Source organism: Ceratotherium simum, chromosome 39 (genome assembly GCF_057802395.1).
Source record: "Ceratotherium simum simum isolate JZ-2026a chromosome 39, ASM5780239v1, whole genome shotgun sequence".
NCBI lineage: Eukaryota > Metazoa > Chordata > Mammalia > Perissodactyla > Rhinocerotidae > Ceratotherium > Ceratotherium simum.
The window spans coordinates 8637187-8708999 of NC_141938.1; the positions used below are offsets into that span (position 1 = coordinate 8637187).

Below are 71813 nucleotides of genomic sequence, written 5' to 3' on the forward strand. Positions count from 1 at the left end.
CCACTTATGAAGCTATGCTGTGGTGACATCCCACATATAAAATAGAGGAAGATGGGCACAGATGTCAGCCCAGGGCCACGGCCAATCTTCCTCAACAAAAAGAGGAAGATTGACAATGGATGTTAGCTCATGGCCAATCTCTCTCACCAAAAAAAAAAATTCAGGTTCTAGCTGTTCTAGTTAATCCAGCGTAAATTATGCCATCACAAAATTTGATCAGCCTTGTCAAGTCTCAGCTGGCATATTAACTCCTCAAAGAGTGCCCGTGTTTAGCTACCATCAATTGTTCATCATCCCATTTCTGTTTACTCTTCTTCCAGCATTTGCCATCTGCTCAAGCTTTCTTATTTGATTTCTCTGTATATAGTGTGTTGTTTCTTTTATATTTGTGGTATTTAGAATAGTGTCTGGGGGGGCCGGCCCGTGGCTTAGCGGTTAAGTGTGCGCACTCTGCCACTGGCGGCCGGGGTTCCGATCCTGGGCGCGCACCGCCGCACCACTTGTCCGGCCATGCTGAGGCTGCATCCCACATACAGCAACTAGAAGGATGTGCATCTATGACATACAGCTATCTACTGGGGCTTTGGGGGAAAAAAGAAAAAAGGAGGAGGATTGGCAATAGATGTTAGCTCAGAGCCGGTCTTCCTCAGCAAAAAGAGGAGAATTGGCATGGATGTTAGCTCAGGGCTGATCTTCCTCACACACACAAAAAATAATAAAATAGAATAGTATCTGGTATACAGTAGTATACCAGTATCAATAAATACTTATTCAATGAATGAATGAATGATAATTGCCCTGCAAAAAGATGAAACAATTTAGACTTTCCTAGGCAGTGGAACCACTCTACTGAAATTTCTGAATACTTGTATCTTTCTGGATATGTAGGAAATATCAAGAAAGTAGACTTAGGGCAAATACGGTATATTCTGTGGTATACCAATAATCCTACACAAAGTTCACTGTGTAAATCTAATCAAGGAGAACAGGGTGTGTCTTTTAATCCTTTAGTCCTTTCAATTGTATCAATAGATAAAAGTCAATGACTTTGAGGATTTCTCCAGACAGAAAGCATGCTGTTGCTCACAAGTGTGTGAATATCAGCCTGGCCCAGACCCTTACCTTGCTGACCTGTGGATTTCTGTGTGCCTTGGTGAGTAATGAACAGAACTTGTTCCCTGCTGCGTTTCACTTTGTAAGACATTTTTTTTTTTGGGGGGTGAGGAAGATTCGCCCTCAGCTAACATCTGTTGCCAATCTTCCTCTTTTTGCTTGAGGAAGATTGTCCCTGAGCTAACATCTGTGCCAATTTTCCTCTATTTTTTGTACGTGGGATGCTGCCACAGCGTGGCTTGATGAGTGGTGTGTAGGTCTGAACTGGGATCTGAACCCGAGAACCCTGGGCCAATGAAGCAGAGTGTGCGAACTTAACCACTACGCCGCCTGGCAGGCCCCGTGTGAGAGAATTTTTAACATGCAAAATGTTTGCTCTTGACTGTGGGCATTGGAGTGTGCTTTGAGTTTGGAAACAAAATTTTTCAAGTATTTGTGTTGGGTGGCTTTTGTTCACAAAGTATCAGGATGCACAGTTTATTATCTTTGAATGACGAATTCTGTCAAGGTCAGCTTTGTTGTTTTCAAGAGAGCTTGGCTGACATTACAACCCCCAACGCTTGAAAGTCAAAAGATTCTAAAAAAGAATGATGCAAACTTTATTAAGGTATGACCTGAAATTAGAGCTGAATTGACTCTATATAGAAGGAGTTTTGACCTCATGTTGTATAATGAAGTAAATATTTGCTCCCCCCCCAAACAGGATAAAACATAATGGAGGCAAATTCAGTATCGCCTTTGGTTTTAAATGGAACAGATTTGGTTACAAAAAAGTATCCTCTTACAGAAGTTGATGGCTTGTTTACTTAAATAGAATTCATCTTATTTTAAAAACTCACTAATAAACCTCATTGCTTTTATCTTTTATTATATGTTTTAGTATATACGTGTTTTATAGTTTAGTGTGTTCACACTAATAAATTGTTGGGGTGAGTTTTTGTTGCCTGTCAGTGGTCCACAAATATTTATGATATGCCTACACTGACCTTGTTACTGTTTGCTCAGTCCCTGGGTACAACGGCAAACAAAATTTATAAAGCTCAGGTTCCCTGGAGTTTACAATTCAGCCATTAAGCCCAGCTGTAAACGATAGCTGATTGTGAGTTATTTTAAATGAGAGCATGTCAGAGGAGGACTCAATCTAAGGGTTCATAAAGCCTCTTGGAAAGAAAAGATACTAAAGCGACAACCTTAGAAATGACTAGGATAAAGCCAGGCAGGGAGAATGGCCCCTCATTCCTGTGGGGCCAGGAATGAGGAGTGGGTGGAGTGCACTTTAGCGGGAGGGGTCTGCAAATGCAAAATCCCTGAAGCAACTGAGAGCCTGGAGTGTTGCAGGAACTGAAGAAGACAGGACATGGCTGAAAACAAGCAAGAGAGGATGAAGGTAAAGTAAATTGCAAGAGCCCCGGCCACATCTCTCGGAACCTTAAAAGCAAGGTAAGGACTTAATTCTAAGGCTGGTGGGAAGCCATTGTGCACAGAGGTATAAGATGATTAGATTTGTATTTAGCAGAGCTAGCTGCACGGTGAGGATGGAGTGCAGGAAGGACAAGCTGGGCTGAATGGAGAAAGGATTAAGGATTAGTAGTAGGGGTCAGGAATGAGTGATGGGAATCTAGAATCTGGAGGGTTGCAAAGTAGAACAAAGTGATGATTTGGGGGACGGATGGAATTGGGGGAAAGTGGAATTAATACTCTGGTGACTTGTTAATTTCTTCGCCCAGAATATTGGACACTTACCACGTGGCTAGCAAGGTGCTAGTGACTGGGTCTAGGGTTTTAATAAGAGAAGACCACTCTCTTGTGTTTTTGGACGTTGCAATCTAGAGGAAGAGAAAGAACATGATTAAATAAGCAAAGAACTACATATATAATCACAAATAGTGACGAAGTCTACATAGGAACAATAGAGAGAGTTCTTAGACAATAAAATAAGAGGAGACTGGCTTTATATTGGATATAGGGCTCACAATAAAGGTGATTCTGAGGAAATGACATTTAAATGGGCAGAAAAATAACAAAGAGGAAGATTTATCCATGTGTGGCAGGGGGTGGGGGAGAGTTCAGTAGTTGGGGAAATTTTTTTCTGGAGAAAGCACCATTGAATAGTTGATTGGATTTGGATGTTGAGAGAGAATGGCATGGTTTCGATTAGTCTGAGTTTCAATAGATTTGTGCTGTGTGGTAGGATGGAGGAGCCTATCAAGGAATAGTTTTAGGTTTCAAGTGATTGTTGCTGCCTTTTGGGGATGGGGGAGAGAATGTGCCTATATTAAAATTTCAATTGCTGTTGTGGGCTGCTGGAGAGAAGTCAAAGATTCTTTTACATTTTAATTGATTCCAGCCCACAGGAGGGGAGAAGGGCTTGTCAAGTGATTCATCTTCACTTTCCAGTAATTAACAGCTGTGGGGTGGGGTGAAGGGAGGGGTTTGATACCATTGATCCCTTTTGCCTGCTTTGAATACCCACAACACTAATACTTACTGAGTGCAAACATTTGAAGTAAAACAATGTTTTTGGAAGAGATGGTAAGTTTAGTCTTTGATAAGTTTCATCAGAGGTGGTTATGAAAATTAAAGTTAAAAACAGGATATGTGGGTCTTAAGCTTAAATTTGAGACCCCAAACTGGAGATTTGGGTGTTATGAGCACAGAGATGGGAATTAAGTTCAAGGGAATGAATAGGTATAGAATGCACAGAATAAGGTGAGAAATAGAGGCCAGGACTGAGCCTTGGGAACAGTCAACAGTGGGAGAGGAGCTTGCCAAGGAGCCTGAAAGAGAGTGGCCAGAGAAATAATATGACCACCAGGAGATTATGGTCCCAAAAGACCAGGGAAGAGAATAATTTATAGAAGAGAGTAGAGATAGAATTCTCCTGAGGGGACCAACTAAGTCAAAGGCAGAAATGCATTCCCTGGATTAATTCTCCTTAATTCTCTTAAATGCTTGGCAATCTTGGCAGAGTGGTATCAGTGAAGTGGTGGTGGGATGGAGCGTATTAAGGGAGGTGAGGAAATGAGGAGAGTGTGGGGATAGACTACTGTTTTAAGAAGTTTGATGGGGAACAGGAAGAGAGATTGAGCAGTAACTGGAGGGCTAAGTAGGACCCAAGGCATGAATTTGTTTCAAGATGGGAGATATTTGATTATGTTTCCATGATAAAGGGATGAGTAGGTGGAATAGAAGCTGATGGTGATGGAAAGGAAGAACCCAGGAATAATCAATAAAGCAAGCTTTCTGAGAAGATAGGAAGGGAGTATATCAGCGGTTCTTAATGTGGCAATTTTGCCCCCTAGGGGACATTTGACAATACCTGGAAACATTTTTTATTTTACAACTAGAGTAGATACTACTGACATCTAGTGGGTAGAGTCCAAGGATGCTGCTAAGCATCCTACAATGCACAAGATGTTGCCCCCATAACAAAGAAGTACCCAGCTCTAAATGTGAGTAGTGCCAAAGATAGGAAACCCAGGCAGAGCAAAGTAGGAGATGCTGGCTTTAGATAAGAAGACAGACCTCTCCTTGTTTGCAAAGTGAAAGAGAAAAGAAACCATGATGTTGTGGGACTGCTTTTGAATTAGCAGCAAGAAGATGAGAAATCCTTCTTATTGTTAACCATTTCTCTTTGAAGTAAGATGGAAGATCACTTGTTATTAAAGAGGGAAAGTTGAGACCACATGAGATTTAAAATCCTGGAGAAATTATGAAAAGATCTTTGGATAATGAGAAGATTAAATTGCCTGTTGGGATTTTCCTCTAGTGTTGAGGGTCCATTTAGAGTAGGTGGTCTCAAATTTTTAGTGGTTCCCATATAACTGGTTGTGTAGGAATTGCCCAGGCAGGATAAGCAGGTGGTTGGAATTATATAGGGCAGACGTTATAATAGGACAGAGAAAGAGGAATTTGAGGTTTTTGAAAAATATATTATTGAAATGATAGGCCATGGCATTTCATACGTAGTGCCAAGCTAATGTGAGTATAAATAGCAATATAATGGGAGGATGGACATCTTGGAGGTCTCTGGGGTAGGAGAGCAGATTCAGTACAGGTTAAAAAGTGAACAAGGTGGAAGTATACCAACTGCATTCAGAGACTGGGATGTTGGTCTTTTTGCCTAGGAGAGGGGAAGAGTCTCAGGTGATGATAAGTTCAAGGTGTGTGGCTGAAATGAGGAAGTCATGGATGTTTGCTAGTTTATGCCCAAGAACATAGAATCACCTTGAATCAAGGCAGGACTGGGAGTCAAAATGAAGCATGACAGTCAGGTGCCAATGACTTTAATTGGTGCCAATTCAGATGAGAAGTGAGTCAACTGCTCAGTGGAGATGGGATTTTTGATAAGTGGTGGGTGATGTGGTTTGATAATGTGGTGGATATACCTTAGGGATGGGGAAGGTCAAGAACACCCACCGTATTGCTTCGAGGTTATACATGGCATGCAAAGCAAAGACCCAGGATCAAAGACAGCTTGAATCTGAAAGGGACACATCCTGGATGCACTAGGATGGAATTGTCCTCAGTGCAAAGGAAAAATGGAAAGCTTGTGAATTCTCTTGTTAATGTTTATTTCAGAGCCCTGCTTGTTTTGGACCATAGTAGCAAGAACAGGAGCATCCTGGGTCTCCTGGTTGCTGTCTGGGCGTATTACTCACAGACTTGCAAAATGGCAGCCACACATCTGTCCACTATATTTGGTAAGTTCCTGGGGTAGATGCACTTCACCAGGATTAAGTGATCTCACCACCTTAAAGTGGGCACAAAGGAAGAGACCTGAGTAGCCACAGAGGAGAATGGGAAGGAGGGGCTGAAATGAGAGGAGGTGGGTGTGTAGCTCCGTGAGCCCTTGGAGCCCCAGAATTTGCTCATGTCTGATTCAAAGCCCTTTGCGATTTTGGAGGAAGCACATATGTGCATGGTGGGGAGGGGAAAAAAAATTGATGAGTGGCACTTCGTTATCCCATCCACTTGTTTTATAAAGTTGGGAAAGATAACAAGTACACTTTTCTGAATTTCAATTTCATTGCTAAGAAAATTGAGACTGTGTATCCATTCCTCATGAGTAGCAAGGTACCCTATGTTCTGGCTGAATGGGGCAGGTTGCTCTGGCTAATATGCATTGTGTGCGTGTATGTGTGACTCAATTGATGTTGGGCAATTTCTCTAGGCTTGTGAATGTTAAAATATTGGATCTGCCTAGACTCTCATGTCACCCTTTCCTCTTAGCTCTGCCTGCTCAGGACACTGCCTGTGCCCATGAGAGGATTACAGAGGTGGAAAACTTTCACTCTGGGTTACAAGTGAGTCAAAAATTTTTTTCTTTCTCCTAAAATACATTCCTGGGGTGAATCTGTCTCCTTCTAGTACTCTGAAGTCTCACCACCCAACCTGTGCCTTGAGACCTCTGATGGTGGTTCAGGAACTTCTAACAAAATTCTTCCACTAGCCTACTATTTACAAATTTTTTTAGCCATCCTTCCTGCTTAGTGCTGTTAGGGAAAGTAAAAGAAAGATATAAGACTGTCTGAGCCTCAAAAAATGGGTGATCACTTTGAGGAAATAATTTACTCACTCAGCAAGTATTTCTCTCTGCTTACAATGTGTTCAGGTCTGTGTTGGATCTTGGAGATAGAAGAGAGTAAGACTGTAAAAGACCTCAGGCTACAAGTAGAGAGATACATTTCATCACGTGTTAAGAGATGCTTTAAATTCTTGAGACTGGATGAGATCATTTAACGAGTGAGCAGGAATAGAGAAGGGAAGATTCTGAGAACTGAATCCTGAGTTAAATGAATAGAGTCCTCAGAATCTTGAAATTACTATGAAACAGATCTTTCATCCTCAGTTCTGTCAACCATGACCCTCTTGCCAGGACCATTGACGGCGTTGATTCCTGGTTGAGACAGAATGTGTTGATATTTTAGAACCCAATAACATTTGAGGATGTGGCCATGGACTTCACCCAAGAGGAATGGGCATTGCTGAATTCTTCTCAGAGAAAACTGTACAGAGATGTGATGCTGGAGAACTATAGAAACTTGGCTTCACTGGGTAAGGCTGATAGAATCCTTTCATTTATTTATTGAGTTTGTGCATGGATTTCTGGGACAAGTAACCCCCAATCACCTTGGGGTACAGCCTAGGGTTTTTGTAGATTTTTACTTTAAAATAAAAATATAACTGTATTGAGATATAATTCCCATGTCATAATTTACCCATTTAAAGTGTACAAAACAATTTTTTCTTTAGTATATTCACAGAGTTGTGCAAGCAACACCACTATCTAATTACATAACATTCTCATTGCCCTGCCTACATTTTCATTCCTCCCTGCCTACAGCCGCTGGCAACAACTCATCTACTTTCCATGTCTATAGATTTGCCTGCTCTGAACAGTTCATATTAATGGAATCATATAACAAGTGGTCTTTTGTGATTGGCTTATTTCACTTAGCATAATGCTTTCAAGGTTCATCCATGTTGTAGCACATATCAGTACTTAATTACTATTTATTGCTGAATAATATTCTCTTGTGCTGATAAAACCACATTTTGTTTATCCATTCATCAGTTGATGGATAGTTGGATTTTTGACACTTTTGCTATTATGAATAATGCTGCTGCAAACATTCATGTACAAGTTTTTGTGTGGACATATGTTTTCATTGTCTTAGGTATGTGCTTAAGAGTGGAATTGCTGGGCCATTTGGTAACTCTATACTTAATATTTTGAGGAACTGCTAAACTGTTTTCCAAACTGCTAAACTGTTTTCCAAACTGACTGTATCATTTTACATTCCCACCAGCAATATATGAAGGTTCCAAATTCTCCACATTCTTATCAACACTTATTATTGCCTGTCTTTTTTTTTTTTTTTGTGAGGAGGACCAGCCCTGAGCTAACATCCAATGCCAATCCTCATGTTTTTTGCTGAGGAAGACTGGCCCTGGGCTAACATCTGTGCCCATCTTCCTCTACTTTATATGCGACACTGCCACAGCATGGCTTAACAAGCGGTGTGTCATATATGGGACGCTGCCACAAAATGGCTTAAAAAGAGGTGCGTCGGTGAGCACCCGGGATCTGAATTCGCGAACCCCGGGCCGCCACGACAGAGTGCTCACACTTAACCGCTTGCTCCACCCGGCCAGCTGCTGCCTGTCTTTTTAATTACAGCCATTCTAGTGGCTGTGAAGAGGTATCTCATTGTGGTTTTATTTGCATTTCACTAATGATTAATGATGTTGAGCATCTTTTCATGTGTTTGTTGGCCAGTTGTATATCTTCTTTTCTATTTAAATCCTTTGCCCTGGGCTGGCCCTGTGGCTTAGCGGTTAAGTGTGTGCTCCACTACCGGCGGCCCGGGTTCGGATCCAGGGTGCGCACCAACGCACCGCTTCTCCGACCATGCTGAGGCCACGTCCCACATACAGCAACTAGAAGGATGCGCAGCTATGACATACAACTATCTACTGGGGCTTTGGGGAAAAAAGGAGGAGGATTGGCAATAGATGTTAGCTCATGGCTGGTCTTCCTCACAAAAAAAAATAAATAAAAAAAAAAAATAAACCCTTTACCTATTTAAAAATTGGGTTGTAGGGGCCGGCCTGGTGGCTTGGCGGTTAGGTGCACACACTCCGCTACTGGTGGCCCGGATTCGGATCCCGGGCGTGCACCGACCCACCGCTTCTCCGGCCATGCTGAGGCCGCATCCCACATACAGCAACTAGAAGGATGTGCAGCTATGACATACAACTATCTACTGGGGGGCTTTGGGGAAGACAGAAAAAGGAGGAGGATTGGCAATGGATGTTAGCTCAGAGCTGGTCTGCCTCAGCAAAAAGAGGAGGATTAGCACGGATGTTAGCTCAGGGCTGATCTCCCTTACAAAAAAAAAAAAAAAAAAATTGGCTTGTAGGCCAGCCCCGTATCTTGGCAGTTAAGTGCGAGCTCTCCACTGCTGGCGGCCCGGGGTTCGGATCCCAGGCGCACACCGACGCACCGCTTCTCTGGCCATGCTGAGGCCGCATCCCACACGGCAACTAGAAGGATGTGCAACTATGACATATGGCTATCTACTGGGGCTTTGGGGAAAAAAAAGGAGGAGGATTGGTAAGAGATGTTAGCTCAGAGCCGGTCTTCCTCAGCAAAAAGAGGAGGATTAGCATGGATGTTAGCTCAGGGCTGATCTTCCTCACAAAAAAAATAAATAAATAAAAAAAAAAAAAATTGGGTTGTCTTTCTTTTTTCTACTGAGTTATAAAATGTTCTTTATGTATTTGGGATACAAATTCTTTGTCAGATATATGATTTGCAAATATTTTCTCTTATTCTGTGTTCCCTTTTCACTTTTTTTTTTTTTTGTAAGGAACATCAGCCCTAAGCTAACATCTGATGCCAATCCTCTTCTTTTTTTTATTTTTTTTGATGAGGAAGATTGGCCCTGGGCTAACATCTGTGCCCATCTTCCTCTACTGTATATGAGACACCACCACAGCATGGCTTGATAAATGGTGCGTTGGTGTGCACCTGGGATCCGAATCAGCGAACTCCAGACTGCCGAAGCAGAGTGTGCACTTCACCTCTGTGCCACCTGGCCAGCCCCATCTTTTCACTTTCTTGATGGTGTCATTTGTAGCATAAAAGTTTTTAATTTTTATAAAGTCAATTTGTGTATTTTTTCCTGGATGCTCAATTCTATTCCAATGGTATATATGTCTATCCTTAGGCCAGTACCATGCTATTGATTGCTATAGCTTTGTGTGGTAAGTTTTGAAATTGGGAAGTGTGAGGTCTCCAGCTTTGTTTTTCTTTTTCAATCGGTTTTGACTACTCTGGATTCCCTGCATTTTCGTATGAATTTTGGGGTCAACTTGTCAGTTTCTGCAAAGAATCCAGGTGGGACTTTGGTAAAGGTCACATTGAATGTATAGATGAATCTGGAAAATATTGCCATCTTAACAATATTAAGTTTTCCAATCTATGAACAAGGGATGTCTTTCCATTTATTGAGGTCTTTAAATTCTGTCGACAATGTTTTGTAGTTTTCAATATCTAAGTCTTACAGTTCTTTTGTTAAATTTATTGTTTTTTTTAATGCTATTGTCAAATGAATTGTTTTCTTAACTTCATTTTCAGTATGTTCATTGCTTTGTATAGAAATACCATTAATATTTTGTGCATAATATTGTACTTTGCAACTTTGTTGAACTTCGTTGGTAGTTCTAATAGCTTTTTGTGTATGCCTTCAGATTTTCTGTTTATAAGCTCATGACATCTGTGAATAGAGATAGTTTATCTTCTTTCCAAACTGTATGACTTTTATTTCTTTTTCCTTGCCTAGTTGCAGTGGCTAGAATCTCCAGTATAATGTTGAATGGAGATGTCCAGAGTGGACATTCTCTTCTTGTTTCTAATCTTTGGGGAAAGTTTTCAGTCTTTGTCCATTATATTAGATGATTTTATTTTACTGTTTTTCTTCAGGAAGATTGTTCCTGAGCTAACATCTATGCCAATCTTCCTTTATTTTGTATGTGGAATGCCGCCACAACATGGCTTTTTTTTTTGGTGAGGAAGATCAGCCCTGAGCTAAAATCCATGCCAATCCTCCTCTTTTTGCTGAGGAAGACTGGCCCTGGGCTAACCTCTGTGCCCATCTTCCTCCTCTTTATATGGGACGCCGCCATAGCATGGCCTGACAAGTGGTGCGTCGGTGCGCGCCTGGGATCTGAACATAGGCCGCCAGCAGCGGAACATGCACACTTAACCGCTACGCCATGGGGCTGGCCCCATACAACATGGCTTGATGAGTGGTGTGTATGTCTGAGCCCAGGATCTGAACCTGTGAACCCCGGGCTGCCAAAGCAGAGCACACAAACTTAACCACTATGCCACCAGGCCAGCTCCTAATAGATGATTTTAAATCTTTATCTACTAAATCCAAAATCTGGACCCCTTGAGGAATATTTTCTGTTGGCTGCCTTTCTTCCCCTTGTATATGTGGTATACTTTCCTGTGTTTTTTACATGTCTCCTATTTTTTTGTTGAAAACTGGACATTTTATTTTATTTATTTATTTTTTTTATGAGGAGGACTAGCCCTGAACTAACATCCAATGCCAATCCTCCACTTTTTTCTTGAGGAAGACTGGCCCTGGGCTAGCATCCGTGCCCATCTTCCTCCACTTTATATGGGACGCCGCCACGGCATGGCTTAAAAAGCCGTGCGCCAGTGTGCACCCAGGATCCAAACCTGCGAACCCCCAGGCCACCACAGCGGAGCGTGTGCACTTAACCGCTGCGCCACCGGGCTGGCCCCCAAAACTGGACATTTTAGATAATGTATTTTAACAACTCCGGTATTGGATCCCTCTGCCATCAAGGTTTACTGTTGCCAATTTTTGTTTTCTTGTTGGTGCTTATTTGTTTAGTGACTTCTCTAAATGAATTCTACAGATTCTGTATTTTCTGCAGTGTGCAGCCACAGTTTTCTGCTAGCTTTTTTTTTTTTTAAGTTCTTGTTTTTATTTTTAAGCCTAGGAAGCCTGGCTTCCTAGGAGTCACTACCTGGTCATTATAATTTAGTAGTCCACTAGTGGTTTGAGTTAAAAGTTTTCTTCAGGGCCTTGCCTACATCTCTTCCACTCTTTGCCAAGGTGATCTGTGTGAGAATTCCTGCCTTTAAGCTTCAGGCAACTTATAAGGTTTAGCTCTCAATTCCTGCTTGGACAGGGCCTAATAGTCAATCAAAGCTGAGTGACTTAGGACTTATCCCTTTGAGGGGGAGGAAGACTATCGTCTATCCACCTTGGGTCCTTTCTGGCTGGGCTACAAATTAAACTGACATGAGACAGAATAGCAGAAGAAAATCAAACAAAGCTTCATAACATGTATACATGGGAGAGACCCAGAAAAACTGGGTAACTCGACAAAATGGTGGAGGGTCTCTCTTTTTTTTTTTGGGAGAATGATTAGCCCTGAGCTAGCTCTGTTGCCAATCCTCCTTTTTTTTTTGCTGAGGAAGATTGGCCCTAGGCTAACATCTGTGCCCATCTTCCTCTACTTTGTATGTGGGATGCCTGCCACAGCATGGCTTGATAAGCGGTGCGTAGGTCCATGCCTTGGATCCGAACATGTGAACCCCGGGCCACCAAAGCAGAGCATGCAAACTTAACTACTATGCCACTGGCCCGCCCCCCGCAGGTTCTCCTCTTAAATAGAATATTCAGCTAAAGACAAAGGAGGGTGTTGGGGATGGGGAATTACCTATGGAAGATTACCAGAAAAGCACAGTAAACAAGAGTAAGGTTATTAATGCAGATTTAAGTCCACACCTTCTGCACTAAGTTTCTAGAGACAGGTCAACACACATTCTTCCCTGTACAGAGAGGGAGATATCTTTACAAATGGAGATTTCCCTTACAAATGTAAATGTCTCTTACAAAGGGTAACTACTACTTTTACTTGGTTTTCAGAGCTTTGGTAAGAATGGGCTTACCAAGGACCCTCCCAGTCTATCCATACCCAGAGGTATCTATGGTGATGGCCTGTCCTGGGGACAGGCCTTCTATCTTAAATCCTTTTAGGCAGTTGTGGAGTGTGTGTGTGTGTGTGTGTGTGTGTGTGTGTGTGTCAACGTGTCTTTCAGAAAGTAATCAAGGTAAAGAGGCATATTTTGAGATGGACAATTCTGATCCCCATCACTTGCCTACATCTTTCCTGGGCATGTGCACAGCCTTGCTCACGCACACAGACTTTTAGATCCTCAGGAATTTGTTGGAAATTTTCAAAATTCCCATTGTTGGTTGTCTAGATCTTCCTGTTTTCCATTCAAATTCCCAGCCAACCTCTTGTTTGCCCCAAGTGAAATCATACCTATAAGCATTTAGCTATGTTGCTAGCAGGTTGCTATTGCTTTGGTAATGCCTTGTGGGAGGGGCTTATTTTCTGCTAAATGAGCTCTGAGTCAAATCAAATAGCTGTAACACCCCCAGGACACAGATTTTCTAGGGAGCTGCAAGTTTAGCAAAAAAAATACTGAATGTCGTCTGGGGATTTTTTTTTTTAAGAGACCTGCAAAAGAGATGAGACCACCCTTGACTCCAAAGCTGGTAGTTTTTAGCTAACATGCCACAGAACTGGAGAGGGAGGAGGGATAGAAATAATCTCAAGTTAAAATGTCACAGATCCTGATCTTTCATGAAGTTTCAGTAATTTCTCTTGGAAATTATTTTCCGTTTTTTCTGTGGCTCTGGTTTATCTCCAGAGTTCTGAAAGGATCGATTCTAGTTGTTTTGCCCATCATTGTTGTTTTAGTTGGAGGATGAGTTAACCAAGGTCGTCATTCTGTCATTCTGGAAGTTGATCTCCTGTCAACCTGCAAAAACAGAAACCAGTTTAAGAGGAAAAGCACTTCTTTGGGATCAAAGAATTGCAATGCAGGGAGTACCAATTCAGGTAGAAACCCAGGTGGTGTCCCCATTACAAGAGAGGGGCTCAGGGTGTTTATTGGGAAAAAAGAGAGGAAGATAAGGTAGGTTGTATCAAAGAAGAGTTTATTGGTGCTAGATGAGTAAGGCTAGGTTTGCATTTCACAGATTGGCTTGAGTTTCGGTCATCAGGCAAAAGGCTAGACTTATACTTCATTTGTTGCTTAGGGATTTGGTCATCAGCAAAGTCCAATTTCATCAGTCTTTACAGACAGGGTATTCTTGTCCTTACTGACTTCTTGGAATGTTGGTTGTTTGGTCCAGTTTGGAAGATTTAGAAAACAAGACATGCAAGGCAATTCCTCTGAAATGGCTGCTCTGGCTATTTTAAAATAACTTCACTCATGTTATCTTTCACGCTCACACGTGCTTTACTTTGTTTTTTCTATTAGAAATTGTCATCATTCTGCTGCTGCTAAAGTCACACTTGCCTGTCTTCAGAACCTCAAAGACCAAGGTGTTCCCATAGTTTTGTGGTAGTTTTTGTGTGTACTGCATGGTCCTCTTACGTTTATCATTGCCCATTATAGGACATCAATTCAGAAAACCCACTCTGATCACCCAGATGGAACAGAAGGATGAAATGCAGATAGTGGAGAGAAGAATTCACCAAGACACCTGTTCAGGTGAACACCAGACATATATGAAAGTTTTGCCTATCAGATCTGGCTGGGGTGAGGAGGAGGTACATTATGGAACGTCAATCAGTAAACTTTTAAAAATACCCTCTAAATTTAAAGAGAAATCAGAAACCATTTTTTGTGAGCTTCCTCGTGTAGTTTCAGCTTTCCCAAATCTTTCACCTTTTACCTATCATTTCATACTTTCCCATGCTCTGTGAGAAAGATCTGTCTTGCTCTTTGATATTTACATTTGGAATCATCGTCTAATTCTCCCCATTTTGCATATATAATAATAGCCATTGCCTGTCAACATAATTTTCAATCATGAAAGAACTATTCATTAGTAAATTATATAAAATACTAAACCATGTAAGTGTCATTCCTTTGATCGTGAATGCATGTTTCTTTCACATTGTCTTGCTAAGTTTAGGGTCAATATTTAAAGAGAAATCCACATGGGCCTCACTTTTTTGTTGCCGTCATCCCACCATTTCCTACTCTAGCAATTTGGTTAGGTTTCCCATTTGTTTCAGATTGGGTTTGGGCTTTACTTGCTTTTTGTCAACATATTGTCACCATGTCTTTTCCAAAACTTATTTTTCCCCAATTTGTTCAGATGGGATGATTTTCCTTAAAACCAAACAATCACAACATAAACAAGATATTGTGGAGAAAGAAAGATTCAGTGTCAAGAAGGAGGTAAGATTCACATGGGATAATTTCTTGTCCTCCATATTAGAAGTCCAGAACTCCATTTGATAGAAAAGGAGCACATGAACTATAGGGTAATTTCAGGCAAGTGATAACACATTGGTTTCACCAACAGAAAGCAGGAGATTCTCTAAATAACATTAATTTGAAGGAAACTCACAACCTAGCACCAAAAATGGTTCCGGAGAATCCCCAAAGTAAATATTTTCATAATGGAGATTATAATTTTATACGTTTATTTATTTTTTGCCCCAAAGCCCCAGTAGATAGTTGTATGTCATAGCTGCACATCCTTCTAGTTGCCGTATGTGGGACGTGGCCTCAGCATGGCCAGAGAAGCAGTGAGTCGGTGCGCGCTTGGGATCTGAACCCGGGCCGCCAGCAGCGGAGTGCACGCACTTAACTGCTAAGCCACGGGGCCGGCCCCATAAAGGAGATTAGATATTAAATACTTAAAATATAGTTCATTCTAAAGCGATTATATGTTAAAACTCTGTTTGAAGAGACTCTGATGGAGCTATCTGGTATAACATTCAGCTTATTCAAGCCGATAAACTCAATCAGAAACTGCATATTCACTAAGAAAGTGTTAAGTAAACTAATGCTAATAAAGTACTTGTTAGACATGTCAGAATTTATGTGAAGGGAGAGTCTCAATCAATATAAAGAGTATGATAAATCTTGTGATCATAATTCAATATTTTAATCAATAGGAGCAAACTCATGAAGGCAAACCTATGGAGTGGAGTGAAATCGTTGAAACCTTAAGCATGAAATCTAGTATTACTCAGAATCAGAGAATTCATCCTGGAGAGAAACCCCACCAATGCCTTGACTCTGGGAAAGCCCTCACAGCTTGTTCACATCTTAAGCCACCTGAGAGAATTCTTCATGGGGAAAAATCCTATGAAGGTAGAAAAGATGAAAATGCCTTCATCAGGAGCTCTTACTTAGCTGTGCACAAGAGACAATATACAAGAGAGAAATCCTGTGAATACAGCGACTGTGGGAAAGTCTTAAGTTCAACCTTATACCTTGAGAAGCATGAAAAAACTCACATTAGAGAGAAATCTTTTGAATGTAGTCAGTGTGGTAAAGTATTACAGAGCCACTCATCCATGAAGTTGCACATGAGAACCCACACTGGAGAAAAACGTTTTAAGTGTAATCAATGTGGGAAAACCTACAGCTCAACCTCTTACCTTACACGGCACAAAAGAATTCATACTGGGGAGAAGCCTTATAAATGTCATGACTGTGGAAAAACCTTCAGAGATAGCTCACTTCTCAGACAACATCAAGGAATTCATTTAAGAGAAAAACTCTACAAATGTAATCAATGCAGCAAAACCTTCAGTAGAAGCTCTACACTTACCCTGCACAAGACAATACATACTGGAGAGAAACCCTACACATGTGATGATTGTGGGAAAACCTTCAGCATTCTCCCATACCTTAGAAGACATGAGAGAATCCACACTGGAGAGAAGAAGTCCATTGAATGTAGCCACTGTGGAAAAGTACTAAGTTGTCAGTCATCCCTTAAGACACACCTGCGGATGCATACCGGAGAGAAACCTTATAAGTGCGATCAATGTGGAAAAACTTTTAGGATGAGCTCTAATCTTATTGTGCACAAGAAAATTCATACTGGTGAGAAACCCTGTAAGTGCAATGACTGTGGAAAAGCCTTCAGGGATCACACATGCCTGAAAGAACATGTGAGAATTCACACTGGAGAAAAACCCTTTACATGTAATCAATGTGGAAAAGCCTTCAGGGTGAAATCTTTCCTTATTTTGCACAAGAAAATTCACATGAGAAGGAAAGAATATGAATGTAAGGAATGCGGGAAAGTCTTCAGTGGTCTCTTATCTCACAAGAGACATATGAAAAGTCATACCAGAGAAAAGAAACCCTTTAAGTGTAGTGAGTGTGGAAAAGCCTTTAGGAGGCATGTGTCCCTTACAATACACATAAGAACTCACACTGGAGAGAAACCCTATGAGTGTAATCAATGTGGGAAAGCCTTCAGTGTAAGGAGTAATCTTACTGTGCACAAGAGAGTACATACTGGAGAAAAACCCTATAAATGCAATGTCTGTGGGCAAGCTTTCAGTAAACTCGTATCCCTTCGGCATCATGAGAAAACTCATGCTGGATAAAACTTCTAATGACATCCATGTAGAATAGCTTCCAGTGAACTCTCATTCTTTAAGACATAAGAAGCAAATTCTAACCAAAGGGAAAAACTGGATGTAAAGAATGTGAATGATACGTATGTGAGAGAAACCTAAGTTAATGCAGTGACCACGAGAAATCCTTTTTCATTCATCATCCATTAGAAGATAAGTGACAACTCAACACGGAAGGGAAAAACTTTTAATATCTTCAAGACTTGTTACTTGAGAAAAGTAAACACCTAATGTTTTAAGCCACCATGTTTTCAGTGTGTTTGTGTGTGTTTGTGTGTGTGTGGTGGTGGTGGTGGTGGGAGGGAGGTTGTTGAAAACAATTATTTGGTACAGGGATGTGTGTTTAGTAGATCTTTACCTATTAGATAAAGCTTTTAAGTTGTGCTTACAAATCATTTATATGCTTATACATTTCATGTCTCTTAATCTATCATTTCCTGATACAAGGTCTGTAATGAATCTTCCCACCAGGATTGTGGATGGTTAAATCCTTGGAATTCTGTACTTTTTGCAACACATTCTGTTGTTTGCATTTTAGATATGTAAAAATAATGTACAACTCCATGGATTTTTACAAGATAGAACACATCTATATGAACAACTATACACACTGGTCAAGAAATCGAACATTATCAGCACCCAAGAATCATCCTTTAATGCTCCCTTTCAATAACTAGTCACTCTGATTCCTACCACCAGAATGTAAGTACTGTATGGAATCATATGCATTTTTAACAGTTTTGCTGAGATATAATTCACATAACATAAAGTTCACTCATTTGAAGTGTACAATTCAATGGTTGTAGTATATTTACAGAGTTATATGCATTCTTGTAGTTAATCATGTGTAATCATTTGTGCCTGGCTTTTTTGCTCAACTTTGTTTTTGTTGAGTATATATTTCGGAGTGCAATTTCTGGGTCATAGGGAATACATATGGTCACATTTATTTAATGCTATCAAATAATTTTCCAAAGTTGCACCAATTTACATTCCCACTATCTTGCCAGTATTTCACATTGTCTTTTTCATTTTGGCCATTTTGCCAAGTATGTAGTAGTACTCTATTTTGTCTTCAAAATTTTTAACTTTTTATTGAACTACTACTTTACACTTATAAAAAGTTGAAATAACAGTACAGAGAATTCTTGTATATCCCTCAGAGTTTCCCAGGGTAATGCCATCAATTTATCAATTGCTTCCTTTACAGTTTGTGGTTTTTTGGTGATCTCTTTAAGATTGTTGGTTTTAACGTCTGTTTTTCAGGCAACCTGTAAAAGCCTGCCCAGGTAACTAGTAAATTGGTTTCTATGCTACCTCTTTCCTACAATAGTACTAACCTCATTCATAAAAGGACTTTAAGAAAATAGAAAAATTTCTTGGGGTGACTTTTGTGGAGATGATCTTATGATATATTCTCTGTATCCCTGAGTCTCTGGCCCTGTGGGGACTTAACACCACTCTGGTTCTCTAGTCTTTTAGTGATACTCTCTGACTCAGAGAAATCTGAGACTTGGTCCAAGGAGAAGCCCCCCAGTTCCCTTAAGATCAGACCTAAAAATCCAAGGATGAGATTCCCTGCCTGGAGTTGAGAAGAAACGTGTGGGAAGAGAATGACTTAAACCCGTCTTCTCAGGGTCAGGAATCAACCATCCAGGAGTTCTCTTATATGAGCTATGCTCCTTTAGGATTTGAGCTGCCTTGGGAAAGAAATGACACTATACATTTAGCTAATGGGGAGCTTTGGATATTGAGCCCCTAGGGCCACAGAGACTGCAAATAGTCTACTTGTGACCACTCCACTCAACAGCCCTATTCAGGTCAGGAAACAGCACACCTGAGTCTCTTAATTGAGATGATCCCTCTTGCCCAAGAATCCAGTTGCCTTACTTGGTCCATCCGCCCTTTCTGGGGACAGATTTCCCACCTTTTTTTTTTTTTTGGTGAGGAGATCAGCCCTTTGCTAACATCTGCCAATCCTCCTCTTTTTTTTTTTTTTTTTTTTTTTTTGCTGAGGAAGACTGGCCCTGGGCTAACATCCTTGCTCACCTTCCTCCACTTTATATGGGATGCTGCCACAGCATGGCTTGACAAGCAGTGCCTCGGTGTACGCCTGGGATCCGAACCAGCAAACCCCGGGCCGCCGCAGCAGAGTGCTCACACTTAACCGCTTGCGCCACCGGGCTGGCCCCAGATTTCCCACCTTTAAACTTCAATATCCAGAGGAAAGATAAATTACTCACTGATGGCTCCAAGGTAATCGGAGGTGCCTTAATAAATTCTGTGAGAAATTAAACATATTTTTTTTTAACCAACCTATCCAGAAGCCATCCAAGAGGTAAGAGAATGTTCAGTGGGATTAAGTTATAAGTGAGATTCTAAACTAATTTTTGACCCTCTTCTTGATGTATTTACTTTTCTTTCATCCAATTTGCAATCAGCTTTCATTATTTCTGGCTTCTAGTCTGTCTTAATTCCAGGGACTCTTTCCCCACCTGAGCAGGAATTAGCCCCTTCAGAAATTGAACAGATATTCTACAGTTCTCTGGTTTCCCTCATTTTTTTGACAGTGAGTGGGGCTGGAGGGGAGTGAGTTTGGCTTCTCAATTTTCCCATTCCTGGTTCCATATTTCATCCTTAGAGTACAAATCCAGTCTCATCCCTATCTCTCTTCTGTGAGGGCTCTGGGGGAGGAGGTTGAGACCCATTAGTCCAGCTATCCAGTCTTTGTTTAAAAGCCCCAAAACAAAACATCATGAAATATTTTAAACAATGAGAACAGCACAGTCAGTAGAAAAATAAACAGCCATGCGACCACCTTCCAAATTAATGCTGACCTTTTGCCATATTAGCTTCAGATGCCTTTTAAACTTAATAAAGTATCACACATACACATGAAGTCCTCTTTATTATTATTTCTCTCTTTACTTTCCCAGAGTTTTACCACTCTGGAGTTTGGTGGGTATTTGCCATGCTTAGTTTAACACTATTATTACATGTGATCGTGTCTCTATAAACACTTCTCTACTATAGAAGAAAGAAATCATATCGAACCCAAATGATTATTTTTTTTTTTCTGAGGAAGATCAGCCCTGAGCTAACATCCGCTGCCAATCCTCCTCTTTTTCTGCTGAGGAAGACTGGCCCTGAGCTAACATCTGTGCCCATCTTCCTCCACTTTACATGGGACGCCGCCACAGCATGGCCTGACAAGTGGTGTGTTGGTGCGCACCCGGGATCCGAACCTGGGAACCCTGGGCCACCGAATTGAAGTGCACACACTTAAGTGCTTGCGCCACCAGGCGGCCCCCCCCAAATGATTGTTGATGTGAGACTATATGTTAAAATTAATGAACCTGACCAGCTTTACCAATCTTGATAAATAGAAGAAACACTGTGAAGGCAAAAACAAAGTTGCTGAATTAAATATGTAATAAGATACCATGTATACAAATATGAACATGTAATATATAACATATAAACAGAATGTGTTTTTTTTTTTTTTTTTGTGAGGAAGATCAGCCCTGAGCTAACATCTGCCAATCCTCCTCTTTTTTCTGAGGAAGACTGGCTGTGGGCTAACATCCGTGCCCATTTTCCTCTACTTTATATGGAAGGCTGCCACAGCATGGCTTGACAAGCGGTGCGTCAGTGCACGCCCGGGATCCGAACCAGCGAACCCCGGGCCGCCGCAGCAGAGCGCACACACTTAACCGCTTGTGTCACCAGGCAGGCCCTAAACAGAATGTTTATAGATACATCATAACTGATATAAAACAACTCTAGGCAATTGATACATGTGAAGTTCGGTGTCATGGTTACACCCCGGGAGGGAAGGTCAGTATTGATTGTGCAAGAATATACTGGGGCTTTAAGAGGATCTTTATTAAAAAAAAAACAAAAAACTGAGGTGTGACACAATATTTGAATTTGAATTTGATCATGCTGGCTGGTGGGTTTAAGTTCCATTCATTGTCATTCTTTGTACTTTTTTGGATGCTTGAAATATAACGTTATAAAACATAAAAATAAACAAGTTAATTATTTTCAATTTACATAAATTTCACCATACTGTAGCTTTCATTGTTGCTTTTCTCCTTTAATAATTTCTCAGTTTAATTTTATACATCTAGAACTAATGTAACTATTTTGATTTTGAATATTTAAAAAAATTATGATGAACATTTAAAAAATGAAGGATGAAATAGTATTAAAATAGTATTAGCATAACATAGCATAACATGGGTATGCCTTAACTTGTGTATGTATTCTCATCCTGATGTTTATTTAGATTATTTCCTCCTCTACCTCAATAAGTGCTCCCAGTGGGGATTTGAGCACATCCCTCCTTTCTCAGCCCTGAGACATTATTCTTGGAGTGCCCTCCCTCTTTTTTCCCTCCTTCCTCTTTCACCCAGTCTCACCCTCAAGTTTCCTTCTAGGCATCAAGACTTGCCCACGGCTAAAACGGAAAATGATAGAAGTCATTGCAGGGTCCCATGTGCTGAGTGCTGGTGCTTGATGCTTTTCATCTACTCATTTCTCATCCCTGCAACACCCTTGTACAATTTTATAGTAGTTCCCAATATAAAGGAGAAAACTGAATCTGTTCAGGGAGGTTCAGAGATCTTCCCAAGTCACAGATCTCTGTCACAATTGGAGGATTCATAATTGAACTAAGGAGTGTCTGAGTTCAAGTCTTATCCCCATATGGTTGATGTTTTCATATCACTTGTCTTTCTCCAGGAAAGAGTCAACTTCCTGCTCACGGCCTCAATTTATGAAGCAAAGGGCTTAGCTTGGTGGAATCACTTGCACCGTTCAACTATAGTACACATGTGAATCTATGATGTATTTGACTGAGATGCCATTACAGAAGTGACTTTAACTCATTAGTTCATAAGAACAGTAGGCAGATGCTTGGACACTGCCAGTACACGCCAATCTTTTGTCTCTTTTGGGTGCTCCAGGATCTCTAATTTCTTAGGAATCTGGATAAGACAGAGGGGATAGGAGAGGCCTGGAGTTGGTCCTGAATTGGACCCCAGGGAGCTCCTCACCTGAACCAGGGACTGAGGTGGCTGAACGAGGAATAATTGGAGGGAGGATCTGATGGATAGCTTACTCTACATTTTCTTTTTTTTAGATTGAGACATAATTGGTATATAACATTGTATTAGTTTTCAGTGTACAACATAATGGTTTGATATATGTATATATTGCAAAATGACAGAACAAGGTCAGTTGGCATCCATTACCACTCATAGTTAAACATTTTTCTTTCTTGTGATGAGAACTTTTGAAATAAAAAATTTTTAATATTATCTATGGTACAAATGAAAGACATGGGTGAAGACAAATAAAAATAAAGGGAGGGACCTATGCTACTAAGTAAAGAGGGCTTAATTTTCATTTTTAGAAATTGCGATAAGAAAGAAAACCTAATGGGAAAGAAAGACACTGATGAGATATCTATGAAGGAAGTAAAGAAAAGGGCAAACAGATCTATCTAGACTATTCTGTGCATGGAGATTAAATGTAATGACTCCCATTAATATTTAAATATTTTTGCAGTTAATTATCCCTCCCTTTTTTTAACCTCCATTCATGTGGTCAAAGACTGCTAAGCAGAAAAAGGCATGTGTGTTTATTTTAGAAATTACTGAGGAAAAGGTAAGGAATTTCCAAAACTGAGTGTCTTATTTTCTCTCCTACACAAAAAGATAATTAGATAAAATGAAGTTTTACCATTTGCACGTACTATGCCTAACATTTTGCATTTATTCTTGTAAGTCCCATCATTACCCTGAAAGCATAATTATCCAAGTGTATTAGCTTCTATTTCCCTTCTATCTCTTCAGCAGCCATTCTGGGGCTGCTGTTAAGTGGGCTGGATTGCAGGGGTAGCTAATTAAGAGACACTTTCTGTCTAGGACTCTGAAGACGCCACACTTAAATATTATTTTATTTGCTTAAGACTCCTTATACGTTATTCTCTCTCACACTATTCTTATTTATTTATTTATTTATTTTTCCCCCCCAAAGCCCCAGTAGATAGTTGTATGTCATAGGTGCACATCCTTCTAGTTGCTATACGTGGGACACGGCGTCAGCATGGCCAGAGAAGCGGTGCGTCGGTGCACGCCTGGGATCCGAACCCAGGCCGCCAGCAGCGGAGCGCGCACTTAACCGCTAAGCCACGGGGCCGGCCCTCTCTCACACTATTCTGTTATGGAAGAGAAGTGCTTCACTCTAGTTTCAGAGAAGGACATTTCAGCCTTCAAATAATAAAGAGTTTTCCCAGTATACTTATCTCTCTCCTTAATGGAAAGCATCAAAGAATTTGTGGGCATATTTTAAATCCACCACGTTTGTCATGAAAAGGCCACATATTCCAAATGATACAGATATAAGACTGTGGAGCCCCTATCAGGCTGGGTTCCTAAGTGACTGTGGAGAAGGACACCTGTGCCCAGTGTCTGTTAAAATAATTCACATATATTTGATGCATGACAGATTCATGCAAGCCTTCATTTGGTCAGGCAGCATTTTCTTTCTTTTTTTTTTTTTTCAATTTTATTTATTTCCCCCCCCAAAGCCCCAGTAGATAGTTGTATGTCATAGTTGCACATCCTTCTAGTTGCTGTACGTGGGACACGGCCTCAGCATGGCCAGAGAAGCGGTGCGTCGGTGCGTGCCCGGGATCCGACCCCAGGCCGCCAGCGGCGGAGCACACGCACTTAACCGCTAAGCCACGGGGCCTGCTCCAGGCAGCATTTTCTAATCTTTATTGATCTCAGGTCCTGCAGATGTGCCCTGTTTTGGTGGTGTCAGCCAATACACACTATGTGGGAACATGGGAACACAGGAGACTGAAGACCAAGGCATTGATGGGCATAGACAATCTTTCATGCCCAAGTTAAGAGAGATATGAGAGTGCTAGGTTCACTTCACAAGGGCTCAGGAGGCAAGTTGAGGAGGCTTTCACTGGCCAAAGATGGGGCAATTTGAGAATCAATCTGAATAATAACTGCAATGTGTTGAAATATATCAAATACATTTAAAATCTGGTAGTTCACGATCACATAATGTTCGTCTTTGGATAATGCTGAAAATAAATGTCTTATCTTAAAAAGTGATTAATACAGCAATCAAGATGTATTCTTGGGGTTGGCCCTGTGGCATAGCGGTTAAGTGCGTGCTCTCTGCTGCTGGTGGCCTGGGTTCAGATCCCGGGCGCACACCGACACACAGCTTGTCAGGCCATGCTGTGGCTGTGTCGCATGTAAAGTGGAGGACGATGGGCACGGATGTTAGCCCAGGGCCAGTCTTCCTCAGTGAAAAGAGGAGGATTGGCATGGATATTAGCTCAGGGCTGATCTTCTTCACAAAAAAAAAAAAAAAGATGTATTCTGCCTTTCTTATAAGAACTCTATGTCAGAATGACCACCTATTTGATTAGGGAAAGTTCCTTTTTTTTTTTTTTTTGTGAGGAGATCAGCCCTGTGCTAACATCCGCCAATCCTCCTCTTTTTTTTTTTTTTTTTGCTGAGGAAGACGGCCCTGGGCTAACATCTGTGCCCATCTTCCTCCACTTTATATGGGACGCCGCCACAGCATGGCTTGCCAAGCAGTGCGTCGGTGCGCGCCCGGGATCCGAACCAGCGAACCCCAGGCCGCCGCAGCGGAGCGCGCGCACTTAACCACTTGCGCCACCGGGCCGGCCCCGGAAAGTTCCTTTTTATGGAAGTATTTCAACCAACAAATGAAGAGAGAATTAGGATGTCAGCATTTTGTAACTCCTGATGAATTAATGGATCCAGGCAATAATTGCCAGAAGCAAGACAGACAGTATGTGCTTCCTCATGAAAATACGTAAGGATGTTTGCCAAAAATTGAATCTAAATTTAATTAGGCTTATAGACTAGAGGGAGGTGGACTTTTTTAGTAAAGAGCCGGAAAGTAAATATTTTAGGTTTTGTGGGCCATATGGCCTCTGTCACAAGTCTTCAACTCGGATGTTGTAGCACGCAAGCCGCCATGGACAATACATAAATGAATGGCTGTGTTTCAGTAAACCTTTATTTACCAAAAGAAACAGCAGGCAGGATTTTGCCCACTGGCTGCATTTTCCCAAACTGGATTCTAGAAATCAGATTTAATAATTTTATTTTGGAATTATTATTTGCTTGGAAGCATCTTAAGGGAGAAGATGGTATTTCTTTCCTATTTTCTTCTCAGTAAGTCCCTCTACTTGACAAAGAATAGGTGGAAAACAAAAACTTGGGATAGGAGGTGGTGCAGGGGGAAGTATTGTGGGAACGTAAAGCCATAAAGGGAGAGGGAAGGAGAGAGGCGAGGGCAGCAGGAGGAAAGATTTATAACTGATTTGATTTCAAAATATAGACAGGATTCAGGAAGATTCTCTTAAGGTTTGTTTTCTTGTCACCTTCATCTTTTCTATCAGGACCATCAACAACATGAAATCAGGAAACCTCTCTGAGACTGCAGAATTCCTCCTCCTGGGACTGTCAGAGGATTCAGAACTGCAGCCTCTCCTGTTCTGCCTGTTCCTGTCCATGTACCTGGTCATTGTGCTTGGTAACCTGCTCATCATGCTGGCCATTATCTCTGATGCCCACCTCCACACTCCCATGTACTTCTTCCTCTCTAATCTGTCTCTCATTGACATCTGTTTTACCACGACCACGATCCCAAAGATGCTCATGAACATCCAGACACAGAGCATATCCATCAGTTACATGGGCTGCCTCACCCAGATCTGCTTTGTCCTGACTTTTGCTGGATTGGAAAATGGAATTCTCGTAATGATGGCCTGTGATCGATTTGTGGCCATCTGTCACCCACTGAGGTGCAATGTTATCATGAACTCCAAATTCTGTGGGCTTCTGGTTCTGCTGTCCTTCTTTATTAGTATTCTGGATGCCCTGGTCCATACATTGAAGGCACTGCAGCTGTCCTTCTGCACAGACCTCAACATTCCTTACTTTTTCTGTGAACTAGCTCATATTCTCAAGCTCGCCTGTTCTGATACCCTCATCAATAACATCCTTGTGTATTTAGTGACCAGTCTGTTGGGTGTTGTTCCTCTCTCTGGAATAATTTTCTCTTATACTCAAATTGTCTCCTCAGCTGGTGGAAAGTATAAGGCATTTTCCATCTGTGGGTCACACTTAATAGTTGTTACCTTGTTCTACGGGACAGGTTTTGGGGTGTACCTTAGTTCTGAAGCTACTCGCTCTTCCAGGAAGAGTGCAATAGTCTCAGTAATGTACATGGTGGTCACTCCTATGATGAACCCCTTTATCTACAGTCTGAGGAACAAAGACGTGATGGAGGCTTTGAGGAAACTCATCACTAGAATATCATCTTTCCATTGATGTGTCAATTGCTTTGGGCTTACGCTGCAGGAACATGACAGAGAGAAGTAAATCATGAGCGATCCAGAAAGCACGACTTCTTTAAATACACGTGACCAGAGATCAAATGGTTAAGAGTGAGAATTTTGGAATCAGACCAACTGGGTTTGAATCCTACCTCTGCTAAACCATAGCTATGTGGCCTTTGACAATTTATTCCAACTCTCTAAGCTCAGTTTCATCATCTATAAAATTGGCATAGTTATATTACTTTACATTTTGGGAATATTTGAGATACTTCAACTTTATCAGTGAGGATGCATGCCTTCAGCAGTAATAATGCAAAAGTCTCGATGCCAATAGCGTCTAACGATAAAAACAATGATCATCTTTCCATTGTTAGGAGATTGAGTAGGCCCAGGCACAGAACCACAGGGCTGCATTTCATTTTGCCATATTTTAGCTTCTTCCTAAGGCTGTTGTCCTGATGGTCACCAATGCAAGCAGCAGTGCAGGGACACTCCAGACACAATAACCAGAAATAGAAAACTGACTGCTTCTTCTTGGATCTCTTTGCAATGCAGACGTAATCTTTACAAACAGACATCCAGAGCCATTATTTTTATCCTCAGCCTGAATTGGGACATGTGCCTGTTTTAGTGTCCTATTGTCATTGTAACACATTACTACAAACTTAGTAGCTTAAAACAACACAAACGTATTCTCTTGTAGTCTTGGAGGTCAGAAGTCTGAAGACTGCTACATTGGGCTGAAGTCAAAGTATTGGGGTCCTTCTGAAATCTCTGGGAAGAGAATGAAATGGGGAGTCATTATTTCATGGGTACAGAGTTTCTATTTGGGATGATGAAAAAGTTCAGGAAATAGATAGCGGTGATGGTCACTAAACATTGTGAATGCTTTTAATGCCACGTTCTTAAAATGGCTGAAATAGTATATTTTATTTTATATATATTTTACCACTATAAAAAAAACTCTCAAAAAAGGAATTGAAAATGACAAATAATATTTTGCTTTCCAGATCAAAAACAAACAAATATCATTCCAGCGTACCAAAGTGTTAAACACAAAAGTTGAAATGATTAACTGTTTCAAAAGACAATGTATGAAAATACTTTTATGACCTCAGAGGAGTCAAGCATTTCTTTTTTTTTTTAATTAATTAATTAATTAATTTTCCCCCAAAGCCCCAGTAGATAGTTGTATGTCATAGCTGCACATCCTTCTAGTTGCTGTATGTGGGACGTGGCCTCAGCATGGCTGGAGAAGCGGTGTGTCAGTGCGCGCCCGGGATCCGAACCCGGGCCTCCCGCAGCAGAGTGCGAGCACTCAACCGCTAAGCCACGGGGCTGGCCCAGTCAAGCATTTCTTAAGAGAGTAAGCACAATCCAAAAGATAAAGACTGAGACATACAAGCATTTAAAAATAAGCTGCTAAAACAAGTGACTCAATGAAAATTCAGAGTTGTTCTTTCAATATAACAAGAAAAAAAAAGTAGAGTAAATAAACTTCCCAAGAAATATGTTCAAATGTGACCTTGCTCACACCATCAATATCAGTGTGATTTATTAATCATTACAGACATAAACAACTATTAATATATTCTAGCACACTCAAAAATCAATCCTCTCCCGCTCCCCTGGTAACCACCATTCTACTTTCTGTCTTTATGAATTTACCTATTCTAGGGTATCTTACAACTGAAATCATACAATATGTGTCCTTTTTCAGCTTGTTTCACTAAGCATAATGTTTCCAAGGTTCATCCATGTGTCAGACTTTTATTCCTCCTTATGGCTGAAAAAATATATATATGCAATAATAATCAGGCTTCCTGACATCATTGATTACATAGATATGTCATTGGTTGTACCTAAAAAAATAATACTGGAATCCAATTAGAGAAGGGTAGTGGGTCCACATTTGCAAGGCCTATGAAAGACGTGAGCAGAAACAGGTGGAGAAGTGAAGGTGAAAACTTGGCCTCATAGCATCAGGGAATCAACCATCCTGAATTCCCCCATTCTATAGTTTTGGTCTTTAAGGATTTGCACAGCTCTGGGATCAGAATGACAATAGAATTGGCTAATGAGAAGCTTCGGATATTGACGCTCAAGGGATACAGAGACTTGAAAGAGCCTGTCTGTGACCACCTCATTCAATAGATTTTTCCCAGTAAAGAAACAGTACACCTGAGTCTCCTCCCAGAGATGATCCCTCTTGCCCAGGAGCCCGGTGCTTCATTCAGTCCCTCTCCTCCTCTTAAGGATACAGCTTCAGTCTCCATCATTCAATATACAGGAGAAATGTCCAGCATCATTCCACAGCGATGTCGTCCAGGTAACCTAATGTTCCTTAGTTAATGTTTGGGAATGAAGGCAGGTGTTTTACTACAAGTTCATCCAGGGGAAACTGTGAGGAGCATACATGCATCAGATGATGAGAACTAAGACATACATTTGCCTCCTGCCTGTCTTCCTTCTTCTTGACATGTTCCCTTGTATCTTTCCTCCGATTCTCAAACAACCCTCATTCTGCTAGTCTCATACTGTCTCTACCATGGCAAAGAACAATTTTCTCAGCAGGAATACCCTCATCTGCAAACATAGTGATTGTTATAAAATTGACTGGCATTTACTTAGTTCTTACAGTGGTCATAGAGACAAGGCTTGGTCAGTTTCACTGCATCTTCCAATTCTGGGGTTCTAACACACTTTTGTACTATCTCTGTTTCCAGGCTGTGAGGTCTCTGGGGAAGGAGGTGCAGATCCAGATATCGTCATCAGCCTGCCTCCCTGGACTACCTGTTTCTCCTCATAAAATTACAAAATATTGTAAACAATCAGAAAAGCACAGACAGTGTAATATTTAAAGTGATCATTCCTTAACCTCTTCTAGAATTAATAACTGTTGACACACTGCTTTATTAACTTGCGGTCTGTTTTCAAAATAACAAAATTATACGCATACAGAAGGCATCCCTCCATTTGACTCCTTCCGTTCCCAGATGGTGTTTGCCTCAGATGATACTCTTGCTGCTGGTCTAGGGACCACATCTTTCCCGTCAGATTCATCAACAACATGGGACCCAGAAATAAAACAGATGTTTCAGAATTTCTTCTCATGAGACTGACAGAGGATCCAGAACTGGAGACCATACTCTTCAGCCTGTTCCTGTCCATGTACCTGGTCACCGTTCTGGGAAACCTGCTCATTGTCCTGGCTGTCATCTCTGACTCCCACCTCCACACACCCATGTATTTCTTTCTCTCCAATCTTTCCTTTACTGACATCTGTTTAAGCACAACCACAATCCCAAAGATACTGGTAAACATCCAAACACAGAATCAGGGCATCACTTATGCAGGCTGCCTCAGCCAGATCTGCTTTGTCCTGACTTTTGTTTGTTGGGAAAATTTTCTCCTTGCAGTAATGGCCTATGACCGCTATGTGGCCATTTGCCATCCACTGAGGTACAGAGTTATCATGAACCCCCGACTCTGTGGACTGCTGATTCTACTCTCCTTGTTCATTAGTATTGTGGATGCCTTGCTCAACAGTCTGATGGTGTTGCGACTGTCCTTCTGCACAGACCTGGAAATCCCCCTCTTCTTCTGTGAAGTTGTTCAGCTCATCAAGCTTGCATGTTCTGATACCCTCATCAATAACGTTCTGATATATTTTGCGGCTAATGTATTTGCTGGTGTTCCACTTTCTGGAATCATTTTCTCTTATATTCAAATTGTTTCCTCTATTTTGAGAATGTCATCATTAGGGAGAAAGTATAAAGCTTTTTCCACTTGTGGGTCTCACCTCTCAGTTGTTACCTTGTTCTATGGGACAGCTTTTGGAGTGTATATTAGTTCTGCAGTGACAAACTCTTCCAGGAAGATGGCAGTGGCTTCAATGATGTACACTGTGGTCACTTCTGTGATGAATCCCTTTATTTACAGCCTGAGGAACAGGGACATGAAGGGAGCCTTGAGGAAACTCATTGGTAGAATACCTTCTTTCCTGTGATTGTGTCATCTAATTTAGGCTGGGTTCACTAGAATGAGCCAGAATGCCTGACTCCTCCATCACCAAGTTCTTCTTAAATGAATAGATAGCATGATGGCTAAGTGCACTTTAACTGAGGGTGAAACCTGACTTGCTGTTTGTTTAGCTGTGTGATGTTTGACAAATGATTTCCATTGTCTAAGATAAGTTTCTTTGTTCAGGCTTCATAGAAGCTGAATCTGAGGCAGGAGTTTCTTGGTATAGTAATTTTGTGAGAATATTCTCAGCACAAAGGAAGTGAAGGGAGGTGGATAGGTCAGGGAAAGGACTTAAACAGGGCTGTGGTCATCGCAGAGGCTAGATTCTGCCTGATCCCATGGATAGCGCCATGTGAATTGCACCCAAGAGTTAAGCCTACTATGAGACGTGGTGGCTGATCTTTCATACCTTACTTCAGTAATTGCTGACAATGGTCAGTGGTAAATTGTACGTGTGCAACATTAGCATCCACAACACTCAGCTTCATCATCTGTAAAATCACTGTGATTAGCTTATATGAGTGGTTTGAAATGATTGTGAGATATTTGAACTTGATGAGTGAGGCAGACTTAGTTTCTAACAAGAGAAAGAAATCTTGACTCTAATATACTAAACAATAAAGAGAGTTTATAAAGGAGAGAGTTATCTTTCATTACAAGGACTTGAGAGGTAGGGAATGTACAGGAGTGAGAGAATAGAGATTTGTTCAGTCCTCCATGAAGTCACTTCAGCTAGGGCTGGTTCCCTTCATGAAGCCAGATAACAGAAACAGATGCAGGTCTCAATCATATACAGACATGATTCCTGGAGACAGGAAACTGATTGTCCTTCCCTGAGCCTATTATTAATAGAGGATCTATATATAACAGACATTTCCATGGCATTATCCATTAGACATCACCTTTAATCTCATCACCGAGTGCAGGATCATGCGCCACCTACTTAATCTAATTCTTGGTGTGAGGAAAATGATTACAACAAGAGCCTTAGACTGACCATATGGAGTGCAACTCCTGCTGGCAAGTCCACCTCCATAAGCACTACAAACACTTAGGACAATGCCTGGCACCTAGTAAGTACTCAGTAAAATTTAACTACTATCATTGTGTTCCATATCTTGCCTATATTCTTAAGTCTTGTAATCCTGTTGGTCTCTCATATTTTCACAACTTGTTTCAGCAGTTAGATTTGTATTCTGTTATTGTTATATTTCTCAGTTGCTTTTTTCTAGTCTGAGTAATGTAATAAAATAAATAATTATGTAGGCAGGAAAAGGTGAGTAATATTCTGGCATCTTATTTGCTTTGAAACCTTATTGATCTATTTGTAAGAATGTATCTGAGTTTTCACTTCTCCCCTTAGTCATCTTGTATTGCTGTGTTTCTTACACATCTCTGGTGGAGTCCACACAGAGAAACATAATTCAATAAAATTAATTGTATCGTTGATGTCATAGAGGACTGTGTGCAGTCTTAGGGCTCTAATGCAAAACTTTTTAATGTGTTTATTAGGAAAGTTATTTTATGGAGAACTACTTTCCTTTGACAAGGAGATGTTCAGTGTGAGACAAGAGATGAGAAAAGGGAAGGTGGCAGAATTAGGAGAATCAGTTTTCCCATAAGCATAAAAAAGCAGGGCCATGAGTTAGAATCATCTCAGAAGGTGAGAGGGTGAAAACAGTGGAGGTCTCCAATGAGAATCAAAGTTGTTGCTGGAGAGCTTTCTGTTCTGGTCGTCAGTGGAATTTCAGGTTGGTTTTATTTTCAGCACCATAACTTGGAAACAGCTCCCTGCCCGGCGCTTGAGGTATCTTCTAGTGCAGAGCTTCCTCCACTGATGTCCACAGAACAGCTGCAGAGGTTAATCACTTGAGACCTTCCTTCATACAAAGGAGATATCCTGGTCCTCCAGCAAGAACTACTGATGTTGAACCTCTGGGGAGACGTGAGTAATGAGACTTTTTAATAAGCATTTTGTGAGATTCTGATGATCTCTGAAGTCTGAGTTCCATGACTTTCATATTAGAAGAACACGGGAAAATATATTTAGAATTAGGAATATGGAAGGGCCTTTTCTCAATTTTACTTGTTGAAATATAATATGCGAGGTAGTACATAAAATCTATGTGTAGTTCTGAAAGAACAGTAACATAACCACACATATACCTATCCTAGGGTTAAAAATAAAGCAATGCTATCATTATAGAATCCAACTGAATGGTCTACCACTCACATCACCCTCTCCTCTCCCAGTGACAAAGACAATCCTGAATTCTTTATTAGTCATTTTCTTTGATGTTCTTTTATTAGGTTGAATCCTGTGAAATTGCCAGCATTTGATCATATTTACCCTAAAAAACTGTCAATAGGATTAAATGTCACTGTCTTATCATCTGTGTATGTATTCCTTCACAATTTAGAAATTTGCCTCTTTTCAAACTTGTTAAATGTTTAACATTAATATATGAATTTTGTGTCCTGATTGTTTTTCTCATTATTGCACTTTTGAGATTCAGTGACATTGTTGAGAGTATTAGTAAGTGATTTATCTCTAATACTCTGTATTTTTGCATTTTGTATGGTGATGTTTCAAACTAGATCCTTTATGATCTTGTTGGAAATTTTGTGTGCTTATAGCTGTTTTTTTGCTATTATGAATAAATCTGTTTGAATATTCTTTTGTACATCTCCTGGTAGAAATGAGAAAGAGTCTTATATTTGAGATGAAATTATTGGTTAAAAAGACTATGCAGGGGCCAGCCCGGTGGCGCAAGCGTTAAGTGCCCGCGCTCCGCTTCGGCGGCCAGGGCTTCGCTGATTGGGATCCCGGGCGCACACCGAGGCACAGCTTGTCAAGCCATGCTGTGGGGGCGTCCCATATAAAGTACAGGAAGATGGGCACAGATGTTAGCCCAGGGCCAGTCTTCCTCAGAAAAAAAGAGAATGACTGGCATTGGATGTTAGCTCAGGGCTGGTCTTCCTCACAAAAAAAAAAAAAAAAAAGAAAGGAATATGTATTCTCCTTTGGGTACTCCCCAAGAGTTTTCCTAAGTGGATGAACCAATTCACACCCATACTAAATATTCCTGTTGATCCGTGTCATCACCAACACATTTTTAATTTATACTGACAATTTTGTGGATATAAAAATTATTTATTAGGGCCGGCCTGGTGGCACAGTGTTTAAGTGCGTGCACTCAGCTTCAGCGGCGGCGGCCCAGGGTTCGCAGGTTTGGACCCCGGGCGCGCACCGACACACCGCCGGTCAAGCCATGCTGCGGCAGAGTCCCATATAAAGTAGAGGAAGATGGGCACAGATATTAGCCCAGGGCCAATCTTCCTCAGCAAAAAAAAAAAAAAAAAAAAAAAGAGGAGGATTGGCATTGGATGTTAGCTCAGGGCCAATCTTCTTCACACACACAAAAATAATAAATAAAATAAAATAAAAATTATTCATCAACTGGTATAATCTTATTACATGGTTGAAAGTATTTTCACACGTATTTTTTCTTTTCTGTAAAATAACTATTTGTGGTATTCTGAGTTGTTTATCTTTTAGTTATTAATTCTTTTTTTTTAAAGATTTTATTTATTTATTTATTTTCCCCCCAAAGCCCCAGTAGATAGTTGTATGTCATAGCTGCACATCCTTCTAGTTGCTATATGTGGGCAGCAGCCTCAGCATGGCCGGAGAAGCGGTGCGTCGGTGTGCGCCCGGGATCCAAACCCAGGCCGCCAGCAGCGGAGCACACGCACTTAACCGCTAAGCCACGGGCTGGCCATAGTTATTAATTATTATGAGTTCTTTATATAATCAGGATATTAGTCTTAGTCAGTTATATGTATTCCAAATTTTTTCCTTAAATGTATGACTTCTTTTTGGATATCCTTTATAGTTTTCTTTTGAATGAATACAAGTGCTTCAATTTAATATAGTTTGTCAATACTTTCCATAATGGCTTGTACTCAATTGGTCTTGTTTATGAAACCCGTAGTGGATTGTTCTGAAGAACTTTCATTTTTGGCTTTTACATTTGAAGCATGAACCCTCCTGGAATTTAGTTTTCCCTTTGATGTGAAGCAGGATCCAAATTCATTTTTATGTTCCTAATAAACTGCCCAATTATGTGGTAGCTTCTTTCTGGGCTCTGTCTTCTGATCAATAGGTCTTGTATTTACCCATGCACCAATACAACACGTCTTAATAATTATAGCACACCAGTCAGCTAAAAATATGTTTACTGTGGTTGGCAAAGCAGCCCCAAACTCTGTTCATTACAACCACAAGGTACATTGTTTCATAATTTGATTCTTTGATAATTCACAACTTACAGTAATGATATTGGTAACAAAAAGGACCATAATTTCAATGAATGGTCCATAATTATGCGGAACAAATACGTTGAATCTACTACTTTGAAATTCGGAAAAGCTGGTATTGAAATTCTGTAATGGAAATAAAATACCTATTACATGCTCAGTCTATTTTGTGTGTGTGTGTGTGTGTGAGGAAGATCAGCCCTGAGCTAACATCCGATGCCAATCCTCCTCTTTTTTTTTTTTTTTTTTGTTTGCTGAGGAAGATGGGCCCTGGGCTAACATCCATGCCCATCTTTTTCTACTTTATATGGGACGCCGCTACAGCATGGCTTGACAAGCGATGCGTCGGTGCAAGCCCGGGATCTGAACCTGTGAACCCCAGGCCGCCAAAGTGGAGTGCACATACTTAACTGCTGTGTCACCGGGCCGGCCCATCAGTCTATTTTTCTTTAATTGTGGTACCGTATATACCATAAAATTTGCAATTTTAATGATTTTAAGCATGCAATTTGGTGGCATAATTACATTCACAATGTTGTGCAGCCATTATCACTATCTGTTTCCGCAAGTTTTTCATCACCTCAGTCTCTCCCCCTGCCTCTGTCCCAGCAATCTCTGTCTGTATGTATGCTCTGTCTTTATGAAAGCTCTTACTCAGGATATTTCATGTAAGAGGAATCATACAATATATATCCTTTTTTGCCCAACTTTTTATTGTGAAAATTTTCAGACATACAGAAAAATTGAAAGAATAATACAATGAACACCCATTTACTGACTACTGAGATCCAATAGTTGTTAATATTTTGCAATATTTGTTTCACCTATTTATGTATATTTTTTATTGTGTTAAAATACACATAACAGGGGGCCTGCCCGGTGGTGCAAGCAGTTAAGTGTGCACGCTCTGCTGTGGCGGCCCGGGGTTCGCTGGTTCGGATCCCTGGCACGCACTGACACACTGCTTGTCAAGCCATGCTGTGGCAATGTCCCATATAAAGTGGAGGAAGATGGGCATGGATGTTAGCCCAGGGCCAGTGTTCCTCAGCAAAAAGAGGAGGATTGGCAGATATTAGCTCAGGGCCGATCCTCCTCACCAAAAAAAAAAAAAAAAAATACACATAACATAGAATTTGCCATCTTAACCATTTTTAAGTGCAGAGTTTAGTAGTGTTAAGTATAAGAACTTTTTCCTCTTGCAAATCTGAAACTCTATTCCCTTTAAACAACAAGTCCCTTTTTTCACCTCCTCCCAGCCCCTGGTAACCACCATTCTACTTTCTGTTTCTATGAATTTCAGTACTTTAGATACTTCATATCAATGGGATTTGTCTTTTTGTGATTGGCTTTTTTCACTTAACCTAATGTTCGCAAGTTTCACCCATGTTGTAGCATGTGGCAGAATTTCCTTCCTTCTAAGGCTCATAAAATATTGTTTATATATTCACCTTATTTTGTTTATCCATTCATCCATTGATGGGCACATGGGTTGCTTCTATCTCTTGCCTATTGTGAATTGTTCAGCTATGAATAAGAGTGTGTAAATATCTCTTAGAATCTTTATTTTTTTAAATGCACTGTCCATCTTAGAGTGCTATCTTTACTCATGTTTTAATCTTTCAAAAGTTTATCTTTAAAATTATCATACAGTAAAATGCACTTTTTGCATACTGTTATTTGTATTTTAACACATGTAAACTAACTTGTGTTACCACTGTAGTCACATGCTCCTTCATCTTTGTGAACCATTGATCTGTCCTCCATCGTCATAGCTTTGTATTTTTCATAATGTCATATAAATAGAATCATAAGTCACCATAACCCATGCGTGAATACTTATAGTAGCTCTATTCATAATTGACAAAAAAATGAAACAACCTAAATGTACTTCAGTAGAGAATGCATATGTAAACTACGGTACATCATTATAATAGAATAAAGCAATAAAGAGGAATGAGATATTAATACAGGCAACAACTTGTATGATTCTCAAAGACTGTTATGCTGAGTGAAAGAAGCCACATGAAAAAGCAAACATTTATTTTATAATTTTATTTATTTATTTATTTATTTTTTCCCCCCAAAGCCCCAGTAGATAGTTGTATGTCATAGTTACACATCCTTCTAGTTGCTGTATGTGGGACACGGCCTCAGCATGGCCGGAGAAACGGTGTATCAGTGCGCGCCCAGGATCCGAACCCAGGCCGCCAGCAGCTGAGCGCACGCACTTAACCGCTAAGCCACGGGGCCGGCCCTGCAGATTCATTTTAATTGCTAGGTTTTTACCTCTCTCTCTTTCCATTTGTGTGCTCATGCTTTATCAACCAGCAGATTCACAGTTGCCCTTATCAATCACCTGTCCTCTAGCTTTGAATTCAGTCTTGCAACTGATTTTTGCTGCTCTGTGATTTTGAGAATATCAAACACCCAGCCACCAAACCATCAGGCAGCTTGATTCAGTTCTGCTTTGGAGGCTTTTTTGAAACTTTCTGCCGTTCTAAGTCCACAGTCATGGTTCCAGGCAGTGTCCACAACTCTTGTGTTTATTCACATTTCTGAATAACAAACCTCCACCTGTGCCCTTGGTTTTATATATTTTATATCTCTATGTCTTTTTGTATTTTAACTATTATTGCATGTGTCTGAAGCAAACAAGGTTAAAGGATGACATTACAATGCCATCTTGTATCAAGACTATTGTAGGTTAACAAAGTTCATACAGAAGCAGTTAACAATAGAGGATATAAATTGATAAACATGAAAATATTGAATTCATTAAAGATTAAAAATGTTTTAATTAACATTAACATGGAATATCATCTCCACCAATTAGTTAATGAGTGAACCCTAACTAAATGTATTGAGATTATACCTGAACACAAGTGCTTTCTCATGGCATTGTAACTTCTTACAACTCTATTAAAAATCAAGAAGCATAATTTCACCCACCATCCTCTGAAGTGAAGAAAAATGTACATTGAAACTATTGTGATGAAATTAGACAAGATGATTGAGAAAATCTAAAAAGGGAATAACATCTGTCTGTATTGATCAAGACAGAATTGTCACACAAAATACATTAGAATTTATTGTATAAAAAATACATAGTGACTGTTAAGTCAGGAAACATTCAGTAACACTTGGAAAGAAAAAATAACTCGTGAGTCTTTCTAACTTTACCATAACTTGGCTATATTTTTAAAAGTATTATTTTAATCCACATACATACTATATTTTGACACCCAAAATTGGAATCAGACTTCCTGATATCATTGCTTAGACAGATACAACTTTGTTCGTGCTTAAAAAAAGAAGACTGGAATCCAATCATAGAAGGATTGTGTGTCCATGTTTGCAACATATTTGAAATGGAGATGAGTAGAGGGTGTACACCTGGTCTCATAGGGTCAGGGAAGCAGCCATCCTGAATTCCTCCTGTCTAGAGTCTTAGTCTTTAAGGGTTTGCACTGTCCTGGGATCTCAATGACAAAAAAGTACTTGGCTAATGAGGAGCTTTGGAAATTGAATCTCTAGGGATACAGAGACTGCAACTGCCTGTGACCAGCTCAGTCAATAGACCTTTTCCAGAAAAGTAGTAGCACATCTGAGTCTCCTCCAGTAGATGGTCCCTCTTACCCAGGAGGCTGGATCTCACTCAATCCCTCTGCCTTTCCTGAGGGCAGATCTCCCAGATGGTACATCCAGAGAAGATGTCAAGCCTCATTCCACTGTGATGCCAGTCAGGTAACTTACCATCCCTTAGTCAATATTCGGAAACGAGGGCAGGTGTTTTACTACAGGTTCATCCAGGGGAATCTGTGAAGACAGTACATACATCAGATGACTAGAGCTAAGTCACCCATGGTCTTCCTGCTTAACTGTCTGTCATCTTCTTCCCATGTCCTCATACTTTGCACCAATAATCATGTACCTCTCATCTACTGATCTCATACTCAGTCTCTACTATATCCAAGAGCATTGTCTTCCTAAGTAGAAATTGGCCTCTTCTGGGCCGGCCCCGTGGCTTGGTGGTTAAGTGGGCGCGCTCCAGTGCTGGCGACCTGGGTTCGGATCCCGGGCTCGCACCGACGTGCTGCTTCTCTGGCCATGCTGAGACCGCGTCCCACATACAGCAACTAGAAGGATGTGCAGCTATGACATACAACTATCTACTGGGGCTTTGGGGGAAAAAATAAATAAATAAAATCTTTAAAAAAAAAAAAAAAAAAAGAAATTGGCCTCTTCTAAAACTAGGTGACTTTTTTTTTTTTTTTTTTAAGATTTTATTTATTTATTTTTTCCCCCCAAAGCCCCAGCAGATAGTTGTATGTCATAGCTGTACATCCCTCTAGTTGCTGTATGTGGGACGCGGCCTCAGCATGGCCGGAGAAGCGGTGCGTCGGTGCACGCCCGGGATCCGAACCCGGGCCGCCAGCAGCGGAGCGCGTGCACTTAACCGCTAAGCCACCGGGCCGGCCCACTAGGTGACTTTTATAGACTTTTCTCACATTTTCTCACATTCCTGTGGTGGTGTGAGGCAGAAAGGTTAGTGAAGTTCACCTTATCTTCCCATTCCTGGTTCTTGTCATACTTATGTATTATCTCTGTTGCCTGTCTCTGAGGTCCCTGGAGATCCAGATGGTATCTTCAAACTGCCTCCCTACTCTATCTATTTCTCATTATAAAATTACCAAAGGTTTTAAATAATCATAGCAACACAGTGTAAGTTAAAAAAAAGAAAAAGAAAAAACAGTCAGTTCTTAACCATTCTCAGAATTAATAGTTGATACTTTGCTGTAACAGCTTTAGGTTTTTAAAAAATGTAACAGAAAAATAGGCACACAGAAGGCACTCCTTTTTTATTTCTCTTCATTAGTCTCCTTCCCCTCCCGAGATGTTTTTCCCTCTGGTGATGCCCCCGCTGTTTGTCTAGGGATCACACATTTCATTGTCTTGTTACCACATCTTTTCCATTAGATTTATCAACAACGTGGACCCCAGAAATGAAACAGGTGTTTCAGAATTCTTTCTCATGGAAGTGACAGAGAGTCCAGAACTGCAATCACTTGTTTTCGGCCTGTTGCTGTCCATGTACCTGGTCACCATCCTAGGAAACCTGCTCATCATCCTGGTTGTCAGCTCTGATACCCACCTGCACACCCCCATGTATTTCTTTCTCTCCAATCTGTCCTTTATTGACATCTGTTTAAGCACAACCACTATCCCAAAGATCCTGGGGAATATCCAAGCTCAGGATCAGAGCATCGGTTATGCAGGCTGCCTCACACAGGTCTGCTTTGTCCCGGCTTTTGCAACTTTGGATAGTTGTCTTCTTTCAGTAATGGCCTATGATCGCTATGTGGCCATTTGCCACCCACTAAGGTATATGGTCATCATGAACCCCCACCTCTGCAGACTGCTGATTCTTCTCTCCCTGTTTATTAGCATTATGGATGCCATCCTCCACAGTCTGATGGTGTTGCGACTGTCCTTCTGCACAGACCTGGAAATCCCCCTCTTCTTCTGTGAAATTGTTCAGCTCACCAAGCTTGCGTGTTCTGATACTCTCATCAATAACATCCTGATATATTTTGCATCCAGCATATTTGGTGGCATTCCTGTGTGTGGAATCATTTTCTCTTATTTTCAAATAGTCTCCTCTGTTTTGAGAATGCCAACAGTTGGTGGAAAGTTTAAAGCTTTTTCCACCTGTGGGTCTCACCTTGCAGTTGTATCCTTATTCTATGGGACAGCTTTTGGTGTGTACATTTGTTCTTCTCTTACTAACTCTTCCAGAATCACTGCAGTGGTTTCAATGATGTATACTCTTGTCCCTCAAATGATGAACCCCTTCATCTATAGCCTGAGGAACAGGGACATGAAGGGAGCCCTGAGGACACTCATCAGTATCTAGAATACCTTTCCTTCTTGATTGTGTCATCTGCTTAGGCCTGGGGTTCCTAGAATGACTCAAAGTGGCAGAAATATTGGGTGAGCCAGGATGCCTGATTCTTGCATCATTATATTTTTCTAAAGTAACCAGATAACATAACAGGTAAGTGAATTTTAACTTGGGGTTGAAACTTGACTTGCTCTTGGTATAGCTCTGTGATGTTTCAAAAATGGGTTCCATTATCTAAGTTCAGTTTCTTTGGTCAGGTCCATTGAGCTGAACCTGAGGCAAAGATTTTAGTGATTTTGTATGAGCATTCCACAGAAGAAGAAAAGTAGAGAAGTTGGGTGGGTCAGGGAGAGGATCCAAACAAGTGTGTGGTCATCGAGACATGATTCTGCCGATTCCATAACTAGCGGCATATGAATGCACCCCAGAAATAATCCTACTGTGAGACATGGGAGTAGCTTATCTTTCTTACTTAATTCAGTAATTTCCAAGACTGGTCACTAGAAAACTGTATCTGTGCAAAGGCACCATCAGCATTCACTACACTCAGTTTCATTATGTGTACAATTGCTATAATTTGATTATCTCAAGTGGTTTGAGATGATTGTGAAACATTTGATCTTGATCAGTGAGGAAGCCCTTGTTTGTACTAAGAGAAAGTAACCCTGATTCTAATATACACAAACAATAAAGCGAGTTATGTTATTGACAAGGGCTTCAGAGGTAGGGAATGTAGAGGAAAATTCATTCACTGTTCTATTTGGTGGCTATGTCTTGGGCTAGTTACCCCCATGGGTCCACACAGCTGCAACACATACAGGCATCATATTCAGGCATGATGCCCAGAGACAGAAATCTGACTGTCCTACTCTGGCTCCGTTTTTACTTGACATTGCATGGAGTCATCCAGAATATATCCCCTTTAATCTCTTCACTGAGAATAGGATCATATATTACCTACTTAATCTAATTCTTGGTGTGTAGAAAATGATTGCTATGAGAGTCTTAGACTGACAATATGGAGTGAAAATCCTGCTAGGAAGTCTATCCGCATAAGCACTACAAACACTTAGGACACTGCCTGACACCTACTAAGTACTCAATAAAATTTAACTGCTATCATTGTGTTCCATACTTTGCCTATATAGTCTTTTTTTTTTTTTGTGAGGAAGACTAGCCCTGAGCTAACATCCGATGCCAATCCTCCTCTTTTTTCGCTGAAGAAGAGTGGCCCTGGGCTAAGATCCGTGCCTATCTTCCTCTACTTTACGTGGGACGCCCCTTTAGCATGGCTTGACAAGGTGCGTCAGTGTGTGCCGGGGATCCGAACTCGCGTACCCCGGGCCACTGAAGCGGAGCGCGCAGCGCACTTAACCTCTGTGCCACCCGGCCAGCCCCTTGCCTATATATTCTTAAATCTTGTAATCCTATTGGTCTCATACTTTTACTACTTGCTTCAGCAATTAGATTTGTTTTCTTTTATTGTTATATTTATCAGTTGCTTTTTCCGGTCTGAGTAATAAAATAAATAATTATTAGATAAGCAGGGCAAAGGTTGGTAATCTCCTTCTGGAATCTTAGTGCTGTTAACATTCTCATTGACTTATTTATAAGAATATATCTGAGTTTTCACTTTTGTCCTTGGTCATCTTTTATTACTGTGTATCTTACACATCTCTGGTGGAGCCCACACAAAGAAACATAATTGAATAACATTAATTATCTCATCTATGTCATAAAGCATTGGGTGCAGTCTTAGGGTTCTAATGCAATCCTTTTTAGTGTGTCTTTATGAGGACGGTTATTCTATGCAAAACTGCTTTCCTTTGACAAAGAGATGTTGAGTGTAAGACAAGAGAGGAGAAAAGGATACTTGTCAAGATTAGAAGAATTACTTTTCCCATAAGCACAAAAAACCAGGACCATAAGTTAGAATCATCTCTGTGGGTGAAGGGGTGAAAACAGTGCAGGTTTCAAATGAGAATCCAAGTTGTTGCTGGAGAGCTTTCTGTTCTGGTCATCAGTGGAGGTTGAGGGGGGTATTCTTTTTCAGCACCACATTAGGAAATATCTCCCTACCTGGCATTTGAGGTATCTGCCAGTGCAGAGCTTCCTCCACTAATGTCCACAGAACAGCTGCAGAGATGAATCACCTGAGACCTGTGTTCATACTGAGGTGTACCTGACTTCCAGAAAGAACTACTGACTTTGAACCTCTGGGGAAACTTGTGAGGGATGTGCATTCGTTTTTACACTCAGAATTATATTTCAAATATTCCCAAAGTATGGCCCATTTTTATAAAAAATTGAAAGAATTAAAAAACATCTTTAGATCAGATAAGCATTTTTAATAAGTGCTCTGTGAAATTCTGGTGACCTCTGAAATCTGAGATGCGTGACTTCAGTATAAAAGAATATGGGAGGGCTGACCCTGTGGCATAGCAGTTAAGTGTGCATGCTCTGCTGCTGGTGGTCCGGGGTTCGGATCCCGGGCGTGCACGGATGCACCGCTTGTCAGGCCATGCTGTGGCGGCGTCCCACATAAAGTGGAGGAAGATGGGCATGGATGTTAGCTCTCGGCCAGTCTTCCTCAGCAAAAAGAGGAGGATTGGCATGGATGTTAGCTCAGGGCTGATCTTCCTCACAAACACACACACACACACACAAAAAAAAAAAATAGAAAAAAGAAGAATATGGGAGAATGTGTTTAGAATTAGGGAGACATCAGACATTTCCTCAATATGCTTTTTAATATAGCATGTACTAAATTTTGCATAAAATCTATCTGTAGTTCTGAAAGGATAGTCACATAATAAAAACATATATATCTTTCCAAAGGTTAAAAATAGAGCAATGCCATCACCACAGAATCCACCTAAGTGGTCTCCCACTTACACTACCCTCTCTGATTCCAGGGGCAAACACTGCTAATTCTGACTTATGTTCTTTGAAGTTGTTTTTTTGGGTTGAATCCTATAAAATTGTCAATTTTTGATTATATTTTCCCTAGGAAACTGGCAATAGGATTTAAATGTCATTGTCCTATCACTTAAATGTATGTTCCTATCCAATTTATAGTCTGTCTCTTTTCAAACTTGTTAAAAGATCAATCAAAATGTATCAATTTTTCATCCTCATTGTTTTTCTCATTATTGTACTTTTGAGATTTAATCCTGTTCTGGGCATAAGAATCACTATTTCCAATCCTCTGTGTTTTTACATTATGTATGGTGACTTTCCAAAGTAGATATTCTGTGCAATATTGATGGAAGTCTTGTTTGTTTTAGTTTTCTGATGTTATGAATTAATCTGTTTGAATATTGTCACATATATGTCTCTTGGTGGAAATGAGAGAGAGTTTTATACTCGCAATGGAATTATTGGGGATAAAGGAGTAGGAATGTTCCTTTGGGTTGTTCCTAAGAGTAATCCTAAGTGATTGAATCAATTACACACATATGAGAAGGTCCTGATGATCTATATCATCACCAATATTTCAAGGGTACTGATAATCTAGTGGCTATAAAAATTATTTCATTAATTGGTACATCTCTTATTATTATGTGATTGAGAGTCTTTTCACGTATTCATTTCCCTCTCTTTTAAATCTACGTTTGTAGTATTTCTACTGATTTATCTTTTTCTTATTAATTCATTTGATTTCTTTACATAATTTCAAAACTGCAGTCCCCTATTGTGAACAAAAATTTACATTGAAACTGTTGTGAAAAAATTGGAAAAGATTGTTATGAAAATCTAATAAAGAAGTAACAGATCTGTTTGCATTGACCAGAGACAAAATTTTCACAGAGAATAAATTAGTATCTATTGTATAAATATACACAGTGAAAATTAAGATTCAGGAAACATTAATGACTCAGAAATACTCCTGAGAGATTCCAATTCTGCAATAACTTAGCAATATTTTTAAATATATTATTTATATGCACACATATAAACTATATTTTCACATCTAAAATTGGTATCAGACTTCCCGATGTCATTGATTAGATAGAGATCCCTTCATTCAGACCTAAAAAAAGGACTGGAATCTAATTAGAGAAGAATGATGTATCCATATTTGCAGAATTTGAAATGGAGATGAGCAGGCACAGATGGAGAAAAGTAGATGGTGAAAACCTGGTCTCGTGTGGTCAGGGAAGCAACCACTCTGAACTCCTTCCATCTAGAGTCTTGGTCTTTAAGGATTTGCACTGTCCTGGGATCTCAAGGACAATAAAATTGCTTGGCTAATGAGGAGCTTTGGAAATTGAACCTCTAGGGATACAGAGACTACAATCTGCCTATTATCATCTCGTTCAACAGTCCTTCCCATGAAAAGAAGTAGCTCATCTGAGCATCTTCCCATGGGTGATTCCTCTTGCCCAGGTGCCCAGGTCTCACTCAATCCCTCTGCCCTTCCGGAGGACAGATATCTGAGGTGGAATACTCAGATGAGATGTCAAGCATCATTCCATTGTGATGCCAGACAGGTAACTTAATGTCCCTTAGTCGATGTTTGGAAATGAGGACAGGTTCATCCAGGGGAAGCTGTGAAGAAAGTACACACATCAAATGGTTAGAACTAAGTCACCTGTGGTCCTCCTGCCTAACTATCTGTCGTCTTCTTCACTCATTTTCCTGTACTTTGTGCCAATACTCAAGAACCACTCATTTACTAATCTTACACCCAATTTCTGCTACGACCAGGACCATTTCTTCCAGAGAAGAAATATGCTTCTTTTTAAAACAGGATAACTGTTTTGAAATTCTCTGACATTTACTTGTCATCTTGTGGTGAGAGGGCAGCATCTGTGGTAAAGTTGATCTTATCTTCCCATTCCTGGTTCTTTACGTACCTATGTATTATCTCTGTGGCCTGCATCTTAGGTCTCAGGGGATCCAGACAGAATCTTAAAGCTGCCTCCCTAGTCTATTTGTTTCTCTTTATAAAATTACCAAATGTTTTAAATAATCAGAACAACATAGACAGTGTAATTTTAAACAATGACCACCTGTTAACTCTTTCCAGAATTAATGATTGTTAACGTTCTGCTATATCAATTTCAAGTATTTTTTTTTTAAAGAAACAGAAAAAAAAAAAAAGAAACAGAATAATATACTTATACACATATTTTTTATTCCCCTCTCTCAGTCTCCTTCCCTTCCCAAGACGGTTTTTGCCTCTGGTGATGCTCCTTCTACTGGTTGAGAGAACACACATTTGATTGCCTTGTCACTCCACCTTTTCCATCAGATTCAACAACAATATGAATTCCAGAAACGAAACACATGTTTCAAATTTCCTTCTCATGGAAGTAACAGAGGATCCGGAACTGCAGTCCCTCTTTTTCAGCCTGTTCCTGTCCATGTATGCATTCACCGTCCTGGGGAACGTGCTCATCATCCTGGCTGTCAGCTCTGACTCCCATCTGCACACCCCCATGTATTTCTTTCTTTCCAACCTGTCTATTAATGACATCTGTTTAAGCACAACCACGATCCCAAAGATGCTGGTGAACATCCAAACACAGAATCAGAGCATCAGTTATCCAGGCTGCCTTACACAGGTCTGCTTTCTCCTGGTATTTGCCAGTCTGGAAAGTTGTCTTCTTGCAGCAATGGCCTATGATCGCTATGTGGCCATTTGTCACCCATTGAGGTACACAGTCATTATGAACTCCCGCTTCTGTGCGCTGCTGATTCTACTCCCTCTGGTTTTTATCATTATGGATGCCCTGCTCCACAGTCTGATGGTGTTGCGACTGTTCTTCTGCACAGATGTGAAAATCCCCCTCTTCTTCTGTGAAGTTGTTCAGCTCATCAAGCTTGCGTGTTCTGATACCCTTATCAATAACATCCTGATGTATTTTGCAACTAGTGTATTTGGTGGTATTCCTGTGTGTGGAATCATTTTCTCTTACATTCAAATAGCCTCCTCTGTTTTGAGAATACCATCAGCGGGTGGAAAGTATAAAGCTTTTTCCACCTGTGGGTCTCACCTCTCAGTTATGTCCTTATTTTATGGGACAGGCATTGGAAATAACATTAGTTCTGCTTTCACAAACTCTTCTAGAAACACTGCAGTGGTTTCAATGATGTACACTCTTGTCCCTCAAATGATGAACCCTTTCATCTATAGCCTGAGGAACAGGGACATGAAGGGAGCCTTGAGGAAACTCATCAGTAGGACAGCTTCTCTTCAGTGACTATGTCGCCTGCTTTGAACTGGGGTTTCTAGAATGAGTCAAAGTGACAGAAACACTGGGTGAGCCAGAATGTTTGATTTTCTCATCAACTTCTTCTAAAATGCCTGCATAATATAATGGGTAAGTGAATTTTAACTTGGGGTTGAAATCCAACTTGCTGCTTCTGTAGCTTTGTGGTGTTTCAAAAATGAGTTCATTCTCTAAGTTCAGTGTCTTTGGTTGGGTCCTTAGAAGGTCACCTGAGGCAAGGTTTATGTTGATATTGTTGGGATGTCAGAAGGAAGAAAAGGGAGATGTTGGATAGGTCAGTGGGAGGATCAAATGACTCCCTGGTCATAACAAAGACTCTATTGTGTCTGATCTCACGGTTGGGGCCATGTGAATTTCACCCCAGAGAACAAGCCTACTGTGAGACATAGGGGGAGCTGGGTTTTCATACTCCAATTTAGTAATTCCTGAGATCTGTCAGTGGTTGACAGTATCTGTGCAGGGCAACATCAGCATCCATTACACTCAGTTTTATAATCTACCAACCTGCCATAATGTGATTATTAGTGGTTAGAGATGATTCTGAGGCATATGATCTTGATTAGTGAGGAAGTCATTGTTTCTTCTTAGAGAAAGTATCCCTGATTCTAACATGCCAAAACATTAAAGAGAATTGTCTCTCCCTACAAGGGTGTCAGAGGTAGGGAATGTGGAGGAAAATTCATTTACTCCTCCATGTGATGCTTTTTTCCTGGGACTAGTTCCCCTCATGGACTCAGACGGCTGCAACAGATGCAGATATCATAGCTAAGCATGATGACCAGAGAAAGAAATCTGACTCGTCTTCTTTAGGTCTATTGATACTTAAAATTGTATGGCATCATCCAGAATATATACCTTGCGATCCCTTCACTGTGGTTAGGATCATATGCCCCTTCTAAACCTCATTCCTGATGTGGAGAAAATGATTACTTTGAGAGTGTTAGACTGACTATATAAAGTGTAATTCTTACTCTGTACTCCACCCCCACAAACACTGCAAGAACTTAGGACAATACCTGACATGTAGTAAGTACTCAATAAAATTAACTGGTATCATTGTGTTCTGTACATGGCTATGTTCATAACTTTGTATTCCTACTGTTCTCATGGATTTACTGTATACTTCAGCAATCAGATTTTTCTTTTATGTTATATTTCTCAGTTACTTTTTCTGGTCTGAGTAATATAATAATACAAACAGTGTTTAGGTAGGCAGAGCAAAGGTTGGTAATCTGCTTCTGACATCTTATTTGCTTTGAAACCTTCTCATTGGCTGATTTGTAAGAATATACCTGAATTTTCACTTTTCTCCTTAGTCATTTGATCTTGTTGTGTTTCTTACTCATCTCTGGTGGAGTCCTCATGGAGATCATACTTGAATAAAATTAATTGTATCACTGATGTCTTAGAGCATTGACTGCACTCAGGGTTCTCATGCAAAACTTTTTAATGTGTCTTTAGGAGGAAAGTTATTTTGTGGAGGACTACTTTACTGTGAGAAGCAGAGGTTGAGTGCAAAACAAGAGAGGAGAAAGGGAAGTTAGCAAAATTAGGACCATCACATTTCTCATAACCACAACACTTCAAAGAATGATCTCTATGTGTGTGGGGTGAAAACAGTGAAAGTCTCACAATAGAACAAAGAAGTTTCTGGAGATCCTTGTGTCCTGGTGGTCATTGGAGTTCGAGGAGGTTGTTTTATTTTCAGCACCACATATGGGGTACAGCTTTGCCTGGGAATCATGGTCTCTCCCAGTGCAGAGCTTCCAGCATTGATGTTCACAGAGCACCTGCAGAGTTGAATCACCTGGGGCCTTTGCACATACAACAGGTTTCCAAACCTCACCTAAGAACTACTGTCTTTGAATCTCTATGGAGACATGTGAGGAATGAGCCTCTTCGATAAGCACCCTGTGAGATTCTGATGACCTCTGAAGTCTGAAGTGCATAAATTTAATATTAAAAGAATATGGGAAAATGTATTTAGTATTAAGAATATGGGAGGCCTTTCCTCAATTTCCTTTTTTAATATAACATATACTAAGTACTGCATAAAATCTATGTGTAGTTCTAAAAGAATAGTAACATAATAAAAACACATTTATCTATCTAGGGGTTAAAAATGGAGCAATGTCATCGTTATGGACTCTACCTGAAGTGTCTCCCACTCACATCCCTCTGTCCTCTCAAGTGGCAAACACTATCCTGAATTCCGTACTTATCATTTTCTTTGAAGTTTTTCTTTTAGGTTGAATTTTATGAAATTTCCAGTGTTTGATCATATTTGTCCTATGAAACAGGTATTAGTTTTAAAATCATTGACTTTTCACCTCTGTGTGTATTCCTATCCTATTTATAAATCTACCTGTTTTCCAACTTGTTAAATCTTAGTGTATGAATTTTGTGTCTGTATTGTTTTCCTCTTTATTGCTTTTTTGGGATTCAATCATGTTGTTGATGGTAGCAGTAAATAATTAATTTCCAATACTCTGGACCTTTTTATATTATTTATGGTATCTTTTCAAAATAGATGTCCTTGCTGATACTGATGGAAATTTTGTTTTTTCGTAACCAGTTTTCTGGTGTTATGAATAAACTTGTTTGCATATTCTCTTATATGTCTCCTGGTGGAAATGAGAGAGTGTATTATAATTGGGATGGTAATATTGGATACAAGAGAGTGCCTTTTCTCTTTGAGTAGTTCCAAAGCGTTTTCCTAAGTCAATGAACACATCTACACATACACATGAGAAAGTCCTGGTGATCCATATCATCACCAAGACATTTTCAAGTACACTGATAATCTAATGGGTGTAAAAATGATTTAATTAATTGATATGTCTCTTATTATAATATGGTTGATAGTCTTTTCAGATATTTATTTTATATTCTGTTAAATATCTGTTTCTGGTACTTCTGTTGAGCTGTTTATCTTTTTCTTATTGATTCATATGACATCTTTATATTATCAGAACAGTATTCTTAGTCAGTGATAAGCAGGGAAAATTTATTTTTAGATGCGTGTCTTGTTTTTGGATAACTTTTATAATTTTTTTTGGATGAACACAAGTGCTTAATTTTAATGTAGCTGAATTTGCCATTGCTTTCCATAATGGCTTGCACTCAATAGGTCTTGTTTATGAAACCGACAGTTACTTCAATCTGAAGGATTTACAGTTTTGGCTTTTACATTTGAAACAATCCCCTTCCTGGGATTTAGTTTTGCCTTTTATGTGAGGCAGGAATCCAGATTTATTTTTATGTCCCTGTGTAAACTATCCATTTATGTCTCTTTCTACCCATTGGTCTCTTTCTGGGCTCTATCTTCTGATCAATAGGTTTTGTATTTACCTCTGTACCAATATAAGGGGTCTTATTTAAATTGTGAATGTAACTTTGCTCTGAAATTTAACACTTAAAATAATAAAAATTGCAAGTTTTATGTAATATATATTTGAATAATAAGAAAAATTGACTAAACATATAGTAAGCATTTTAGTCCCTTTATAGAATATCACTATCAACTTTCCCCAATCTCAAAGTACAGGTTTTGATATATTTTTCCAACATTGTGGACAATTTGTTGAAATTATGGTCAGTGGTGATCAATATTGTTACAGTAAACTGTGAGTTATCAGACGAAGCAGTCAAATTGTATTACAATGTACCTTGTGGTTATAATTGACAGACGTTGGGAATTCTTTGTTACCACAATTAACTTATTTTTGCCTGAGTGGTGTCGGCTAACCTTTAGCTAGACTAAGAAACTAAGACCTGCTCTGGGTGCTGGCTGCAGTCTCCTGCATGGTGGCACAGGCCAGGTGTGGGCACTTGCATGGTGGTGAGGATCAGGGCCATTGACAGGGGTCAGTTGTGGGTATGTGCATGGCGCTAGAGTCTAGTGACAGGCATTGAGTCTCTCTGCCTGAGTATGCACAGCTGTGGTTTCTGAGGCTGGTGTTATACATTTGTGCCACTACATGGTACATGGGGGTGAAGGCTGGTGACAGGAAATGGGTTAGCTGCATGCAAATGTGCAGCTATGGTGGCTGGGGCCAACTACAAGTGTGTGCTCAGTGGCCATACTGGGTTCCAGGATCAAGTCACCATAGCTATCGGATGGGATGGGACTCAAGCTGTTGCAGTCTTTGAAAACAAAGACCTGTAGGAAACTAATGATGAACGCTGCAGAGTCTGTAGCAGCAGAGCTGGCTGTTGGTTTCCTCAGTGGTGAAAGCTTCCAGGGTCCTCTGTGGAGCAGGCCACTGGAGTTTGCAACGGTGAACATTGGATAAGAAAAATATAGTATATGCATAAAATGGAGTATTATTTAGCTTTAAAAAGGAAGGACATTCTCAAACATTCTACAACATGGATGAACCTTGAGGATTTCATGCTAAGTGAAAAAGCCAGTTATAAAAAGACAAATACCAAATGATCCATTTACATGACGTACTTAGAGTAGTCAAATTTAGAAAGGAAAACGTGGTTTGGTGGTTACCAGGGGCGGGGGTAGGCAGGGATTTTGCCTTCTTTAAGTGACGTAGAATTTTTTTTTCTTTTCTTTTATTGTGAGGAAGATCAGCCCTGAGCTAACATCTGATGCCAATCCTCCTCTTTTTGCTGAGGGAGATTGGCCCTGGGCTAACATCTGTGCCCATCTTCCTCTACTTTATATGGGGTGCCACCACAGCATGGCTTGACAAGCGGTGTGTGCCCGGGATCCGAACCTGCAAACCTGGGGCCACTGAAGTGGAGCACATGCACTTAATTGCTGCACCACTGGGCCGGCCCCAACATAGAGTTTTATTTTTGCCAGATGAAAAGATTTCTGGAGATTGGTTGCACAAAACAGTGAGAAGTATTTAACATTAATGAACATGTATACTTAAAAATGGTTAAGATGGTAAATTTTATGTTTCCTTTAATGTTTAATTCTCAGTCCCCTAAAGTGAAGAAAACTGTATATTGAAACTATTGTGATGAAATTAGAGAAGATGATTGTGAAAATCTGAAAAGGAAGTAACAGATGTGTCTGTATTCATTAGAGACAGAGTTGTCATGGAGAATAGATAATTATCTATGGTACAAAGTAACACAGGGAAGATGAAGGCTGAAGAAATATTTAATGACTCTAGAGTGTTTGCATTTTTTTATTGAGGTCATAATTGTTTATAAGATTGTGTAATTTCAGGTGTACATTATTATATATCAGTTTCTGTATAGATTGCATCATCCTCACCACCAACAGTCTAATTTTTATCTGTCACCATATATATGTGACCCTTTACCTGTTTCACCCACCCAGAAAACCCCCTTCTCTTCTGGTAACCACTGATGTGTTCTCTTTATCCATGTGTTTGTTTATCTTCCACATATGAGTGTCTTTCTCTGTCTGGCTTCTTTCACTTAACATCATATTAAAGGTCCATCCAATTTGTTGCAAATGGCACGATTTTGTCTTTTTAATGGCTGAGTAGTATTCCATTGTGTGTGTGTATATATACATATATACACACACACTACATCTTCTTTATCCATTCATCAGTTGAAGGACACTTGCTTCCATGTCTTGGCTATTGAGAACAATGCTGCAATGAACACAGAGGTGCATAAATCTGTTTGGATCATTGATTTCAAGTTCTTTCGGTAAACACCCAGTAGTGAGATAGCTGGATCATAAGGTATTTCTGTTTTTAATTTTTTGAGAAATCTCCATACTGTTTTCGATAGTGGTGCACCAGTTTGCACTCCCACCAACTGTGTATGAGGCTTCCTTTTTCTCTACATCCTCTCTAACATTTGTTATTTTTTGTCTTGGTAATTATAGCCATTCTGACAGGTTTAAGGTGATATATCATTGTAGTTTTATTTGCATTTCCCTAATAATTAGTGATGTTGAACATCTTTTCATATGCCTATTGGCCATCTGTATATCTTCTTTGGAAAAATGCCTGTTCGTGTCCTCTGCCCGTTTTTTGATTGGGTTGTTTGTTTTTCTTGTTGTTGAGTTACATGAATTTTTTATATATTTTGGACATTAACCCCTTGTCAGACATATGATTTGCAAATATTTTCTCCCTGTTGGTGGGTCGTTTTTTCATTTTGTCCATGGTTTTCTTTGCCTTGCGAAAGCTTTTTAGTCTGATGAAGTCCCGTTTGTTTAGTTTTTCTTTTCTTTCTCTTGCCTGAGTAGACATGGTATTGAAAAAGATACTGCTAAGACCAAAGAGAACAAAGATACTGCTAATTCAAAGAGTGTACTGCCTCTATTTTCTTCTACGAGTTTTAGGGTTTTAGGTCTTACATGGAAATTTTTAATCCATTTTGACGTAATTTTGCATATGGTGTAAGATAATGGTTTACTTTCTTTCTTTTGCATGTGGTTGTTCAGTTTTCCCAACACCATTTATTGAAGAGACTTTCCTTTCTCCATTAAATGTTCTTGGCTCTTTTGTTAAAGATTAGCTGTCCATCGAAGTGTGATTTTATTTCTGGGCTTTCAATTCTGTTCCATTGATCTGTGTGTCTGTTTTTGTGCCTATCATGCTGTTTTGATTACTATAGCTTTGTAGTATATTTTTAATTCAGGGATTGTGATTCTTCCAGCGTTGTTCTTTTTTCTCAGGATTGCTTTCTTTATTCGGGGTCTTTTTTTTGTTCTGTATAAATTTTAGGATTCTTTGTTCAATTTCTGTGAAGAATATCACTGGGATTCTGTTTGCGATTGCATTGAATCTATAGATTGCTTTAGGTAATATGGACATTTTGACTATATTTATTCTTCCAATCCATGTGCATGGAATATCTTTCTATTTCTTTACATCTTCTTCGATTTCTTTCAATAATGTCTTATAGTTTTCAGTGTATAGGTCTTTCACCTCCTTGGTTAAATTTATTCTTAGATATTTTATTCTTTTTGTTGCAGTTGTAAATGGGATTGTATTCTTGACTTCTCTTTCTGTAAGTTCGCTATTAGTGTAGAATAATGCAACTTATTTTTGTAAGTTGATTTTGCACCCTGCTACTTTGCTGTAGTTGTCAATTATTTCTAATAGTTTTCTGATGGATTCTTTAGGGTTTTCTATACATAGGATCATGTCATTTGCAAATAGCAACTTCTGTTTCACTTCTTCCTTTCCAATTTGGATACCATTTATTTCCTTTTCTTCCCTAATTGCTCTGGCCAAGACCTCCAGTGCTATGTTGAATAAGAATGGCGAGAGTGGGCACCTTTGTGTTGCTCCTGTTCTCAGAGGGATGGCTTTTAGTTTTTCACTCTTAAGTATGATGTTGGCTGTGGGTTTGTCATATGTGGCCATTATGCTGAGTACTTTTCTTCTATATCCATTTCATTGAGGGTTTTTATCATAAAGGGATGTTGGATCTTGTCAAATGCATTCTCTGAGTCTATTGACATAATCATGTGGTTTTTAGTTCTCATTTTGTTAATGTGGTGTATCACACTGATTGATTTGCAGATGTTGAACAATCCCTGCACCCCTGGTATAAATCTCACTTGATCATGGTGTATGATCCTTTTAATGCATTGCTGTGTTCGGTGTGCTAATGTTTTATTGAGGATTTTTGCATCTATGGTCATCAGTGATATTGGCCTGTAATTTTCCTTCTTTGTGTTGTCCTTGCCTCGTTTTGATGTCAGGTAATTTTGGCCTCATAGAGTGTGTTGGGAAGTGTTCCATCTTCCTCTATTTTTTGCAATAGTTTGAGAAGGATAGGTATTAAATCTTCTTTGAATGTTTGGTAGAATTCTCCAGAGAAGCCATCTGGTACTGGACTATTGTCTTTTGGGACGTTTTTGATTACTGTTTCAATCTATTTACTTGTGATTGTTCTATTCAGATTCTCTATTTCTCCTTGGTTCAGTTTTCAGAAGTTGTATGAGTCTAAGAATTTATCCACTTCTTCTAGGTTATCCAGTTTGTGGGCATATAGTTTTTCATAGTGTTCTCTTACAATCCTTTGTATTTCTGCAGTATCCGTTGTAATTTCTTCTGTTTCACTTCTAATTTTATTCATTTGAGCCTTCTTTCTTTTTTTCTTAGTGAGTCTGGCTAAGGGTTTGTCAATTTTGTTTATCTTTTCAAAGAACCAGCTCTTAGTTTCATTGATCCTTTCTATTACTTTTTGGTTTCTATTTCAGTTACTTCTGCTGTAATTTGTATTATTTCCCTCCTTCTGCTGACTTTGGGCTTTGTTTGTTCTTCTTTTTCTACTTCTTTTAGGTGTAGTTTAAGATTTATTATTTGAAATTTTTTCTTTTTTGTTGAGGTGGGCCTGTATTGCTATACATTTCCCTCTCAGAACCACTTTTGCTGCACCCCATAAGAGTTGGTATGTTGTGCTTTTCATTTTCATTTGTCTCCAGGTATTTTCTAATTTCTCCTTTGATTTCTTCATTTATCCAATGGTTGTTCAGTAGCATCTCATTTAGTCTCTACATATTTGTGACTCTCCCAGATTTTTTCTTGTGATTGATTTCTAGTGATCTCTGGTGGGCCAGGTGGGAAGGGAGGGGTTTGTGTCCTCTTTTGCATGTTTGAGTCCACTCTGCACTCACCAGTGGCCCACATAGACTGCTGGGCTTTGCGGGGGCACCCACATCGTGGCCGAGCCACCTTTGTGTGGAGCGCTCCTGTATGCCTGAAATCCTGAAAGCGAAAGTGTTCTGGCAGAGGCCCTCCTGCTCCCTCACCTCCTGCCAGAGTGGCGTGCCAGTTGCTGCATGGACCCTGGACCTAGATCACTGAAGCTGGGGAGGGGGATGAGATCCACTCACCTCTTTCCACTGCTTCTGGGGATCCAGTACGCCCACCTTCTGATGTATGGCTGTGTGGATCTTTCAGGCATCCTGTTGTATTGTGCAGGTATCCCTTATTGGTTAATGAACGTCCTTTTGGTTGTATCTTACTGGGGAGAGACATAGGGAACAGCTCACTCTGCCATGATGCTGACATCACTCTAACTTAACAAGTTGAATCCTAACGTACCCATTTTGTGTCTTGATTGTTTTTCCATTTTGGGCTTTGAGGTTCAAAGGTGTTGTCATGTTTAGCAGTTATTTATATATTTTCATTGCTCTCTATTATTATATTATGTATGGTGACATTACAGGATAGGGATCCTTATGAATTTGAAAGGTACTTTGGGTTGGTAGTTTTCTGCATTTATGAATAAATAAATCTGTTTAAATATTGTCAAATACATTTCCTGGTGGGAAGAGGAATGTTTCATTCTTGGGATAAAATTATTGGGTATATGGGAGTACCTGTTTTGGGATATTTCCAAAGACTTTTCCTAAGTGGTTGAACCACTTTACACATCCACTAGAAATTCGTGGTGATCCATATCATCACCAACACATTTTCATTTATACTAATAATCCAGTGGGCATAAAAACTATTTTACTATTTGGCATTTCCCTTGTGATTAATGAGATTTAGTGTCTTTTCACATATTTATGGGCCATTCATTTTTACTCTCTGTTAAATATCTGTTTATGGTTTTTTTATTTAGCTGTTAATTTTTTCTTATTGAGTTCTTTATATAACCAGGATATAAATCCTTGTCAGTGATATCCATTGCTAATTTCTTTTTTATGTATGTGGCTTGCTTTTGCATATCCTCTATAGCGTTCCATGAATGAGCATAAGTGCTTGGTTTTAGATTTTATTTATTTATTTATTTTTTTAATTTTTTAATTTTTTATTTTTTTATTTATTTTTTCCCTCCAAAGCCCCAGTAGATAGTTGTATGTCATAGCTGCACAACCTTCTAGTTGCTGTATGTGGGACTCGGCCTCAGGATGGACGGAGAAGTGGTGCCTCAGTGCGCGCCCGGGATCCGAACCCGGGCCACCAGCATCGGAGCGCGCGCACTTAACCACCAAGCCACGGGGCCGGCCCTAGTGCTTGGTTTTAACATAGTTGAAGTTGTCAATACTTTCTATAATGCCTTGTGCTCAATAGGTCTTGTTTATGAAAATCTTACTTGGATCTGAAGAATTTGTAGTTTTGGTTTTTATATTTGAGGTGTGAACCCACCTGAAATGTAGCTTTGCCTTTGATGTGAGGCCGGAATCAAATTCGTTTTTATGGTTCTGCACCTTTTAATAAGTGATCCATTCAGTCACTGAGATCTTGCTTCTCATATAAACAAGCTGTTAACTTATGTGTGGTCAGTAGGCAGCACACAGAGCCACATCCCAGGAAAAATTACTTTTTCACAGAGAACTAGTGGCTCACTTTTTATTTCTGTTTCTTGAGTACAAGTTTGATTTTATTCCTCAACATCCAGAGAACTGAATGTCATCCTTAGTGTTGACACTGCTAAACATAACAGGCATCTAAGGTCCCCTTGTTTATGTTTTGAAAATAGGGAGAGGTCTTCTTCTACCAGTGAAAGTTAGACTGGTAAGTTTCTACTTACATTTTCTTTTTTTTTTTTTAATTGGGTAGGGGATATCTCTGCTGTTTACCTGTTACCTGGCGATGAGGAGGCTGGGGAGAATGAGAAGAACCAAGTCAATTCTAAATTCTGAATTGACTTGGCTAAATCTGCATCTACTGGTGTGTCTACTGATGTATGAAACATTTTAAAAGGCAAACTAGTACACAGAATAGGACAGATTTCAGAATTTCCAAATGTGGACATTTTACCATTACAATTGTCTTCTTAAAGTACAAATAGAATACATAAAGATGATATACACTTAATATTCTACTCTGTTTTCCTCTTTTGCTCCCCAGGCAAGCAATCTTGAATATGGTCAGTTTCCAAGTGTTATTTTAAACTTTTTATACACATATGTATATGTGTATGTATGTGTGTATATATGTATATATTAACGCATATACCTATGCATATACCTACATACATATACTGCAATCAAAACGCCCATCAAATTGAGAGGACACAATTAATTGTTAAGTCATAAGATGGTGAATATGTAACGTAATTAAATTTAATCAACTTCAATAAAATGGTGCAGGAATGGTAAATCATGATATGTATTGTTTTTTGTTTTTTTTTTAATATTTTATTTATTTATTTTTTCCCCCAAAGCCCCAGTACATAGTCGTATGTCATAGCTGCACATCCTTCTAGTTGCTGTATGTGGGACTCAGCCTCAGGATGGAGGGAGAAGTGGTGCCTCGGTGTGTGCCTGGGATCCGAAGCCGGGCCGCCAGCATCGGAGCGCGCGCACTCAACCACCAAGCCACGGGGCCGGCCCGATATGTATTGTTTTTAAACATCAGTTTCAGAATGACATTTATGGTAAAGAAAGAATTAAAACACAGAAAAATAACATTGCTTATAAGCAGTATTCCAGGAGAGGAAAAGGTTTTCCTTGATCCTCTTTGAGTCCCTGGCTGGATTTGAAAATTAAACTGACCAAGATAGATTAACAGGAGAAAAGCATACATATTTATTTAATATAAGTTTTGTGTGACTTGGGAAACTTCATAAGAAATGAAGACCTGAAGAAACAGTTAGACGTGAGCATTTTTATGTTAGATTTGCTGAAGAGCGGGCAGTCGCGTAGACAAATATTGTATGTCGGGAAGTGTGAGATAAATGTGGTATAAATGGGTGGAAACTTAGCAAGCCTTGTTTGTTAGAATTCTTCTCAATGTCTCTCTGTTTTGGGAGATAAGGATGCTCTTTTTCTCTGTGTGTAAGGAAGGCTCACATGAAGGTTATATGACCTGTTTTGGGGCAAAAGAATGTCAGAGTGATCTTCTTGCTTCTGCTGTTTTCTCAGACTCCTCCTGCTTAAAATATTCGGTATACCAAGCTGCAGTAGTTTGGGCAGCCTGTCCTGAACACCATCAGTATCACACTAAATGTAAAGAAAATTCAGAGAAATAATATTTATCAAGTTCAGTGCAGTAGTTCCATCTGGGGAGTGAAAAATGATCAAGCACGTGGAAAATAAAGTGAGGAGGATGGAGGGACTTCAAATATACATATATTACTTTATTTCTTTATAAAAACAATGTTGGTGACAATGTATTTTAGTTTGATGGTGCTGAGTGGTGGATACTCAGGACTTAATTGTTTTTAGTGCAATTTCTGATATATTTAAATGTTTCATTATCAGAAGTGAAAATTTATATTACATGTGTAATTAAAAACCTTAATTAAATTTCTCATACTATAGATAGCTTGATAGCCGAATTACTTTTCTCTTTTGAGTTTTCATTATTTGTGTTGATACACTTAAGTTTTTTATTTTAATTGCTATATATTTTATCACATGTCCATGCCAAATGACTATTGATATCACTGATATTCATTTGGGTGATTCCCTCACTCAGCTTCTCTACACAAACAAGACTCTCAGTGGGAGTGTCAGCATATTCATTCTCCCTTGAAATTTACAGTTGTCATGCATACAATGTTCTTTCTTTCTCTTCTCTTCCTTCATCTTGCCACACACATCACTCACTCCCTAGAGTGAATCGTGCCAGGTGGTCCTGACCTGTCCATGGAACAAAAAATAACTGCAGGAAGCATTGAGAGGGTCTCAGATGTCAGGCACTGGTCTTGGTGATTTTGTTTATTCATTTCTCGTCCTTGCAGCATTCCCATAAGGATTTACGATGGTTCCTATTACACAAATGAGTATAGTATAAGGTTTCTTGCACAGTCATTACAATTTACTTGTGCACAGAACAAGTGCTGGAGCCTGAATTATCTCAGATGTGTCTGACTCAAAATCTTTCCCCAAATGATTGATGTTGTTGTGATGACTCCATGCTCAAGGCACAGGATTTCTCATTGGTGAAGTAAAATTTGCCTGGGGCCATTCAGCTCTAAACATTATGATATTAACGAACTGTTGACACCTTTGGAGACTTTTTCCTAAACCAATGGTTCATAAGAATAATGGGCAAATGTATTGATTCACACAGAAGTTAGCCAATCAACTCTTGCCTGTTTTGGGCAATCAATGACCATATTTTCAGGTATCTTTCCTAACACAGGAAATAGGAGTGTCATTGAGTTGATCCTGGCTCAAAAACTAGAGATTCCAGTAGGAGCCAGTTCCCAAGGCACCCAGCCTTTGACAGAACTCAACAGGGAAAGATAGAAGAGGATCTGAATGTCATGATTGATTTTCAATATTTATTTTTCCGACATTATCTGCTAATTATACAGCTGAAACAGATGTGTCAAAACATAGAAGGAATAGGGAATGGATCAACCTATGAGTACCAGGGAATTAATTATTTCTATAATATGGATGTCAACCTAGAAATAAAGGGTGGAATGGGTCCCAGTGAGCTACCTAGGAAGGAAATATACAAAAGGCAAAATAGATTTAGAAGTAATAAACTACTAATGGAGATTAATTATGACTCCAGTTACTCGAAAATTTTAAATAGTATGATTTTTTTCTTATTAGCTTTCAAGTAAAAATGTAACTGGCAGTTAAACAGAACAAAATGTGCATGTATTTATTTCATACACTGCTGTGTGTGTGGTAAGAAAAAGGCAAAAAATTCTAAGAATAAAGTCTCATTTTCTAATGTGTTATCATGATCATCTTGAATAACAACTACCTAACACTTATTAGGTGCTAGGGTTCCTGCTAAGCAAAGCCATAAGAAAGGACAAAATAGTCCCATTTGCAACAAACATCAGTGTCCATAAAGGGGCACATAAGTATGATGGTGGATAAAAAATAGACTATTGGTGGTGAGCACGATGCAGTCTATATAGAAACTGATAAATAATAATGTACACCTGAAATTTCACAATGTTATAAACCATTATGACCTCAAAAAATAATAGAAAAAAGTAAATAAAATAAAATGTCAAAACAACAAAAGCATTTGACGTACCCAGGTATACTTTGCTCAATTTCCTTTGTTCTTCTTAAGGCTGACTTGACATTCTTCTTTCTTCTCCTACCACTGAAACAATTCTCCTGTCAAGTAGTCTAGATGTTTGTGTTGGCAGATTGCGTTTTGCTTATTCCTGGATTCTGCTTAGCGCACACTAACAAATTGCTGTTTTCCTTCCATTTTTTTTTTCCAAAACTCCAATTGTTGGAGTCATCCTTTCTCCAATTGTTGTATTTCTGAGAGAAAAAATATACCGAGAAAAATATTTTTATCTAGGTCTAATTGGTCTAAAGTTTAGTTTTATCTGCACTTAATCAAGACCAACACTTTGACTTGCAAAAAGAACTAAAAAACTCTTGCCTACTTTAGGACATAACCCTTATAATTCTTCCAACAGTCTCTGGCATCATCATTTTCCCCCTTTGGTTACTTTATTTCCAATAACACCCAGTATATTTGAATTCCTTAAAAAGAAAAAAAAAAACATGAACAAAACCTTTCTGGACTCTTACTCTAGCTACATCTTCATTTTTCTGCTCCCTTTCTTAGCAAAATTTTTCAAAAGTGCTTTCTTTACTCACTTTCCTCAATTCTTCTCCTCTAATTGTTTTTTGAGGTCAATCCAGTCAGATGCTTGCTCCTAGCCCTTCACATTACCTAATCTTAAAGAGCATCAAGGTTCCCCACCTTAAGTCCATTGTTTAATTATCCATCTTTCCCTTAATTGACTTCTCAGTGATGTTGAATCTTTCATTACTTACTGAAATGCTTTCTTTTATCATCTTTCAGCATCATACTTATTTTGGATTTACTTCTGCCTCACTGACTACTATTCCTTTATCTCCTACAATCATCTTCCTTATCTCTCCAACTCCCAACACTGGAGGGCCTCTTGGATCAGTACTCAGCCCTCCCCTCTGGCCACCAACACTCCTTTGTGATAGTATCCAGACTCATGGTTGACAGGACTTCAACACACTAAGGACTCCCAAATTCATGTCTCCATAGGGATATGCTCCATTTCAATTGCAGAAGTGTATATTCAACTGCCTACTGGACATCCCCATGTAGATGCCTAACAGGCAACTGAAACTCAACATTTTGAAAACCAAAATCCTGATATTAATCCACAAATATGATATGCACACAATTTTTCCTATCGTCATTCATAATTACTCCAATTTTTTTGGTACTGAGCAGTTTTCTCTTGCTAAGCATCTCTCTGGAGTCCCTTCTTTCTCTTATAACCTGTGTCCAATCTTCCAGAAAACCCTGTTGTCAGTACCATCAAAATATATCAAGAATCCAGCCAAATCTTTTTTTTTTTTTTTTTTTTTTTTGGTGAGGAAGATCAGCCCTGAGCTAACATCTGTGTTAATCCTCCTATTTTTGCTGAGGAAGACCAGCTCTGAGGTAACATCTATTGCCAATCCTCCTCCTTTTATTTTTTCCCCAAAGCCCGAGTAGATAGTTGTATGTCATAGTTGCACATCCTTCTAGTTGCTGTATGTGGGACGCGGCCTCAGCACGGCCAGAGAAGCAGTGTGAGGGTGCGCGCCCGGGATACGAAACTGGGCTGCCAGTAGCTGAGCGCACACACTTAACTGCTAAGCCATGGGGCCGGCCCCAGCCAAATCTTATCACCTTTACCATTACCACACTGATTAAAGCCCCTACAAATTTACAATTATTCAAAAGCCACCTTACCTGGACTACCCTGTGTCTGTCCTTGTAGTCAGTAAGATGTTGATATAATCTGTCTGATATTACCTTTCTGGTATCATATTTCTCCTATCTCTTATCTGTTTCAGCCTCTCTGGCCTCCTTATGTTCTGATAATTCAATTTTTTTCGTTTTCTGTTTCAGTATTATTTTTATTGTTACCTGTTAGTATTATGATTTGCATATTTTATTTGAATGAGAAAGATTTTTCGTCTTTCTCTTTCTATTGATGTGCTACTCTTTCTTGTGGACCAAGTTCACATTATGCTCACCAATCACCAGTTCTCTAGTCCTGAATTCAGTTTACTGACTCTTGCTGCTCAGAAACATTGAGAATATAACAAATCTTGCCATAAAGTCAGCAGTTAATTAGTTCAGTTCTTCCTCAGAGTTTTTTTTTGAAAGTTTGGAGATTCTATGTCCACATGGGCTCAGTCATGTCCATAACTCTATGTTTACCCACTTTTCTCGAATGAGGACATTCTAATTCTGCCCTCAGCTTCAAGCACTTAATCTTTTTCTAGGACATTCAATCCTCATTACCTGAAAGAGAAAGTATCTTCTCAGCTGTGGACTTAAATCCATAGAGCCCCTTGGCTCCAGCTCACCTACCACTTTATGGTTCAGTTCTTTTGTGGTACATGGAAAACTTTATCCCTTTTGGACCCAGCTATGTCTTTGTATATTTTACTTATTTCTCATGTGTTTGAAGTGAATGTAGTTAAGATGGTGAAGAGTGACAATACTATGCCATTTTGTCTTTTGCTTATTTTCAAATATATATCTGGAAAAATATAGATTAAGAAAGTTCACATAGAAAAAGTTGAAAAAGCTTCTGCAGAGCAAAGGAAACCATCAACAAAACGAAAAGACAACCTAACAATTAGGAGAAGATATTTGCAAACCATACAACTGATAAGGGCTTAATCTCCAAAATATACAAAGAACTGATGCATCTCAACAACAAAAAAATTAACAACTCAATTAAAAAAATGGGCAAAAGACCTGAACAGACACTTCTCCAAAGAAGATATACAGATGGCCAACAGGCACATGAAAAGATGTTCAAAAGCACTAACTATCAGGGAAATGCAAATCAAAACTACAATGAGATATCACCTCACGCCCGTCAGAATGGCTATAATTAACAAGACAGGAAACAACATATGTTGGAGAGGATGTGGCGAGAAGGGAACTCTCATACACGGCTGGTGGGAGTGCAAACTGGTCCAGCCACTATGGAAAACAGTATGGAGATTCCTCAAAAAATCAACGATAGAACTACCATATGATCCAGCTATTCCACTGCTGGGTATTTATCCAAACGACTTGAAAACACCAATGCATAAAGATACATGCACCCCTGTGTTCATTGCAGCCTTATTCACAATAGCCAAGACTTGGAAGCAACCTAAGTGCCCATCAAGGGACGAATGGATAAAGAAGATGTGGTATATATACACAATGGAATACTACTCAGCCATAAGAAACGATGAAATCCAGCCATTTGTGACAACATGGATGGACATTGAGGGTATTATGCAAAGTGAAATAAGTCAGACAGAGAAGGTCAAATACCATATGATTTCCCTCATTAAGTAGTAGATAATAACAACAATAAACAAACACATAGGGACAGAGATTGGATTGGTGGTTACCAGAGGGGAAGGGGGGAGGGAGGAGGGTGAAAGGGATAATTCGGCACATGTGTGTGGTGATGGGTTGTAATTAGTATTTGGGTGGTGAACATGATGTAATCTATGCAGAAATAGAAGTATAATAATTAACACTTGAAATTTATACAATGTTATAAACCAATGTTACTGCAATAAACAAAAAATTAAAAAAAATAAAATATCTTTCAAGCAAACATTAAAAAAAAATTTTAAAATGTAAATAAATTGAGGAACACATAAAAATATTTAAGTTCCTAAAGAAAAATGGTTTTAAGTGAACATTAACTTGGAGCATCATCCACATCTATTAAATTATGGATGAAATCTCATCAGATCTACTAGAAAAAAGGCAAATTGCACATTACTGCATCTTACTGACTTTGTATTATATCACAACACAATTAAAAACGAAGAATCATAATGCAACCCAAAGTCTCCCAATATGACAAAAAATGTGCATTAAATCTACTGTGTGGAAACAGGGAAAAGTGGTTATGAAAGTCTAAAAGGGGAGTATGAAGTCGGTGTATATTGATCACAATCACAATTGACCATAGATATTTTAGTTTCTTCTGTGTTAATATAGAGAACAGAAATCAAGATACAGAAAACATTCAGTGACTCTAAAGATGAAATACCCCAAGGGTTTGCATTTTACAGTATCTTAGCTATATTCATAGATACATTAATTATACCCAATACCTGAACTGTGTTTTCACACTTAAAATTGGAATCAGGCTCCAAGCTATTATTAATTAGACAGAGATGTTTTGTTTGTAACTTTTTTTTTTTTTTTTTTTTTCTATTTATTTTTTTTTATTGCAGTAACATTGGTTTATAACATTGCAAAAATTTCAGGTGTACATCATTGTACTTCTATTTCTGCATGGACTACATCATGTTCACCACCAAAATACTAATTACAACCCATCACCACACACATGTAACGAATTATCCCTTTCACCCTCCACCCTCTCCCCTTCCCCTCTGGTAACCACCAATCCAATCTCTGTCCCTATGTGTTTGCTACTCAGCCATAAGAAACGATGTTTGTAACTTTAAAAAGAGGAGTCTGGAATTCATGACAAAAGGGGTGTGTGTACTTGTGGGCAAGGTATGTGAAATAGAGGTGAAGAGAGGTGGAGAGAATTGGGTGGTGTACACCGGGCCTAATAAGATCAGGAATTATCCATCACGAATTTTCTCTTCTATAGTATTGGTCTTTAAAGACTTCTAGTGCCCAGGGATCAGAATGACACTAAAAATATTTGCATAATGAGGAGCTTTGGATATTGATCCTCCAGGGATATAGAGACTGTAAAGAGTTAGCCTATGAAAACCTTATTCAACAGTCCTTGCCTGGTCAGGAAGAAGCACACCTGAGGCTCCATCCAGGGATGATCTTGCTTGGCCAGGAGCCCATTGCCTCACTCGGTGCTTCTGTCCTTCTTGAAGACAGATCTTCTGTCTTCAATATCCAGGTGACATGTCAAGCATCATTCCACAGTAATGCCAGTCAGGTGACTTAAAGTCCTTAGTTAATGTTTTGGCCATCAGGACAGGTGTTTTAATACAGAATCGTCTGTGGGAACAAATGAGGACAATACATGCATGAAATGATCAGCACCAAGTGCCCATGAGACTGAAGCCTCAAGTGTCTTCTTGTTGACAATTTCCCATGTACATATGTACCAATACTCAGCCGGTTTTTAATCTGTTCATTTCCTAATTTCTCTAAAAACTGGCAGTACTTGTTTTCCTCCTGAGCAGATCTCAGCCCCTTCTCAAACATGATCACTGTTATAATACTGCATGACATTTACTTGAATTCTTGTGTTGTCAGGGGGAAGAGGTTTGGTCAGCTTTTCCTTTCACTTCCATTCCTAGTACTTGATACACCATTATACAGAAGGATGTGTATTATTCCTGTAGCTGGGCTGTGAAGACACAGGGGAGAATGTGCAGATGCAGAGATTTACCTGGCTGCCTTCCTAGTACAGCTGTTTCTGTTTATAAAATTACCATATATTTTACATAAGAACAGCATAGATAGTATCACAAATAAAAACATATGACCACCCTTCTCTCATTCCAGAATTAACAAATGTTGGCAACTGCTATATCAATTTCAGGTCTTTTTTATAAAGTAAAAAAATAATGTGCAGACAGAAGACACCTCTTTTGTATCTCCCTCAGTTCTTATTCTCTGCTTTCTAGAGACAACACCATGTAGAATGTGATGGGATCCCCCATGCATGGATTTATATTGTATGTGTATTCATAAACACACATAGGATGAAAGGCACTAAACATAATACGTATCAGTTATAGAATAGAGAAAGAAAACATGATTAACAATAGAGTGGAATACTCTCTGCTAATTAAAATTAATGAAGTAGGACTAAATACATCAACTGTAATAAAATATAAATTACATAATACCAATTATAAATGTCATGTACAGTATCATTCACGTAAAGCTTTTGAAAATATTTCTGTGTAAAGCTTTCAAAATATTCAATGATGCAATTGTTTATGAAACAATAATGTTAACTACAGTAAAAGTTGAAGGGGAATAATGTGTATAAAGTTCATGTAGTGGTTCCCCTACAGAAAGAAAAGAATCAAGATTATACAAATACATGATGTGGGTAATTCACATATACCTGTATGATTTATTGCAATGAAGACACCTACAATGAGAGTACTGAAATATACAAATTTGATAATTTGACTGATGGGTACCAAGCTCTGCATCGTTATTCTAACTTTTGTTTCACTTGAATAATCCATAAGACAAATAAACATATCTATGTAGGACCAAAAATATTTAAAATTTTCTCATGCTGTAGACTTTCTGTCACCCAAAATTTTTCCTTTTGTAGGTTTTCATTATTTGTGTAGGTTCATATATCTGATTCTTTTTATTATTTCATTCATTATAGTGGTTTTTTTTTTTTTTTTTTGGTTTGTGTGTGTGTGTTTGTGAGGAAGATTAGCCCTGAGCTAACATCTGTTGCCAATCCTCTTCTTTTTGCTGAGGAATATTGGCCCTGGGCTAACATATGTGCCCATCTTCCTCTATTTTCTGTGGGACACCTGCCACAGCATGGCTTGATAAGCAGTGCATAGGTCCACAGCCGGGATTCGACACTGCAAACCCCAGGCCGCTGACATGGAGCGCGAGAACTTAACCACTACACCACCAGGCCGGCCCTCATTCATTGTAGTTGCTATATATTTCATCATATGTCCATGCAAAATGAATACTGATCTCATTGATGATTCTTTCCTTCCTTTTCTACACGATAAATGTTCCTAGCTGAAGTTTCAGCTCAGAAACTCTTCCCTGAAATTTGCAGTTACCATCTAGGGATGTTCTCTCTTTCTATGGTCTTTCCTCAACTTGCCGCATTCCATTGCTTTCTTCTGAGGAGTGCAGCATGCCAAGAGCTGTTGTTCAGAGCAGGAAAAAAAAAAAAACACGATAGGAAATGTCAGTATGAGGATCCCAGATGTGGAGTGCTGCACTGGGTGCTTTTCCTCCATTCATTTCTCATCATTGCAACATCCCCATATGTTTTTATGACAGTTCTCATTATATAAATGAGGACATCAGGCTTTTTATAATTACAAACAAAAATTTTTGAAAAACAATTGAACGATTTTCCTCATTCACAAAGCCAATGCTGGTCTGGATTAAATTCAGAGTGTTTCAGTCTAAATAATACACCAAGTGATAGAGGCTGACCTGATGATTCTTTTTCTCCCTGGAGAGGGAGGACCACTGCTTTATGGAGATAATCCTGTTAGGACACTTGATTATCTTATAAGTATCATATAAGTTTGCCTAATCTTGTAAGTTTCTGTATTCCAAGGACCAAAAATTGAAACTGTTTTCATCTATTTTCTTAGAAGCCTACGCATTTCATTCTTTCTCTTTTTTCTTGTTTCTCTTCATGTTTTTTCTTTTTTTAAAAATGATATGCCACATACCTCAGGGGAAGAAATTCCCTTAGGATGAGACAGAGAATTTCATTGACGTAGTTTCTAGCTTATCTTAAAATCCATCCCTAAAGCAGGTGAGCAGTGTTTCCATGGGAGAGTCTTACAAGCTTCAAGTTAATAGGCAACATTTTCTAACCTTTGCTCAGGTGCAGAGAGTATACTTGGATGGATGCCATACTCCTGCCACACTATACTTCATGGGTAGAGGTGTGTAGGGAGTGAAAATATTTGGAGTGTTGCTCAGGATGAAATACCATCAGACTGTGGAGCAAGGCATCTGCAATGCTAACGGTCAGGGAGAGAAGAATCAGCAGGCCACAGAGGCAGCGGTTCATCACGACCGTGTTCCTCAGTGGACAGCAGATGGCCACATAATGGTCATAAGCCATTGATGCAAGGGGAAAGTTTTTCAAGCCTGCAAAAAAGGGAAGAAAGCAGACTTGGGTGAGAAAGCCTGTGTAACTGACGGATTCGGTTTGTCCTTCGATGTTTACAAGCATCTTGAGGACTGTGGTGGTGCTGAAACAGATGTCAGTGAAAGAGAGGTGGGACAGGAAGAAGTACATGGATGTGTGGAGGTGGGAGTCAGAGCTGATGACCAGAATGATGAGCATTTTTCCAAGCACAGTGACCAAGTATATGGTTGGAAAACATTCAAAGAGAAGGAGCTGCAGATCTGGATCCTCGGAGAGACCCAGGAGCAGGAATTCTACTACACCTGTTTGGTTTTCTGATTCCATGTTGTTGATGAGTCTGATGGGAAAATACAAGTGATATGACATATAGCAGATGTACAAGGATCCCTTATTTTAGAAAACCCAGACACCAATATTGTGAATTGAAGTGAATATTATTCATTTTTCCCCTTCCCTTCTGCCTCTCTCTCAGTTTTTCTCCTTTCCCCAAACTCTTTTGTTTCTTTCTTCTCTCCTACACTACTCAATTACTCAAATATGATTTAATCTCTTCCCACATTGTGCCAACTAATAGTAACAAAATAGGAAACAACAGATGGCTTTGTCTTGAGAATTGTCCAAAGTTTCAAATTACCAAGTGGGAAAATCAAAACCAAGCACATTAAATGTGGGTTTTAGAGCTGAGTTTTTCAAACTGTACTTGCATCAGAATCAACTTCTGGGTTTGTTAAAATCCATATTACTGGGCCCCACACTCAGAATATGAGACTTAGAATATTAGACATGGGGCTGAAAATTTGCCTTTCTAACACATTCCCAAATGCTCTGCTGGTTTGGTTTTACTTGAGGACCACTCTGCTAGAGTATAGTTCATTGAGGGCATGGAAGATAAACTCCTCACATGATGGAGCTGAACCAGCAAAATTAATAAGTAAATCGATGGCCTGATTCATCATTGCTCTGAAGAATGACATGTCTGTGAGTTCAACTACATGACTCAATTAAACCTCTTAATTTTCAATGGGTCCTCAAAATTTATCCTTTTAAATCTCCGTTTCCATTTCAACGTCTCATCATTGGGTTCTTATCACAAAAACATTGCTATAATTTTTGTAATTAATAACGATATTAGCAGATATCACAAAAATATATATAATAATTATTAGAACCTGCCCTCACTACCATTAGCAGTTATGGAGCTCTATTGCCAAGCACAGTTTTCAGCACTTTTCTTACACTAACTAAAAGTATTCTCTCTAGTGACCTATGAGTCAGGTGTTCCTACCATCATCTTTTTTACCTATGACCTCATGTGAAGATAAAGGTCAAGTGAAGTGAAGTAATGGACAAAAAATACTTGACACTCTAGTAAAGGGTAGTGAAGAGATTTGAACTCAGTCTTCCAGACTTTGGAGCTTAACTCATACCACCATGGGAATCAAACTCTGAGTGTTACAGATTTAGGTATCCTGCAAGATCAATCAGTTTCCATCATTTTCCTTTTGAAAACCTCCCTTGAATAAAGCCACATGTGCTTTCCCTGATTTTGAAGGTCTTCTCATCTCTGACCACATACGTGGTATCTAGCAGGTGACAGCATCAAAACAGGTTCTACATCAGAACCCGAGATCAAGATTGGAATATGCTCCTTGAAACCTTAACTTGTTATGTCAATGAGATTCTCTTTTCTCCCAATATTAGAATATTAAGACATTCTCATAAGGAGATACATAGCACATTTCTTTTTTTCTTCAAAACAAGAATTGGAAGAAGAATGAAATGCATGACATCTTGAAAAGAATGAAAAAAAAATAAAAAAGCAACAATTTGTTAGCATGTTCAGAGCAGAATCCTGGAATGAGAAAAATGAAATCTACCAAGATAATTGTCCGAGATGCTTGACAGGACTGTTGCTACAGTAGTAAGACAAGATAGAAAATTGCAAAGTTAGCCTTAAGAGTGAAAAAGTCAACCGAGAAAGGTGTACCTGGATACCTCAAATGCCTTGATAGTTGTGGGACTAGTTTAATCAATACAAATGGGAGCCTAGCAGCTCGTGAGTGTGACGTACTTGTTATTTAAGATGATCACAACAACTGGATGAGAAAATGAGACCTTACACTTAGAAATTACTTATTTTCTCTGGCACAGACAAATACACAGTCACACAGGCACACACAGCAGCATATGAAATAAATATACACACACCCCTTTCTGTTTACTGTCAATCACATTGTTACATGCAAAGCAATAGAAAAAAGCTACATAAAATTTTAAATTTTAAACTAATAGTCATAATTATCCCATTAATAGGTAGTTACTTCTTAATTTCTTTTTCTTTTTCTTTTTTTACTTCCAAGGTAACATATTGAGATCTCTTTCTTCCTTAATTTCCCTCTTTTTATGGTAGACTACGGAAATAATTAATCCATTGCTACTCGGTAGTTTGATCAATTCCTTATTGCTTTTATTTTTTGATGCCTATCTCTCTGATGTATAATAAACAAATAACATTAGGAAAAGAAAACTGAAAGTCAAGCATGGAAGTTCATATTATCCTCCTCTGTTTCTGTTAGGCTCCATCAAATCTGGGTCAGGGAGCCTGGCCACCGGTTCCCACAGGAATCCTTAGTTTATGTACCAGGCTCAACTCCAGGACACTCTTATTTTCTGTGTTATGATGAGTTCCTGAGAATATAGTCAACGGAGCATCCAAAACAGGCAAGAGGTAATTGGCTGTGTCCTGGGTGCATCAACGCATCTGCCAACTATTATTATGAACCAGTGATTTAGGAAAAGACTATAAAAGAGTCTCTTCTGTGAACAGCTCATTAGGATACTAATGTTTAGAGCTGAATCTCTCTAGGTAAACTCCACTTCACCAATGAGAAAACATGTGCCATTAGCACGGAGTCATAAAAGTAAGTAACCACAACAATATCAATCAAGATTTGACACAGACTCACCTGACTTTAATTCCAGCCCAAGCACTTGCTTTTTAAACAAGAAAAAATTTTCAACTGCGCAAGAAGCCTGCTTTCCCCATTTGAATAAGGAGAACCATCATAAAACCTTATGGGAATGT

General features: G+C 39.3%; 5 protein-coding genes and 1 pseudogene across 8 annotated transcripts; 5 read left to right on the plus strand and 1 right to left on the minus strand.

The window, feature by feature from the left end:
- The first annotated feature begins 1062 nt into the window (after nucleotides 1–1062).
- LOC147912150 (uncharacterized) lies at nucleotides 1063–17379 on the plus strand. 2 transcript variants are annotated; one of them, XM_087425570.1, is made up of 8 exons: nucleotides 1063–1153; nucleotides 2452–2553; nucleotides 5695–5816; nucleotides 6346–6419; nucleotides 7044–7170; nucleotides 14138–14233; nucleotides 14847–14929; nucleotides 15655–17379. In XM_087425570.1, the coding sequence occupies exons 3-8, from the start codon at nucleotides 5786–5788 to the stop codon at nucleotides 17104–17106; spliced, it is 1863 nt and encodes a 620-aa protein (XP_087281696.1). In that variant the 5' UTR covers nucleotides 1063–1153; nucleotides 2452–2553; nucleotides 5695–5785; the 3' UTR covers nucleotides 17107–17379. The 2 variants fall into 2 exon arrangements, with proteins under 2 accessions (XP_087281696.1, XP_087281697.1); XM_087425571.1 differs by lacking the exon at nucleotides 14138–14233.
- Nucleotides 7044–33247, plus strand: LOC106802461 (olfactory receptor 7G3-like). Of its 3 annotated transcripts, XR_015550227.1 has the most exons (3): nucleotides 17676–17838; nucleotides 25604–28874; nucleotides 32340–33247. XR_015550227.1 is itself a non-coding variant. In XM_087425576.1 (2 exons), the coding sequence occupies exon 2, from the start codon at nucleotides 25617–25619 to the stop codon at nucleotides 26535–26537; it is 921 nt and encodes a 306-aa protein (XP_087281702.1). In that variant the 5' UTR covers nucleotides 7044–7170; nucleotides 25604–25616; the 3' UTR covers nucleotides 26538–29265. The 3 variants fall into 3 exon arrangements, 2 of the variants coding, with proteins under 2 accessions (XP_087281702.1, XP_087281701.1); XM_087425576.1 differs by lacking the exons at nucleotides 17676–17838; nucleotides 32340–33247 and adding an exon at nucleotides 7044–7170 and having other exon boundaries at nucleotides 25604–29265; XM_087425575.1 differs by lacking the exon at nucleotides 32340–33247 and having other exon boundaries at nucleotides 25604–29265.
- Nucleotides 29272–32333, plus strand: LOC106802453 (olfactory receptor 7G2-like). The gene has a single exon (XM_087425572.1). It carries the CDS (start codon nucleotides 29616–29618, stop codon nucleotides 30552–30554), a length of 939 nt encoding a protein of 312 aa, XP_087281698.1. The 5' UTR covers nucleotides 29272–29615; the 3' UTR covers nucleotides 30555–32333.
- A 6597-nt stretch (nucleotides 33248–39844) lies between the features above and the next one.
- LOC101393652 (olfactory receptor 7G1-like) lies at nucleotides 39845–43349 on the plus strand (annotated as a pseudogene).
- Nucleotides 43350–44933: 1584 nt separating this feature from the next.
- Nucleotides 44934–49880, plus strand: LOC106802452 (olfactory receptor 7G1-like). The gene has a single exon (XM_087425569.1). It carries the CDS (start codon nucleotides 46064–46066, stop codon nucleotides 47000–47002), a length of 939 nt encoding a protein of 312 aa, XP_087281695.1. The 5' UTR covers nucleotides 44934–46063; the 3' UTR covers nucleotides 47003–49880.
- An 18620-nt stretch (nucleotides 49881–68500) lies between these two features.
- LOC147912151 (olfactory receptor 7G2-like) lies at nucleotides 68501–69052 on the minus strand. Its single transcript, XM_087425283.1, has one exon. It carries the CDS (start codon nucleotides 69050–69052, stop codon nucleotides 68501–68503), a length of 552 nt encoding a protein of 183 aa, XP_087281409.1.
- Nucleotides 69053–71813: the final 2761 nt, after the last annotated feature.

What these genes read in the sequence shown, in the direction of transcription:
- LOC147912150 (XM_087425570.1), top strand. Translation starts at nt 5,786, where the DNA reads ATGGCAGCCACACATCTGTCCACTATATTTG. An exon ending in ACATCTGTCCACTATATTTG is followed by an intron (nt 5,817 to 6,345) that starts GTAAGTTCCTGG and finishes CTTTCCTCTTAG; the next exon opens with CTCTGCCTGCTCAGGACACT. An exon ending in TCACCAAGACACCTGTTCAG is followed by an intron (nt 14,234 to 14,846) that starts GTGAACACCAGA and finishes CAATTTGTTCAG; the next exon opens with ATGGGATGATTTTCCTTAAA.
- LOC106802453 (XM_087425572.1), top strand. Translation starts at nt 29,616, where the DNA reads ATGGGACCCAGAAATAAAACAGATGTTTCAGAATTTCTTCTCATGAGA.
- LOC106802452 (XM_087425569.1), top strand. Translation starts at nt 46,064, where the DNA reads ATGAATTCCAGAAACGAAACACATGTTTCAAATTTCCTTCTCATGGAA.
- LOC147912151 (XM_087425283.1), bottom strand. Translation starts at nt 69,052, where the DNA reads ATGGAATCAGAAAACCAAACAGGTGTAGTAGAATTCCTGCTCCTGGGT.